General features: G+C 39.6%; 3 protein-coding genes across 6 annotated transcripts; all 3 read right to left on the reverse strand.

Annotated features, from left to right (window-relative positions):
- Positions 1-28146: 28146 nt before the first annotated feature.
- On the reverse strand, positions 28147-50446 carry LOC311046580 (troponin I, fast skeletal muscle-like). Of its 3 annotated transcripts, XM_084058978.1 has the most exons (8): positions 50437-50446; positions 36065-36092; positions 33317-33351; positions 31899-31935; positions 30723-30851; positions 29945-30034; positions 29314-29487; positions 28147-28693 (listed from the first exon to the last, which is right to left on the reverse strand). In XM_084058978.1, the coding sequence occupies exons 3-8, from the start codon at positions 33322-33324 to the stop codon at positions 28619-28621; spliced, it is 513 nt and encodes a 170-aa protein (XP_083915104.1). In that variant the 5' UTR covers positions 33325-33351; positions 36065-36092; positions 50437-50446; the 3' UTR covers positions 28147-28618. The 3 variants fall into 3 exon arrangements, with proteins under 3 accessions (XP_083915104.1, XP_083915103.1, XP_083915102.1); XM_084058977.1 differs by lacking the exon at positions 50437-50446 and having other exon boundaries at positions 36065-36180; XM_084058976.1 differs by lacking the exon at positions 50437-50446 and having other exon boundaries at positions 33317-33348; positions 36065-36176.
- Positions 38133-50990, reverse strand: LOC311046582 (troponin I, fast skeletal muscle-like). Its single transcript, XM_084058979.1, has 8 exons — positions 50621-50990; positions 50399-50467; positions 49189-49224; positions 48651-48690; positions 46137-46265; positions 41643-41732; positions 39798-39974; positions 38133-38436 (listed from the first exon to the last, which is right to left on the reverse strand). The coding sequence occupies exons 3-8, from the start codon at positions 49194-49196 to the stop codon at positions 38368-38370; spliced, it is 513 nt and encodes a 170-aa protein (XP_083915105.1). The 5' UTR covers positions 49197-49224; positions 50399-50467; positions 50621-50990; the 3' UTR covers positions 38133-38367.
- A 379-nt stretch (positions 50991-51369) lies between these two features.
- LOC311046578 (troponin I, fast skeletal muscle-like) lies at positions 51370-60728 on the reverse strand. 2 transcript variants are annotated; one of them, XM_084058974.1, is made up of 7 exons: positions 60598-60701; positions 57557-57618; positions 56966-57005; positions 56204-56332; positions 55677-55766; positions 52731-52904; positions 51370-51986 (listed from the first exon to the last, which is right to left on the reverse strand). In XM_084058974.1, exons 2-7 carry the CDS (start codon positions 57562-57564, stop codon positions 51909-51911), a joined length of 519 nt encoding a protein of 172 aa, XP_083915100.1. In that variant the 5' UTR covers positions 57565-57618; positions 60598-60701; the 3' UTR covers positions 51370-51908. The 2 variants fall into 2 exon arrangements, with proteins under 2 accessions (XP_083915100.1, XP_083915099.1); XM_084058973.1 differs by having other exon boundaries at positions 51371-51986; positions 60594-60728.
- Between the last annotated feature and the right edge of the window lie 220 nt (positions 60729-60948).

A 60948-nucleotide genomic window follows, 5' to 3' on the forward strand; every position in this document is an offset into this window, starting at 1 on the left:
TTTGCTTCTAAATGTCGGTGGTCTTGCGGCGATAGTTGAGTCTTCTTTAACTTTCTCCCAACCGTTTGGTGCCCCCCCAAGGTTGGTGCCCTGTGCTGCAACACCGAATTCTGCCAGTGCCCACACTGCCAACGACGAGTTTGGACGGGTTAAAAAAAGCACAGTGAAACCCTCTGTGATTAGCAATCATCAGGGGATCGATCATACTGGAGATAAATATTCTGAGACTACTTGAAAAAGTAAGAAAATCGAAAAGTCTGAGCCTTATTTAGTTGTATATACTCTGGTTAGCCGGCACTGAACCCGTGGGATATAAGGTACCTGAAAAGGTGTTTCTGTTTGCTATAAGCTAAAGCAGACTTTAAAACACAAAACCAAATGACTCATTCCCTTTGGACAGCTCACTTCCAGGCCTCGCGCTGCGGTTCAAATAAGAAGCGGTGTTGAGCTCTATTGGATCCTGCCAGATGCTGCCAGCTGGGGGTTTGACCTGTGACCTGTAAAGTGTGTGTCTCTCCTCTGTCCGATGCCAAAGCGGTCGCTCCTCATCATCGCCTCGCACTCACTCAGTGGAACTGGTTGATGTTTTATGCAGTGTTAAAGCATGCATAGGGCCTCAGCTGGGACAGATAAGAGAAGAAAATGGCAGTGCTGGTTTTATTAATGTGAATGAAAAGACTGGAGATGGCATTGGAGAATAGGATGAAGTTGGGGTGTTGGGGATGTCCTAGATATGCTTACCTGTGTACGGGTAGTTGTGTTGATGTTGTGTTGGTGGTGTTGTGTTCACAACACCAACATATCGTCTTATCTCCATATTTTAACTTTTTGTGTTTTTTCACTCTGTAGTATAACAAGAAAGAACGGATCTTCAAGCTATGCTACACATTGTTAACTTCTTTTTTTTAAAAGTAACAGTTTTGGACATATGAGGAGGTACCTACTGTAAAACAGGGGTCTTCAACGTGTGTCAGGCCAAAGACCACCAAACCACTTCACTGAAAATAGACAATCTATATATACTGTAAGCTCACTTTGAGCTTATAGATCGTCTATTTTTTGGCGAATGTTCCCCCCACAAGGATGCTAGGGTTCATGTTATTAATGTACAAAAAAAAAATATCAGTCCTTATCACACGATTTGGCGGACCACCTGTCATAACTCTGAGGACCCCCCTAGGGGTCACGGACCCCCTGTTGAAGACCCCTGCTGTAAACCCACAGGCGCTTGCCAAATAAGCTGCACCTCAGTGCGGTTTTTGCAAAGGATTTGCTGTTATTTGTAAAAGGATAGTCTGTTATGGCTCTCGGGTGATCAAAAAGACGATGACGATGGATAGGTTAACCCATTAATACCGGGAATGCATCTGTGTAACCACTTAAACCATTATTCTATACTTTGGCTATTAAAAAATAGCAGATATACAAGCTCATTGCGCGGCACCGAGTGCCGCGCAATGAGCTTGTGGGGGGTCCCTGGAACAACATATTTTGAGATGGGGTTCCGCGGCCAAAAATATATCATTTTGTACATTTTTTTGCATTTGTAGAATCCCCCAGAAGCAAAGATTTGAGTTACAAATGTTCGCTTTAAAAATCATGTATTCAAAGATTTGCAAAATAAATCTTGATTTTAACAAAAAAGATAATGGTTAAAGTGGAAAAAAATCTAAAATGACAGATGCTTTCCCGGTCTTAATGGGTTAACTGCAAGTTGATACAGAGGATGATTTTTAAAACTGAAGTTATGAAAAGAATAAATGACTGCTGGTCTTGGATGAGTTTTGCGGTCAGGACTGTGTGTGTGTGCAGTAAACACTGAGGATGAAGTTATTGGATCGCAGAAGGTCTGCACTCTGCACACACAATGGCCAAACTTGTATTTCATGTTACTGGTCCCCCCCCCCCCCCCCCTCCAGGCCATTCGTTGTGAATTTAATCACTCAAATTGTCTGTGTGGTGGTAAATAAAGCCATATTGCCATGCCAGCAAAGATTGGATGACACACTGAGTCTATTCTCTAAGACTCAGGGATATGCGAGGCAACATTGATAACCAACAAAGACAGAACATGCAGGAAAACGTTTTACTGTGAGAAACCTGGCAACTTATAACACAGGGTCTACCAGCTGTGTGTTTTTTTTTATTGATTAAATACTTTATTGTTAGTCACAAATGTAAACAGTACAGTACAGTCAAGACGTTAAGGCTAAAAGGATAACACAAAAAGGTCCTGAGGACTTGTCTCCATTGTGGTCCTATGTATTCAATTCATCAACTTTTTTTATCAGTGGTGGAAAAAGTACTCATAAATGTATACAAATCTTTTGAAAATAGCAGATCTACAAGCTCACAAGAGTCGCATCGCGACATGTTGTGAGCTTGTAGATTGGCTATTTTCAAACGGCCGATATGTATTCAGGGCTGAAGTAGTTAATGTATGTTTTGTAATAATAATCTAAATCTACAAAGTAACTAGTAACTAAAGTTTTCAAATAGTTGTAGTGGAGTAAAATCTGAGATGTAGTGGAGTAGAAGTAAAACTATTGGAAATTGGAAATACTCAAGTAAAGTACAAATACCTCAAAATTGTACATAAGTACAGTACTTGAGCAAATGTACTTACTAGTTACTTTACTCCACTGCTAGTACTCAACACCTGTGTCCACAGGAGGTTTTTCTATTACAAAACAAAACAATATATCATCTAAAAACAGTGGAAGAAAAAGTACTCAATGTTTTACTTAAGTAAAAGTATATAGCACTGCAATGTAGAAATACTTTGTTACAAGTGAAAGTCCAGGATTCAAAATTTAGTTGAGTAAAAACTGTGATTAAAATGCACGATGCGGTGCGGGTCACATGCGCGCGATTTTTTAAAATAATTAATTAAACGACTATAAAACAACTAACAACAACACACTCTACCAGCCTCCAATGGTGGAAAATAGCAGATCTACCTCACAATGCCTTGTACTTGTAGATCTGCTATTTTCACATGGTTACTGTATGTTTTATAATATTAATCGAAATCTACAAAGTAACTTGTAACTAAAGTTTTAAAATAAGTTTAAAAGTAAAATATTTGCCTCTGAGATATAGTGGAGTTACTGGAGTAGAAGTAAAAGTATTAAAAATTTGGAAATAGGCGTATTCGAGAGTCAAGTGCAAATACCTCAAAATTGTACTTAAGTACAGTTCTTGAGTACATTTACTTAAAGACGTTTACCAAAATCCATTCTGAAAACATTTTTTTTCATTGATCTCAGGTCAAATATTGATGTGCGATTAAAATGTGATTAATTTAGATTAATTAATTACAAAGCCTCTAATTAATTAGATTAATTTTTTTAATCGAGTCCCAGCCCTAATATATATACACACATACATACACACTTTGGCTATTTGAAAATAGCAGATCTACAAGCTCACAATGCGTTGCGATGCAACGCATTGTGAGCTTGTAGATCTGCTATTCATTGGATCTTGTTTATTTGACAATTTTAACGAAACTTTGCACACACACTCCCTGGATGCCAATTCCGAACCTCGGCCCCAAACTCAAAATGTTCACATGGGGCTGTTATAGTGCCACCATGAGGCCGATTTCTGACCTGGCGGAGACCTGTGCTCCGAGGAGCACTTTTTCTAGTTGTAAACCGCTTTGGATAATGTAATGTAAAGCTACATTAATTTGACCTGATGTGTACCTGATGTATACCTGAGGTGTCCAATCACAGTACATTGAGGCCGGTCTGGAGTCACATGGAACTCCATTTTTGGGAGAATTACGTCATATTTGAAGAGTCGACATTAGAGGAGTTGGATTTAAAGGAGGACATTAGTGAAAGAGAAGCAGACCCCACATCCTCCTATTGAAACCATTAGAGCACCGAGTGGAAGTCCAAACTGACCATTCCTGGTATCACTAACTAGACAGCTGGAGAAGACACTCGGTCAAGAGATGGAGAACAAGCTGTGTGATGCCGAGATGAGGAGGATCCAGCAATATGAGGTGGATGTAACTCTGGACCCTGATACAGCAAATCCCTACCTCATCCTGTCTGAGGATGGAAAACAAGTGAGTAGTGGAAACGTAAAGAAAAATCTCCCAGAAAACAAAGAGAGATTCTCTGTAAAGCTCTATGTCTTAGGAAAACAAAGTTTCTCCTCAGGAAGGTTTTACTATGAGGTTCAGGTTGGAGGGAAGACTGACTGGTGTGTAGGAGTGGCCAGAGAGTCTTTCATCAGGAAGAGAGACATCCGCATGAGATCCAATGATGGTTCCTGGTCTATAAGGTTGAGGAATGAAAATGAGTACATGGCTGTTACTGACACTGATGTCCTCCTCCCTGTAAGAGAGGCGGTCCAGAAAGTGGCAGTGTTTGTGGATTATGAGGAGGGTCTGGTCTCCTTTTATGATGTGGAGACCAGAGTTCATCTCTACTCTTTCACTGGCTGCACCTTCACTGAGAAACTCTACCCATACTTCAGTCCATGTTGGAACCGTAATGGTACAAACTCTGCTCCTCTGATCATCTCTCCTGTCAATAACCCTGATTGACAGGATTAATCCTTACATTTACAATGAGGGTTGCATTTACAATAGAATGTGTAAATAACATATCTAATTGTAACTCTTAACAAACCTGCGTATCTGCAGCAGTTAGGGCTTCAGTAGGCTGCACCAGCACTCCTGTTTTCTGACCTAAAGAGGCGTGTTTAACATCTCCGGCGAGAAAATCCGTGTGATCCCATTGGTTCACCGATCTGTCCGTCAGCCCCCGCCCCATCAACACAACATTACGAGCAACGCCCACTGCACTCTGGTTGGTTGGGGAAATGAAACACTTCCTATATCGGGTACACCGACGCGCTGGTCCAGGCTTTTATTTTTTAGCAAAACTAAACAATAAAAGCCTGGAGATCGAGGCTAGGGCTTCAGTGCCTTGCTCAAGGACGCTTCATCCAGCTCAAAACACTGGTGACGACCTACAAGGCAGTCAAGGTCACGTCACCTCCTGACCTTGACATGATCCATCCCTACACCCCTTCACCAACACTTTGCATCAGATATCAGTTTGTTGTTCTTCTTCTTTTTTCTTTTTTTTACCAAATTAGGTAGAAACGGTGCCGTGAGTCATGTGACATTGAGCATCAAACAGGGTTCTGATGCTCCATACTGTTTGACTGTAATTGGATTCATAAATGTGTGGGCGGGCTGGGACCTATTTCTTATCCAAAAAACTAAACATATCACAAACACAACATCCAATCAACCCCAAATTATAATCACATGTTGAGGAGCCTCTATTGAACACACCTCCAAAGAGCTATTTCTATGTTTTTATAGGTGTTTCTGCAGGCTTTGTATAACGTGGTTCTACAAGCACATCAGTGCATGCAGTGCAGGTGCTCTCAGAGAGTTACTTCTCTGAAACAAGAGTTACAAGGTCCTATACATTCATTGTGAAAACATTACAGCAATTCATTGATATAAAAATTAAGAAATGTACTTTTACTTTTACTTGTACTTTAAGTATTTTTAAAAGCATGTACTTTTGAATACTTAAGTATATTTAAAAGCAATGACTTTTGTACTCTTTGTTGAGTAACATTTTGACCGAGCTACTTTTACTGACCAGGAGTATCTGTTCTTTTACTCAAGTACTGGGGTCGAGTACTTCGTCCACCACTGCATTTTGCTACCAATACTTTAGTACTTTTACTCAAGTAAATTTAGAATTCCGGACTTTTACTTGTAACAGAGTACCGTAATTTTCGCACTATAAGCCGCACCTGAATATAAGCCGCAGCAGCTAAATTGAATGATTTGTACATATATAAGCCGCACTGGACTATAAGCCGCGGGTGTAAAATCCCTAGATTTAGGAGGTCCCCTAGTGGCCGTTAGCTATAAAAATCCAGAGATAAGCCGCACCGTTATATAAGCCGCAGGGTCGAAAAATGGGGAAAAAGTCGCGGCTTATAGTCCGAAATTTACGGTATTTTACATTGCAGAATTGATACTTTAACTTTTTTTTTACGTTTTAAAAAATGTGAGTACTTTTTCCACCACTGGGTTACAGTGATATGCATCTTGAACAATGCCTACAAATCAACGACCATGAGCTGAAAGACATGTCAATGTTTGGAAAACATTCTGTACTCTTGAGTATATGAGTATATCTGAACCCAACAACCCCCAAAAGCACTGTTAAAATGATCTTATTACCTTGAAAAGTTCTGCAGTAAATGAATGCCCCGTCCAAAATCACGTCCTCTGCTGAAACCACATTATACATTATAGTCAATAATGTGGAGAATATGAAACGGAATGAATAAGCATTGACAAGAGGAGTTAAAGTGATTTGCACTTAAAGCCCTTCAAATGAATGCACGAGGTAACAGAAGTTGAAAGCATGTCATGATGAATTTATAAATTCACATCTTTCCATAAGATTTTGTCATGGATTTATTTTAAGCTATTTTTATTATTATATTCTTTGACAGTTTGATTTATTTACACAGGACCGTATAGAGAAATAGGAAGGATAGGGAGAACAATGCAACAATAGTTTCTTGCTCAAAAACAGATACATAAAGATAGAAGACATCTAATACTATTGTCAAACATGCCACTTATCTCCATTAAGCACACTTTTGAGGATTTTTTAGTTTGGTGGAGTATTTCCCATTTTCAATACTTTTACTTCTACTCCACTACATCTCAGAGGCAAATATTGTACTTTTACTCCACTACAATTATTTGAAAACTTTAGTTCCTAATTACTTTGTAGATTTTGATTGTTATTACAAAACCACTTCAGCCCTATATACATTTCGGCCTTTTGAAAATAGCCGATCTACAAGCTCACAATGTGTCGCGATGTGATGCATTGTGAGCTTGTAAATCTGCTATTTTCAAAAGATGTTTATACATTTTGAACTTGTGAAGTTGGATATTCTGCAGAATGAGTACTTTTACTTTTGGTGCTTTAAGTATATTTTGGACCTCCCGTCATTGGCAGTGAATGAGTTAAGTGCAGTACTTGAGTATATGTACTTAGTTACTTTACACCACTGGTCTTATATACAGTGCATATAAAGTGATAATGCCTGTGGGACAGCCTGTGTCATCGAGATGAGAGTGACATAGCGACAGGATGAGCGCCTGTTTCAACAGCCCGATGGTTTTATTTGAGGTGTTGCTTTGTTGACACAGGGCAGTGTTGAGAGATAGTAAACTGAGAACAGTGCTTCTCAACCTTTTCAGGCCCTGACCCCCCAAAATCATCACATTTGAACTGGGGACCCCCCACCCTGACAAGCACTTGGAATTGTCGGTTTCTTTGTGAAAATAGCAGATCATGTAGTTTGGCTATTTTAAAAATGTTTGCCTCTAAGTTTTGACGATTTGGCCAATGTAATTTTCTTTCATTTTAGAGGTATAAAAGGTCTTAAATTGTAACTTTAGAAATGTGCCGATACCCTGTATACACTTATACTGTATGTTGGTTTGTTTACAGTTGAGTGTGAAAACAATGTTGCACATTAATCATCTGGGGACCCTCCCCACCCTCCAAAGAAATCAATTGGGGTCCCAACCCACAGGTTGAGAACCACTGCTCTACAACAAAGGTTCCCGGTTCCCTGTCATTTTTATTTGTACATGTTTTAGCCTAATGGTTAATTAACCATTAATGACGTCAATTATAGATATTTGTTGACAAAGTACTGAAATCATAGAATTTTGCTACAGAATAATGCTATAGAGATCTCACACACACATGTACACACACTCGCTTGCTCGCGCACACACACACACACACACACACACACACACACACACACACACACACACACACACACACACACACACACACGGGGGACACAATAGTTCTCGCCACAATTGTCCTGTCAGACTAAAAGAGAGAGTGCCAGCATGTCATTATCCCACAATGCAAATATTTTAACATCCCTGCTTAGTGTCGGAGGGATTTCCCTCACAAAACCACACAACACACATTACCTGTAAAACCCTAAAACGTGCACACACACGCTGGCTGGTACACCAAACACCTAAGGAGATGTTAATGGTGCCGTAAAATGAGCACACGCACAGGCATTCACACGTGTCTGTGCACACACAAACACATACATTGCAATGTGAAAGGCTCAGAGACTTATTTCCTGCATCTGCAAGTCCTTTGTGTGTGTGTGTGTGTGTGTGTGTGTGTGTGTGTGTGTGTGTGTGTGGTACAAAGCGAACATTTTTAACTCCGATCTGTGCTTCTGGGGGTCCCTGAAACAACATATTTTGAGATGGGGGTCCGTGGCCAAATTCATATCATTTTGGGGGCCCTTGACATGGCAATAGCTTGAAGATCCTCTGAGATGTAGTGGAATAGAAGTCAAAGTACTGGAAATTGGAAATACTCCAGTAAAGTTCAAACTTAAGTACAGTACTTGAGTAAATGTACTTAGTTACTTTACAACACTGAGGAATGTTACACAGTCAACCTGCCATGTCTTCCACAGTATATTGGATCTCAACATGGGGTCTGGGGACCCCCCTAGAGGATGCTCCAGGGGGGTCCCCAGCCAAATGAAAGATGGTTAATCTAACTGACAGTTAATAAAACCAGAGAACGACATACAAGAATGTCTATCTTGATCAGGGTTTCACAGTTATCTCTAATACCTACAGATAAACAGAGAAGGAATTCTGGACCAAATGACAGACCGTATCATGTCTAGCAATAAAACTGTTCTTAGATTAGGGGTCCCAGAGATAAAACTCTTTGAGGTCCGTGGACTGATGCTATTATCAAATTGGGGGTCCTTGAAATACAAAAAGATTCAGAATCAATGCTCTATTAGATGTTAGACTATTAGACTATTAAGCCCCATTGTCCTACATGTGTAAAAAATGTGCAAAACAAGAATTGAGCGTGTGAGTGATTCAGTTTGACATTCCAGAAAGGTCTCATAATGAATCCTTGCACAGACTGCAGTACAGTATGTACCAGTGCTGTTGACCCTAAATGCATTTAATGTCAAACATCCTAAAGCCATGATTAATGACGTCCAGGTTAACCCAGGCGGTGCAGTTTAATTAACACAGCTGGAGTTCTCAAGCCTGATTTCATCAGGCTCTCATCACCTCTGAAGACAAAACACAACACCAAGCAGCAAGGACTCCAACCCAGCACATGTCTTAAGATTGATTGAATACTTCATTAACAGTTTGCTAAAAGTGCAGGGGTACAGCTATACAATAATGCTAAATAAGCAATGGTGGAAAGTAACTAAGTATATTTACTTAAGCACTGTGCTTAAAGGGTAAGACCACTTTGGTAGAGGTTTGGGTTGTGTAGTTACCTTGCCATGATGTAACTCTAAAGGTAGACAAGAAATCAAAAATAATTGTTCCATTGTTTAGAAATTGATAATTCAAAATATGCTCCTCATTGACTTACATTGTATGGTCAAACAGCTCTCAAAGTCACTCTTTTAGCACATAAACAAACACAAAGTAAGTTGATTCAGACAATATAGAGCATCACCAAACACAGTACTGTTTTTTTTTTTTTTATAAAAATGTTATCTTCCTGTTGATTTTGCTATTTTATTAAGAAGAAAACCCGGACTGGATCCGCGGATCCGGATCCGGATCTTAAAATAGTAAAATCAACAGGAAGTTGACATTTTTATTAAAAAAACAAACAGTACTGGGTTTGGTGATGCTCTATATTGTCTGAATCAGCTTTGTTTGTGTTTGTTTACGTGTTAAAAGAGTGATTTTGAGAGCTGTTTTACCGTACAATGTAAGTCAATGAGGACCATATTTTGAATTATCAAGTGGCAAGGTAACTACACAACCCAAACTTCTACCAAAGTGTCCCTTTAAGTACAATTTCGAGCACTTTGGGTGCTCATATCCCCCGACGGGTATGGTCTAGTGGTTATAGTTATCGTGCTTGGTGTGGACCATCCTTAACCACTTCAACCATGAGGTTCCTATTTTGTCATTGTCATACTGTAGGCGAACATTTTCAAAATCTTTCGTAAATGTAAAAAAATAGGGCTTAAGTGGTAAACATTTTGGATGTTTTGTGGTACTACTCTGTACTGTTAGTTACCTGACTTGGCCGTGTGCCCACAACATGCACAACCTCCCCAAGCCCCCTGAGGTTTTTAATGAGTCGGCCTGCGATGTTTTTATGGCAGTGTGGTATTTTACAGCTCCAACCATGAGCTTTATAGCATGTAGTGTGCACTGATAAAGCAATGCCTGGCTAATTCTGCCTCAAAACTGCAGGAATGCATTGGTGCGCAGAGAGGGCTGTTAAAACCTGCTACCTTTAGTACAGAGAACATGGACCAGTGCAGCCAGGATGCATTCCTATTGGAGGAGGTAATAGGGGAAAGGAGGAGACACGAGACAGTGACTGACCCATTGTTTCCTGTACCGAGTGGACCTCTGACATAGACCTACTGCACAAACAGAGCTGCTACCTTTAAATCCATTTTAAATCTGAGGCTTTTTTGTATACTATTTAAATCGTTTTGGGAAAAATGCTGCTACTTGTTTAAAAAAACTTTTTGTATACCCTTGCCAACTTGTATAACGTCGCAATGTGACATAGTTCTGTTTAACACAATGCTGTACCCCCTTCAACTGTACATACTTTCCCCATTTCTTTATTATGTTTTTATTATGTTTTGACACTTGCTTTGGCAATGCAAACGGTATGTTTTGTCATGCCAATTAAAGCTCCATTGCATTGAATTGACTGACAGTTGATTGGCCAGTCATCTGTCACATTTCTCAAGGTGATTTGTAGACTGTTGTTGCTGCTCAATGCTGATGATGTGCCATCGCGTTGTGGCTTTGTTTATGAGCGTAGGCATAGTGCTGTGCTGGTCTCGCGAAGCCAGATGATCAGAGATCTTCACCTTAAACCTGAAAAGGTCTGGTGAAATATAAACTCAGTCTAGGCCAGCAGCTACAGTAGTACAGCGGCAAGATTGTCCCTAAACAGACCTACAGCACTGTCCGCCAACTTGTTTGGTAACCGATCCTGATACTGTCACGATATGAAGGACCACCCTAGAGTATTTTCATTCTCTGTTTGTTTTTTTAACCACCTGAACCCCTATTCACTTGATTTCGGTGTAGAGGGAGAAACAGGAGGGGACTAAGTAAGTATAGACTCCTGGCTGGAGGACCCCTGGTCAATGAATGAAGTATAGGCCTATATAGGGCTTAACCCATTAAGATCTGAGGCGATTCTTAAAAAAAATCTAAATCATAACAGTTTTTGGAAAAATAAAATAAAAAATGTTTTTCAAGATTTTTCAAAAATAGCAGATCTACAAGCTCATAGCGCGGCACTCGGTGCCGCGCTATGAGCTTGTATATCTGCTATTTTTGAATAGCCAAAGAAATCTAAAGTGACACTGATGCGTTCCAGGCCTATATAGGGCTTAAGTGGAACTTACATTTCTGAATTGTTTCCAGACAGTTTTAAGCCACTACATTGAATTTAGACGTCACCAGACGGACGTGTCAGTAGGAGTAGATCTCTATATCGTCTGGCTATGTGAGACGTAATGCTGTGCCTTTTGAATATGACAACGTTGGAACAGAGCAGTTATTCAGCTCTGAGAGGGAGGAGGAATTAGGGGACATATGGAGCTCTTGTGCTTATTGACTCTCTCAACTGGAAAATTGGATCTCAAATAGTAATAGATCCAACTCATACGCTGAGTGCTTTTTTTTTTGCTTCAGACTTTCAAAAATAATCCCGAGGCCAAAAGGCTCAGCTGACCTGCAGAGGAGACAGACAGACAGACAGCCAATGAATCCAAAAGAGACAGATAATCTTTACTGTATGGGAGGATAAGATGATGTTGAGTGGAGGAGACATCACAGGCCCAGAGTCCATGTAGGCTTGAGGGCGAACAAAGGGCTGTTGATATCTGCAGGTATAGGACACATTACTGATCTGAGCCCCAAATCACAATGATGTAAGGCTGTAGGGCGGGGGTCTTCAATGTTTTTTCAGGCCGAGGACCCCTTAGCTGAGAGAGAGAGAGATGAAGCAGGGACCCCCACTACATATTGGATTCTTGTTAAAGGGATAGTAAAGGGATAGCAGCACCAGGAGATATCATTTTTCGAAGATTTAGACTCCTATCCACTTCCTGGTTAACTTATTATACTTAAAAAGCCTGTATCTCGGCTCCTGTGTTTTTTTTTACTATGTATTTTTGGCAAAACATGCTATTTTGAACTGGCTGCAGCTATGGAACGGATTACCGAATGTTATTTCTTTTTTCTTCTCGATTCTACGAGACCCCTGTGTGTGTAATGAGGGATCACCATGAGGACGGTGATCACAGAAAAAAAAAAAAATACTATTTTAACGATTAGAAAAATCGTTAAATACGCTGGCACTGGCTGTACCCTGTTTTAAAAAACCTCTGGCACTCAATGTGTTAATAGTAATGGTGCACTTACATACGGAAGTGGAAATAATCAATCCATGGGGCCCTCTGTGGCAAGTGTGTTTGTTATTAAGATGCATTACATTTTTATGTCTATTTGACCAAGGACCTTAATGGAAACAAGACCGAAAGGACTTTTTTGGACGGACCTTTTAGACAAAGTATTATAAATGTAATTGTGATGTTTTACATTTTTTTTGCCTAACAACATTTTCAATCAATCATATGTATGGAGGTAGAGTTAAGGGGAGACCCTGAAAAACAAAAGCTTGAGAACCATTGGGCTTGAGGACAGATGTTCATCTATCTGTCCAGACTGGCACCATATGGAGACCTATGTGTGGCAAGGAGATCACAAGCCTGTTCATAGGAACGTCATGGAATTGTTCCATTCATCACCACTAGGTGGCACCCACAGCGAGCCTGTACTGTTCTCTGAGTAGTGGCTGATGACATGAAGGCATCATCATTATAGCATTACAAAATGGATATGTGCTTCGAACTTATAACATTTGAAATCAATAGTGTCATTAACTGCTGTCACTGAATGTATTTGACTGATACTATTACTGGCTGAGGAAACACACACACACACACACACACACACACACACACACACACACACACACACACACACACACACACACACACACACACACACACACACACGTGGGAAGCTGACTTCCCACCAGTGGTGGAAAGTAATTAAGTACACATACTCAAGTACTGTACTTAAGTACAATTTTGAGGTATTTGTACTTTACTTGAGTATTTCCAATTTCCAATACAGTACTTCTACTCCACTACATCTCAGAGGCAAATATTGTACTTTTACTCCACTACAATTATTTGAAAACTTTAGTTACTAGTTACTTTGCAGATATAAATGATTACATTATAAAACATTCATTAACCACTTAAGTCCTATTTTATACCTAGGCTATTTGAAAATAGCAGATCTACAAGGTCACTGTGAGCTTGTAGATCTGCTATTTTCAAACATTTCAGTACTTTCACTTTTGGTACTTTAAGCGCATTTTGATACCAATACGTTTGTACTTTTACTCAAGTACATTTTGAACAGCAGAATTGTACTTGTAACAGAGTACATTCTACATTGCAGTATTGATACCTTTTACTTAAGTAAAACATTTGAGTACTTTTTCCACCGCTGCTTCCTACCATTCGTTCGTTCCACATTCCATTCCAATTGAACGTCTCGTTCACACTTTATTTGTCTTCAGTGCTCCCTCTGAATTGGGAAAACACGGGACACATATTTATAGACTGTGTTTATATCGTGGCGCCACAGGCTTTGTTTTTTATCTTCTTTTTTCAATCTCCCTGTATTTAGGAACATTTGTGCGGGCATTTTGACATCCCAGAGACCTGTCTTTTCTCACTGTACATGACAGGCCTGTTCTGAAATAGATCTATAACTCACTTCTTTGCTCTGTGAATGACATGGTAAAACATACATACAGGAACCAGTGTTGCCATGTCCGCTTATTATAAGCGACTTTGGGCTTCTTTTTCTGATAAGTTGCTTGTAAATATTGGTAGTTTGGGGTTGCAGTTTTTTGGGCTTGTTTCTAAAGTGTAGTTGCTTATTTGGGCTTGTTAACTAAATTGTGTTTAAACCAGGGGTTCTCAAACATTTTCATGTCACGATGGACCCCCAAAGTATTTGTCCCTAACCCCCATGTGAAAATGTTTTGAGCCAGGGAACGCTGTTGTTAGAATGTTTTAAACTCTAACAGATATTCCACATTTTATCTCACGATCTTTTGAAAATAGAAAGCTAATCTAAGCTCACAACGGGTCCCATCGCGACGCGTTGTGAGCTTGTAGATCGGCTATTTTCATATAGCCTATGTATACAGTATATATTGTAGGTTTAAATTGCCCATGTGTCCTATAATCGCTCCTTTTGGGCTTGTTTTCCCCTTCCTGGTTGCTTATTTCTCTCACATAATCTGGCAACACATGTGCTGCCGTCTACAAGAGCCTGCTAAGGTCTACGTGCTAAGAAGAACTGAAGAGTCTGACCAAGGCCTGCATCGAAAAAGAAATAAATCCACATCGATGCAGAAATGACAACCTGCATGTGGTCCAACTTAGCCAATGGCTTTGTTTTAACCACTTAAGCCTGATTTATACTTTGTCTGTGTTGCGCACGATGAAGAATAAATTAAATCAGCAGTTAAGTCCTGTTTTATACTTGATTGTATGACTCCTGTCTCACGAAAGGCTTGTCTTTTTTTCCCCCACTTATAATGGCAACCCTAACCCCCCGCAAAAAAATAGGAGCACCAGGTTGAACGTGGTTAAGAAATCCACCTATTGGGAGGAAAACCGACATATATGTAGCTTAATTTGCCTCCTGGCCCTGCCATAAGGACAAAGTGAAACCATATGGGGACGACCCATGGGCAAATAAAGAGTAGCCCTTAATGAGATTTTGAGCAGGCACTAAACGTAATGGCACTGCTTGAACTTTTACGATGACCTCCACGAGGTGGACATAATAGCCCCAAATGGCTTTACAGCCTGGGTCATTTATCAAGGGTCCCGTTTGTGTTCCAGTCATGAGGGTCTGTAGGGGGAACATAATAATGCATGGATGAAGTCATGTTAAAAAATGGGGGGGATATTTGATTCAGCAGATTAAGGAGAGTGGAAAATGTCGGGGAAAACGATTTGACTATGCTAGACCTGGTGTAAACGCCTGCTTATTGCGTTCTGTCAAACACTAAAGAAAGCCTGTCTTTATTCGTGATCGCTATATTTTACGGATCTGTTCTGGTGAGAGGCCTTAACCCATTACAATCCGGGAACGCATCAAAGATTTCTTTGGCTATTCAACAATAGCAGATCTACAAGCTCATAGCGTGGCACCGAGTGCCGCACTATGAGCTTGTAGATCTGCTATTTTTTGAAAAATCCTAATCCTAATCCTGTGTACATATCTTTGAATATAATATATACATTTTTAACTCAAATCTTTTCTTCTGGGGGTCCCTGGAACAAAATATTTTCAGATGGGGTGGTTCACGGACAAATACATTTTGGGTGTTCTTTGACGTGAAAAAGTTTGAGAACCACTGATATTATAGCAACATACTTATTATTATTATTATTTTTTTAACTGATAGGATTTAGTAGACATTTGTAGAATCCCCCAGAAGCAAAGATTTTAGTTAAAAATGTTTGCTTTACAAAAACATATTGAAAGATTTGCAAAATAAAATAAAACAAAAAAAAGAAGCAAGCTTGTGGTTCACAAGCTTGTATATCTTGTTATTTTTGAATAGCCAAGTAAATCTTAAAATAACACAGATGCGTTCCCTGTCTTAATGGATTATGGCTTTTGAGATTTATTCTAAGGCATTATGAATGTTCAGCGTGAGTCATTTTTACAGAAGGCAATACAGTAACACAGGCCGTTTTAAACCAAATCCACAAACAGGCCCATCCCGTGGAATCTCCAGTCAGCTGCTGCTTGGTCCATGGATTCTGTTTCAGGGTAGAAGGGCCAACACAGCCAATGGAGAGGGGGGAGGGGGAGGGGCCACCCATCCACTTCAGTCAAAACAGTGCAAACACGCCCCCTACTGACTCGTCATTGAACTATCATCTACACCGCAACATTTCCAATGTTCCAATATCTGCTGGCATCACCATTAATACATTTAATCAAAATAGCCTCTGCATTCCTTTTGTAAGGAAATGTTTTTCAGGCCAATGACCCCCTAGCTGAGAGAGAGGGATGAAGCAGGGACCCCCCCATAAAATTGTGTTGCAGATTCAACTTTCTCATAGATTTCATAGATTCATAGACTTGTTTGACAGCAACTGTCATCAATGTACTGTATGTTGGATTCATGTTAATGTGTATTTTAACCACTTAAAACCGTCAATACTTTAGTAAACCTGACCTTTCACTCTGTGTACACCGCACATTTTCTAATGTTCTGTTTGCCGGAATCATCACCACTAATACAATCAAAATAGCCTCTGCATTCTTTCGTAAGGAAACATTTTTTCCGGCGTGTTCCAAGCGCTTGCAGCCATTTGTCGGTGGGAACGTAGTCTCCCTAGACCAGGGGGGTGTGTGTGGTTAGCCCCTTACCGAGAGCAGTGGTGGAAAGTAACTAAGTACATTTACTCAAGTAATGTACTTAAGTACAATTATTTCCAATTATCTGTACTTTTACTTCTACTCCACAACATCTCAGAGGCAAATATTGTACTTTTACTCCACTACACATGTTTGAAAACTTTAGTGACTAATTACTGATATACATTAATATATTAAAAATCATACATTAACCACGTTAGCAATATTTTATACATACTGTAGGCTATTTGAAAATAGCAGATCTACAAGCCGATCTACAACGTTTTGAGCATGTAGATCTGCTATTTTCAAACATTTCAGTACTTTTACTTTTGGTACTTCAAGTATATATGTTGATGCCAATACTTTTTGTACTTTTACACAAGTAACATTCTGAACACGGGCCTTTTTACTCCTAACAGAGTCTTTTTTATATTGTGGTATTGCTACTTTTACTTCAGCAAAAATATCCGAGTACTTCTTCCACCACTGACCAAAGAGTAAGACCCCTCTAGCAGCTGCCCTTCTCAGGACCCCTAGACGCTCTGCGGAGCCGAGCCGGGGAGCCGGGGAGGCTCCTGAATATTCATACAGGAAGAAGTCTTGAGCATTGAAACATGCATTCTACAGTATGTATGTATGAGCTCATTGGGTGGCTATGAGCCGTAGGGGCAGTTGGTTGGTAATGTGCCATGACAAGGCCATCCATTCTGGACCACGGCCTGGTTTCCCTTCAGCCTGATGATGATGATGATGATGATGATGCATGGGAGAACTTGAGTCATGGGTCACGTCTGGTCAGAGCCATCAGCTCCGTCAACCAACCGTTGGACGGGTCGGTGACTGACCTCAGGCTGACAGACTGTGCCTGATGCTGTGGACAGGCTGTAGAGACTGATAGCTACTGTAGGAACATGTCCTTTATAAATAATAATAATAATATTATGTATCCATGCTGTAAAATAGTCATTAACCACTTAAATCCTATACTTTGGTGTCTCCCCCAGCCAGGGGTCTGTCTGTATGTGGACAAAACGGGCACAGTCTTGAGCTTGTAGATCTGCAATGTTTGCAGCCTTACTGTAACTTTACCAGCATGGACATTTGATAGCTTTGTCTTACTTTTGGATATTGCCCACTCGGCACCTACGGTAATTGCATGCCTGTCACTCCTGGAAGAGGGGGGGGGGGCTCTTTTGCAATCCCTCCCGACATCTCTTCCATTTCCTTTTCTGCCTATGTTTTTGCTCTGACCGATTGAGGGTCTATATTACAGACACCACCCACCCTTATGGACTCTATAAGGACAGGGATGGGGACAGGGACAGGGGGTTCTGTGGGTGTTTAAAAGCCTTTTAGAGACTGTAATAGTGATTAAGGGCTAATATACAATATTTGAGCTGAGTTGGTGTACTCGGCCTAAACCTAAAACTCCAGTTAAGTTATAATGGTTTTAATCCCTACTCCTTAAGGGTATTATCTGTCACTGTACATAAAATGAAATGTGTCCTCTCTCCATTTATCCATCCTATTCCTAACTATTAGGAGCAGTGGGTGCTATTAATACAGCGCCTGGGGAGCAGTTAGGGGGGTTAAGTGTCTTGCTCAAGGACACTTAGACACATACTGGGTGGGCCTTCTGATTCCCAGGCGGCCTCTCTTCTACCCATTTGGCTATGGCCGCCCGGATATACTTTATTATAATGTATTGATCTTTATGGGGAAATTAATCCTCCTACATTGAACTGAACCCAAACCACTTAAACCCTCTAGACTCTGTGATTTGGACCTGAGTGGGTCTCTAAAGCAGATCTCTTTGCCAGCATGTTTCTGGCCAATGTTCCACTCAGAATATGGATGCTGGGGTAAGTGGCTAACTAATGATAGCAGTATGACAGCCACTGAACAGCACCTGTAGTCTATAGCCGGAGACCAGCTCAGCTACGAATGTCCCCGAGTGTCCCCCATCTGTTCACCCAAGATAGATCCTCTTCCTTTTGACCAAAAATGATAACCAGGCTGAGGAGAAGAGCTATACAATGTAAATAATACAACAGAACTCACATTCACACCGTTGGTGCGTTCGGAAATGAAGCACTGAGCGCGCCACTGGCTCATACAAACTAATAGGCCAGTGCGCTCCCGGTGCGCATTTCCAAACGCACCCCGTGTGTGCAGGCGATCATGTCGTGACAGAAAACATCTGTGGCTGTGGGAAAACATTACAGGCCTGTTTTAAAAGTTATGCATTCGGAGCCAATGTCATTATGCATTGGCTGCCACTGAGGATAATCAGTGGTGTAAAATAACTACAGTACAGTACATTTATTCAAGTACTGTAGTTAAGTACAATTTTGAGGTACTTTTAGTTTACTGGAGCATTTCCAAATGTCAATACTTTTACTTTTACTCCACTACATCTCAGAGGCAAATATTGTACTTTTTACTCCACTACAATTATTTGAAAACTTTAGTTACTAGTTACTTTGTAGATTTTGATTATTATCACAAAACATATAATCTGAGTACCCAGAAGTTCTCGCCAGCTCTCGCATACAAAAAATACATTAACCGCTTCACCCCTATATACATTTCGGCCATTTGAAAATAGCAGTTCTACAAGCTCACAATGTGTCGCATTGTGTGCTTGTGTGCTTGTAGATCTGCTGTTTTCAAAAGATTTAGATTTTGGCGACGATTCGGTATAGAGGGGGGTAAAAAAAGTTTTTAAAAAAGAAGTTGGGGGACCCCGGTCAACAAAGTACAGTATATAGGGTTTAAACTCTGAAGCCCCATATCCTGGGGGACTGTAGTCCCCCAGTGGTCTCTATACTAAGCCCCCTCCTGTTTTTTGCAGAAAATAGCCGATCTATAAGCTCACACAACACGTCACACAACATGATGCATGGTGAGCTTGTAGATCAGCTATTTCGGGACAAAATTAGGACTTCACCCTAGGATAGGGACACTTCTTGCAATGGTTCATATGGTTAAGTGGTTAGAGTAACAAACATGTTGACAAAATGTATGGTTGACCTGTGTTGACCTGATGAATATGATGAGCAGGCCCTGTACTGTATACAGTCAAACCAGGTTAATGTGTTTGGTTTCACCTCACCTACAGTACACAACATCAGTGCTGTAAAGTAAAGTACATTTACTCAAGTACTGTACTTAAGTACACTTTTGAGGATTGTTTTACTTTACTGGTTTCTAATTTCCAATACTTTGACTTCTACTCCACTACATCACAGAGGCAAATATTGTACTTTTTACTCCACTACAATTATTTGAAAACTTTAGTTACTACATTAACCACTTTTCAGCTTTATATATTTGGGCTATTTGAAAATAGCCGATCTACAAGCTCACAATGCGGCCTCTCTACCCATTAGGCTATGGCCACCCGGATATACTTTACAATAATTTAGTATATCTGGGCGGCTGTGAGCTTGTAGATCTGCTATTTTCAAAAGATTTTGAGGTGCTTGAAAAGTTGTGAAATGTGACATTCTGCATAATGAGCACTTTATACTTTTGGTACTTTTAAGTACATTTTGATACCAATACTTTTGTACTTTTACTCAAGTCAATTTTTGAATTACTTAAATACAACATAGTATTTCTACATTGCAGTATTGATACTTTTACTCAAGTAAAAAAATGTAGTACTTTTCCCACCATTGCTTCTCATATACCATTGCTCCTTCACGACACAACACAGCTCTGGTCTCAGCTGACGGTCGTCCAACGCCAGACAGAGAGTGACTAGGAGCCTAATTAATATGAGAGATCATCATTCATCAATGTCATGCTTTTATATTTAATATCCTAGATGCTATGGTAATGGTTTTGAAGTACTGTGGACAAAACACTAGTGATCTTGTGCTAAGAGTTTTCAACAGCCTCTTAACTAACTAAATATTATGTCTCCCCTGACACTTTTAGCCACATTCTATTCTGGGCATGTCATAATAGGTGAACATTCTGCGAAAATAGCAGATCTACAAGCTCTCAATGTGTCAATTTTCAATTTTCAATGTGTAAACTGTTTATATGATGTTCTGCATAGTAGTGTATATCTATGTAATGTATTAATGTCACTATGAATTGAGTACATGGGGACCCCATTTGAAACAAGCCTTTAGGCCTTCATGGGCTTTTTAATCCTATTTAGTTGACCTTGTATTTAAACTGTACTTTCATGTGTTTTTTTCTGCAAACTTCAATATAAAGTATTCGATCAATCAATCAAAGCAAATGTGACCGACCATTTTTGGTGGCGATTCAGTATAGAGGGGAAAAAAGTAGGTGGCCAAGGATAGAGCCTTGGTTGACCCCCGGTCAACAAAGTATATACCATTTAAGCCCATATCTTGGGGGACTGCAGTGGTCTCTATACTAAGCCCCCTCCTGTTTTTTGCAGGAAATAGCCGAACTACAAGCTCACAACACGTCACAACATCATAATGATAATGAATTTATGTATGTAGCACATTTACAGACATAGTCACAAAGTGCCTTCGCCCTAGAATAGGGACACTTGGGTTCATGTTGGTTAAAGTGAGAAACATGTTGACAAAATGTGTGGTTGATCCGTGTTGACAGAGCAGCGATGATGATGATGATGAAGGGCAGCCCCTCATACACAGTACACCAGGTTAATGTCAGTGGTTTGGTTTCACCTCACCTACAGTCAGTGGTGTAAAGTAGTATATTTACTCAAGTACTGTACAACTTTTTAGGTACTTTTACTTTACCGGAGTATTCACAATTGTGTATACTTATACTTCTACTCCACTACATCTCTGAGGCAAATATTGCACTTTTACTCCACTACAATTATTTGAAAACTTTAGCTACTTTGCAGATATAAATATATGACATTATAAGACATACATTAACCACTTTATCCCTATTTTATACATACAGTAGGCTATTTGAAAATAGCCGATCACAACGCATTGTGAGCTTGTAGATCTGCTATTTTCAAACATTTCAGTACTTTTACTTTTGGTACTTTAAGTACATTTTGATACCAATACTTTGTACTTTTAAAATAATATTTTACTTTTTAGTCCACTTATTTTAAAACTTTAGTAACTAGTTACTTTGTAGATTTTGATTATTATTACAAAACATGCACTAACCACTTCAACCCTATGCATACTGTACTTAGGCCATTTGAAAATAGCCGATCTACAAGCTCTGTGAGCTTGTAGATCTGCCATTTTCAAAAGACTTTCATTCATTTTGAAAACTGGAAATGGGACATTTTGCATATTGAGTACTTTCTACTTTTAGTACTTTAAGTACATTTTGATACCAATACTTTTGTACTTTTATTCAAGTCAATTTTTGAATTCCGGACTTTTACTTGTAACAGTAGTATTTCTACATTGCAGTATTGCTACTTTTACTTAAGTGGTTAAAGTGACAAACATGTTGACAAAATGGATGGTTGATCTTTGTTGACCGTGCAGTGATGAATAGGATGAGCAGGCCCTCAAACTAGGTTAATGTCAGAGGTGTGGTGTCGCCTCGCCAACAGTACACAGTAACCTGCACTGTAAGATGCACTGTAACCTGGACCTTATCCAGACATGACCCGGTGGGGCTGTAATGTGTGACCCAAATGTCCCAGTCAGTCAGTAGGACAGGAGACATGCAACACACCCCACTAAGTCCCAGCAGTGGTCGTGGCACTAAAGTTCCATCAGCATCCTGAAAACGGCTTCTTTTAAAGGAGTAGTTCACCCAAATGAAATCTCATTTTCTATCAATAATTATTAATTACACACCCCATGAAGCCTTCAATTCATGGAGATTTTTTTGTTTTTGTCTCATTCCTAAGCCAATAATTTGATGACTGGCGGAAATGTCTCCGGTCATCAAATTAGGAATGTGACAAAAACAAACAAAAAAATCTCCATGAATTCAAGGCTTCATTGGGTGTGTGTAATTGATAGAACATAAGATCATTTTTTAGTGAACTTTTCCTTTAAAACTTGAGGCTGATTCTACAAATTCTGTTCTAAATCAGTTAGCTCCCAAACGTTTTCACGCCAAGGACCTCCCAAATGCATTTATATTTGTGCCGCAGACCCTCATCTGAAAATGTTTTGTGCTAGGGACCCCCAGAAGAGAAGATTTGTGTTAAAAACACTTTCAAGAGCTTTTTTTTTTTTAAAGTAAAAAAAAAAACAGCAGAAACAGCAGATGTACAAGCTCGTGGCACAAAGTGACGCGCTGTGAGCTTGTACATCTGCTATTTTTCAAGAACCACTGTTCTAAACCAAATCCTAAGAGTTTTCTGAAAAAACTTTAGTTGCTATATATATATATATACATTCTGTATATATAGCTAAAATGACACAGATGCTATTTTAACGGGTTAAAGACGAATGACGTTAGAGCCTCCAAATACAGCTCTGTGGCATCCTGCAGCATTCTCCAGGAGGCCTGACGGTTATTCTTAGCCGGACATCTTGCCCCCAGCGGGCATTCGAGCTCCTTGGGGGTAACTTTAGAGGACCTACACCGGCTGAACCGGGAGGGGGCCGAGGAGAGACCCGTTAAATAGCAGAACACGGTGACCATAGAAGGAGCGGTAGGGTGTCTCTTGGCCAGTGGGAGGAGTGAGGTACTGGAGGTGAGAAAACTATGAGAACAGTGTGGGTCCAAGCATTAATAACCACTTAGACCCTACGGTATATACTTTGTTGACTGCCGTCCCCCCAAAGGGGGTCTGACTCTGTACTTGGCCCCCACCTTTTTTCTTTAACCCATTAAGACCTGAGGCGATTATTAAAAATGTTTTCTATAACAGTTTTTTGAAAAAAATCGAAACATTTTTTTCCCAAGATTTTTGAATAGCCAAAGAAATCTAAAGTGACACAGATGCGTTCCAGGTCCTTTATTTATAGTGGGAAGTGGAGATTTTTCAGATTCACTTTATTGTCACTTAGATGCACTGTTTAGGTACATACATGTGAAAAACCTACGCTCGGAAGCTCCAATACAATAAAACCATAAAAACATGATAAAACAACTTAAAAACACTTAATAAAAGTAAGCACAGGGCAAGAATATCAGTCAAATAAAGTGCACAGTGCGGAGTACAAAAGTTATTGCACATTCACTTTTCACTGTCATTTAACTGATAGCTGATATTCTGTCTGATAGCCTGTGGGGAAAAAACTGTTCTTCAGCCTGCTAGTGCACACTGAGAGGATCTTGTATCCCTTCACCCTTTTGGACTTAAGCAGGGAAAATAGTTTTTTTTATGGGGGTGCCGGGTGGTGTGGTGTCTTTTATGATCCTCAGGGATTTATTGAAGCAGCGCTGGGTGTACTGTAGAGGTTCCTCCAGACTGGGCAGCTCACACCCGGTGATGTTCTCGGCCGTGCGAACGACCCTCCTCAGCGCCTTGCGGTCTCTGTCCGTACAGCTGCCGTACCAGGATGTGAAGCTGCTTGGCAGGAGGCTCTCTACAGGCTCTATTCACAGCAGCCACATTGTGAAGACATTCACAGGTGTTACCAATGATACTAATGAAGGCTCTGTTCCATTCTGGTCAAACAGAGTCAGGGTGCTGATACTGTGCATGTTGGCTCACTGGGAACACTCTGCTACACCAGTGGGACTGAAATTGGGGTCCAGGGACCCTCATGGTTCCTTAAGGGGTTTCCGAATGGCCCCATGCGGGTGTGTAACTCTGAGAGTGTACAAATGGAACCGAATGGACCCTTACGGGTCCATTCGGTTCCATTTGTACACTCTCAGAGTTATGGGGGTCTTGGAAACCACTGTGCTACACTAAATGGAACAGAGCTTTCATTAGAATCATTGGTAACACCTGTGAAGGAAGTGATAATATGGCTGCTGTGCATAGAGCCTATCGTGCCTCTGTAGAAGTCCCTGATGGTGTTGGGCCTCAGGCCGAATTTCTTCAGACGCCTGAGTCCGTATACAGGCGCCGTCGGGCCTTTTTTTTTACGACTGCAGTGACATGGAAGTCCCAAGTCAGGTCCTTCTCGATGTTCACCCCCAGGTATTTGAAGGTGTCCACCCTCTCCACCGCTGAGCCATTGATGGTCACCGCCACGCTCTCCTTAGTTTTTTTTGACATTCAGTGAGAGATGGACAGGAAACAGGGAGAGAGAGAGATGGGGAGAGACATGCAGGCTACTTTAAAGCCTTATAGAGATGGGGATTTTTGAATAGCCAAAGTGTAAAATAATGGTTATATAGCTAAAATCTAAAGTGACACAGATGCTTTCCCGGATTGAATGGGTTCGAGAGTCCTCTCCCACTCATTTCAGTGAAAGTTGCTCACCCAGTACATTCTCCCTCGGACGTGTCTCTGTTTGAGGCCATAGATTTCGTGTCAAATCACAGCAAGTTGTCTCAAGACACTTTACATGTAGAGCAGAGACCCGACAGTCCCACCCTGAGCAAGCAATTTTGCGACAGTGGCAACATAAAACTCCCCCTTAACTGGAAGAAACGTCAGGCAGACCCTAGGCTCTAGGGTGGGGGCCTTCTGCCAAGACCGTGTCGGGGGGGAAAGAAGAGAGAGAGAGGGAGAGACAGAGGAGAGACAGAGAGAGAGAGATACAAGTAGTAGCAATAACAATAGTAGCAAATAGCAGGGGTCTTCAATGTTTTCAGGCTAAGGACCCCCAAGCTGAGAGAGATGAAGCAGGGACCCCCCCACTACATTTTGTATTACATTGTGTTGCAGATTAAACTTTTTCATAGATAGCTTCATAGACTTGTTTGATAGAAGTGTCATCAGTGTATGTTGTATTCCTGTTAATTGAATTGTAATTTCCGACATTTAACCACTTAAACCCTCAATACTTAGTAAACGTGGTCTGCTCTTAACCTTTGCCAAAAACAGCCGATCTACAAGCTTCTGCGAGGCATTGGATCTGCTATTTTTGGCTAAAGTTCTCCTCTGAATAGGGATGTTAATGTAAAAAATATATATAATCCTATCACACAAAGATTTGGTGGCCCTCCTGTAGTACCACAGAGAACCCCCTAGGGGTCCCGGACCCCCTGCTGCCATAGAGCATGCACACTATAGGGTTTGAGGCCATTGAGCACTGAGCAGTGGTTCCCAAACTTTTTAGCTCGAGACCCAAAAGACCCTAAAAATGTGATGTTTCTCTGGGACCCAAACTAGTGAAAACTAAAAAAAGTGCTCCTCGGAGCACAGGTCTCCGCCAGGTCAGGTAGGTTAGTTTGGGCCATCAATGGAATTTGCCAATCAGGCTGGATTGTGAAAGATCGGACGGATCCGTCTTGATGATTTGACTAAAGAGATCATATGTACCGATTTGTGTGATGTTTGTATGAGTAATACAAAAAAAATATTGTTTTGCAAAAGTCGGCTTCCTGGTGGCGCTATAATAGGGCAATGTTGAAAGGGTGGCATTTGTTCCTCAACGTAGTGTGAATGTGCGTGCAGAGTTTCACCGCAATCGGGCGCTGCGTTCATGATTTGCGGCATTTTGTTGAAAACGTGCCACTCCTGCAAACTTTAGATGTCAATCTTAGCCAATCAGGATGGAATATGATAAATCAAACAGATCCGTCTTGATCACATGACTATAGAGATCATGTGTACCGATTCGTGTGAAATTTGGATAAAATCTGAAGGAGAAATATCCAAAAATGTGTTTTACATAAGTCAGCCTCCTGGTGGCGCTATAACAGGCCCATGTGAAGAATGTGGGGCAGAGGTTCTGAATTGGCATCCAGGGAGTGTGTGTGCACAGTTTCGCTGCGATCAAGCCAACGGTGCGGGAGATTAGCTGTCCACAGACGGACGGACAGACGGACGGACAGGGTGCAAAACATACTCTCTCGCCATGCCTTTCGGCCTGGCGGAGACAATATCCGATCTACGAGCTCACCACGCGTTGCGACGCGACGCATGTGAGCTTGTTGATTTGCTATTTTCACTAGTTTGGGTTTGGTTTCCTAAATGTTTTAACGGAAATTCTTTGGATTTTTCTTTTGGAAAACCTTTGACATTTTTCTTTTACATTTCTGAATTCCTTTTATCTTTTATATATATATATTTTTTAAATTAGCTAAGGAAAAAAAGAAAATATATTTACTAGTGAGATTGTGTCTTAATGTCCTTTTACATCTTACTGTACGTCACCATGCTCCTACACGTTCCAGTAGTAAGTTTGCAGTACCAGGGTTGGCCACGTGGCAAGATAGGGCCCTAAATGTATGAATGCGCTGGCCTTGTTTTGAGTCCAAAAAAAGTCCAAATCTGATTTCTTATCCAGATTGGAGTCCGAGTCACACAGAAGTATCAAAAATAGCAGATCTGCAAGCTCGAAGCGTGGTGTGAAGCGACTGGTTTTGAGCTTGTAGATCTGCTACTTTCGCTGTTTTTTTTATTTGAATCTCGAAAAGTAATAGTTTTGGGCATAATGAGGTTTCCACCCTTTATTAGCCATGTTTTACTATTTTGAAAAACATTTTAAAATAGTTCAACTAACTATCGACACGTTGTGAGCTTACAGATCGGCTATTTGAACTATTTTAAAATGTTTTTCGAAATAGTTAAAAATGGCAAAAAACTGCAGCGTGTCACTTCGAGCCGCGCTGCGAGCTTGTACATCTGCTATTTTTGGAGAAAAAAAAATTAAATCTTCAAAATGCAGTTTTAGAGCCCCAAAAACACAACCTGCAACTACCAATATTTATAAGCGACTTTACAGAAAGACAAGCCCAAAGTCACTTATAATAAGTGGACATGGCAACCTTGCCAGGGATCAATGATTGCTTATCTTATCTTATCTTTCATCACCTTCTTAAAATAATGGCCTTTTTTTGTTTTTTTTCCCTAAATCAGCTTTTCATGACACTTGGCCACCTCTGGTAAAATCGCCCATTATCCTTATTGAAAAGATCATGTTGTTCCCACTCCAGTAGTATAATGGACTTTATGTTAAGAGTGTGACCTATTAGCCCATGTTATGTTGCCTAAGTCAGTGGTTCTCAAATGTCAAGGACCCCCCCCCCCAAAAAAATGATATGTATAGTTTACTGTAACTGAATATATTTGCATACAGCATACACTACATTTAATAATCACAAGAACTCCAGGAAACAAATAAACACTGGTTTCACTGGTGACAGTGAAGAGGGCAGATTACAGTATGTAACCTATTGTAGCCATACTGTATATACTGTATATAGAATATGACCCAGGTTTGGTATTTTATACCTCAATAGCTGTGTTTAATAGCAGATCCCTATAATCAACAACAGGTAATATAAATTAGTTGTCCAATGCAGGAAAAAATATATATTAAAAAAGTTGTTTGACCAAATCTTTTTTATCTTTAACAAATGATATTTGAAAAGTCAGATTGAATGATTAATGAACTGCTGAATAGAATTGATGATAATGCCTCGACCAATGAATAAAACACACACACTCACACACACATACACAAAAAGAAAACAAAAACAACTTTAATTTAACATTTTATTTCATTTTGTATACAATTTTACAACTTTGGTTGCTTTTGATGTGTTCCCTGAATGTTTAAAGATTTTAAAGATGCAAAGCAGTGAGAGGCAACAGTAAACTTACCAATAAACCAATATTACATACTCTCCTCTCCTTCCCCCACCTCACACCAGACAATGTGCAAAAAAAAAAAAACCCACTGAAGAAATAAAGAGAACCATCTGGAAGACTCAGACATCTTTGCAACCGATCTGAAAACCCCTCGCTTCTGATGTAGAAGAAAAACCAACAGCGAAGGTCATACGAGTGTGAATTTTTGCGTATTATAGCTCTATGGGACTTGAGACCAAATACACATCTGGTGGGATAGACATCTGGGCAGGCATCCAACAACAGAAATAAGACAGTGAAGTGAAGTTCATAAATACAACAGCAGGACAAAAAACGGAGAGCGTTGATGCTGCGGCGGTTTTTTAACCCTCAAACATCTTCTTCCTGTCAGCCTTGTCCTCAATGTTCTGGCGCCAGTCACCAGCGCCTGCGTCAGCCTGAAAAAGACAAGATGGAGGGATGTTTTTGTTATGAGGAATCACCACCTTCCTTTTAATCCGTTAAGACCTGTGTCCCGATTCTACAAAATGTCTTCTAAATCCCCAACAGTTGTTTCTAAAAACGTATGTTGCTATATCAGTGGTTCCCAAACTTTTTCATAATTGTCAAGGACCCCCAGAATTATATGTATTTGGTCGCGGACCCCCCACCCATCTCAAAATATTTTGTTCCAGGGACCCCCCAGAAGCAAAGATTTTAGTCAAAAATGTTTGCTTTAAAAATATGTATAAATATTCAAGATCTTTCAAAATGATATGTTTTGGGCCGACTACCCCCAATCTCAAAATATTTTGTGCCAGGTGCATTTGTTCAAATGCTGTTTATTTCCTTAACATATTGAAAAAAGCAATCGATCAGCTATTTTTTTTGCTGGTGGTTAACACATTTTCTACGTCCACTTTTCTTCTTTGGGTGGAATAAGTGTTAGGTTTGTTAACCAAGACTAAATTACTAAACAATTTCAGATGACTAAAATAGGACCAGAACTAAATGTGTGTTATTCAAAAGACTAAATCAGAATTTGTTGTCAAAATGAACACTGGGTGGAATTCCTCACCTCCTCTTTCTTCTCCTTGGTGACGGGCTTCAGGCCGGCCCTCAGCTCCATATTGACCGTGTGCTTGGTGCCCAGCAGGGCCGTCAGCATGGCGCTGGCGGACATGCGTACTTTCTTCAGGGCGGGCTTCTTGGGACCACCCAGGTCCACCATCTTGATCCTCAGGTCTTCAAGCTGTGAGAGAGAGAACAAATCAGTTCACTATAGCAGTTGGTTTTCAAACCTTTTCAACCTTTATCGTTGAACACTAACATATTATGAATAGAAATTACATTTCTGTTTGGCTTGCAGGCTTTGAAGCTGTACTAGGCAGATAAGACAATTAATCTAATTACACAAAGAAATGACGTTTAATGACTTTATAGTACTTTCCAAAAAGACTTTAATAGTGGAAATAGCCAATCTACAAGCTCATAACGTGTCGCATCGCGACGCGTTGTGAGCTTGTAGATCTGCCATTTCCACTATTTTTTTTTTAAATGTTTGAAAATATATGAACATTTTTCAACGTGGAAACAATTATGATGATGATTTGCAGAATAATTGTGATTATGTAATAATTGTGACAGACCTGCACGCAGCTAAGCATCAATCAGGCTCTACAATGTGGTCGACGTGGAATGATATTTACCTCTTTGTCGCCTTTTCCCACTTTGGACTCCAGGTCATACCGCTCCTCATCAATTTTGTCAAGATTTGCCGCAAGCTTTTTGTAATATTCCTGTTGACAGATATTTTGTATTATTATTACATAACTTATGTAATACATAGATAGAATGTAGTGTATGTATCACTATGCACGTCACTTCAACAGAATTGTAATTTTAGCCGAATAATATGACTCGGTTGACTTGAAAATGCTAGCATAGAGCAGCGTTGATGTTGTCGACTAAAACCATGACGAAAAATGTTCGACGACTACCTTTTTTCACTGACAGAAACTAAATAAAAACGAAGCTCTGACGACTAAAACTAAAACTAAATGTATTGACAATTTCGTCAACAAATAAAAACTGGACTAAAATGTTATGGAGGGACTGGTGGAGAATCAAATTTTATGTTTGGTTGCACTCTGAAAATAGCAGATCTACAAGCTCACAACGCGTCACAGCGTGACGCGTTGTGAGCTTGTAGATCGGCTATTTTCAGCATGCAACCAAGTGTAGAAACGGCCATTAGGACGCCATCAAGGCACCGTCAAAATACATCGTAATCGACTAAATCAACTGTAGATTTAGTCGACTATAATCTTATGATATTTAGTCGACTAAAACTAGACAAAAACTGAAACATTTCAAATGACTAAAATATGACTAAAACTAAATGGAATTTTATTCAAAAGACGATGACTAAAACTGAATCAACACTGGCATAGAGATGCATGGTCGCTATGAAATCAGCCACGGTACCTGCAATGCGTCCATGCCTCCACTCATCTCTGGGGGAGGGCAGTTTGTAGACATGTAATCGGCCTTGGCCTGAGTTAGCTCCTTCTTCTCATCCTCCAGCCAGTTGGCTGCGATTTGAAGGATCAAGCTCTACACAGACAACACAGAATTATTATTATTTTTTTTTACTTTAAACGGGAGCATCTATGGCTACTGGCGATGTTCTGCCAGTGGTGGAAAAGCACTCACATTTTTTTTTAAGTAAAAGTATCGATACTGCAATGTAGACATACTCTTACAAGTAAAAAGTCTGGAATTCAAAATTGACTTGAGTAAAAGTGCAAAAGTATTGGTATCAAAATGTACTTAAAGTAACAAAAGTAGAAAGTACTCATTAGGCAGTATGTCCCATTTCTCAAGTTTGTCATGTATAAACATCTTTTGAAAATCTACAAGCTCACAACGCGTCGCAAAATTGACGCGTTGTGAGCTTGTACGTCTGCTATTTTTTATCAAATAGCCAAAGTATACAGTATAGTGTATAGGGTTGAAGTGGTTAATGTATGTTTTGTAATAATAATCTAAATCTACAAAGTGACTAGTAACTAAAGTTTTCAAATAATTGTAGTGCTGTAAAAAGTACAATATTTGCCTCTGAGATGTAGTGGAGTAGAAGTAAAAGTATTGAAAAAAGATGGAACCTCAGCGGCTGTATGGAACTTGCACTGGCTGGTTTGATGGCCACTTAGAGTTTTGTTACAACATACTAATTAGATTTGACTATGTAATCATTACATTTCATCTTTATTTATTCCATTTATGGTTTTACATGATTACATTTACTTTTACGTATTCCACAAATGAAAAGGAGCAGGAAGAACATAAATCTTATTATACCTGCTTCTATCTTCAATTAAAAGTCATATAATAGATGATCTGTCCAATGGCTACCAACCAGTACATCACCATGATTCATCAAATAAAAAGGAGGGGAAAAATTATAATCTGAGAACATTTTTTTTTAAACAAAAAACAAACAAAAAAAAACCTGAAAATGAACTATCCAATTCATAATTTAAAACGTGTCCCCTTTTAAAAACGTTATTAAACTGGAACATTGTTGTGCAACTCTTCCAACTCCTTGCTTTGAGAATTCATTATCCACCAATAAAAATCTGAAATTTATTATAGATTCACCTTCAAGTGCTTGCTGCGGCTGGATGGCATCTTTTTACTGTCATGAAATAAGATTTATAACAATCAGTGGTGGAAAAAGTACTCACGTTTTTAGTAAATACAAGTAAAATACAAGTAAAAGTATCAATACTGCAATGTACAGGTACTCCGTTACAAGTAAAAGTTTGGAATAAAAAATTGACTTAAAAGTACAAAAGTATTGGTATCAAAATGTACTTAAAGTACCAAAAGTAGAAAGTACTCATTATGTAGGACGTCCCATTTCACAAGTTTTCAAATGTATAAAATATCAAAAAATCTTTTGAAAATAGCAGATCTACAAGCTCACAATGCGTCGCGCATTGTGAGCTTGTAGATCGGCTATTTTCAAATGGCCGAAATGTATCTAGGGCTGAAGTGGGTATTGCATGTTTTGCAATAATAATCAAAATCTACAAAGTAACTAGTAACTAAAGTTTTCAAATAATTGTAAAAGTACAATATTTGCCTCTGAGATGTAGTGAAGTAGAAGTAAAAGTATTGGAAATTGGAAATACTCAAGTAAAGTACAAATACCTCAAAATCGTACTTAAGTACAGTACTTGAGTAAATGTTACTTTACACCATTGATAACAATAAGAATTCAAATGATAAGGATTAGAGTTGTGGACATTATTGCGTTAGCTATACGGCAGTGCATGGCACTCTGTTAGTCTTGGGCAGGAAAGGTAATGCACACCCATGGATTAACATTCTCGTCACTTGGATTCCATAGAAGCCAGCTAGCGTGTCTTCATGCAGCAAAAATAGCAGATCTACAAGCTCTCAATGCGAGCTTGTAGATCTGCTATTTTCGGTTGTCATTTTGAAATTAGAGCATTTGAAGTGGTCAAACTGGCAATATGTTTCAGAAACATCTCGGATATTTTCAAAGGGATATTTCACTTTCAAATAAAATAAACATTGAAAAAATATTAAAATAAATGAAAAAAGTAATGGAAAAATCATGGCCCCCTCACGCATTAGAAGGACATTCTAATGTGTCAGGGGGCCGTGATTTCTCCATTATTATCTTCTTATGTATATTTTTATATATATATTTTTTTTATGTTTATTTTATTTGAAAGTGAAATATCCCTTTAAATTTGTCTTCGGCATGAAACACGATTTAAACATGCTGTCGGGCCATGTTTTTTTTCTTAGTATGTGCCGTATCGAATACATTACACACCGTTGCTTTATTGTACAAAAATGAAACATTTTCAACTGAATTTCATTTTTCAAAGTGTCATGCGGCAAGTATAAATTATAGCCTATAATGTACAGCATCTAAGTGAAAGCAGTTAACGTTGCTGTTTTGTAACATCACAAACTGATCATAATTTTGCTTTTTTTTTCATCAGGAGAGTCGAACAAAAATAATTTCTTGTGAGACTTACTCAGACATCTTGGCGGTTTTTGGTTCACAACACTGCTTGAAGACACACAGGAAAAAACACATGGGAACAAAACATTTATCTTGTGGCCCACTTTTAAACATCTGTAGAACTTAAAGGTAGGGGTAAGTGATATGTTTTGGTTAAAACAAAGTTTTTTGTTAAAAGGTTAAAGGTCTATATTCTTATAGTAAACATTGCTATAGTGCAGGGGTCTTCAACGTTTTTCAGACCAAGGACCCCCTAGCTGAGATAGAGATGAAGCAGGGACCCCCATTACATATTGCATTCATGTTAAATGTATGTTTTCAGACATTTAACCACTTAAACCTTCAATACTTTGTAAACTTGACTGTTGGCTCTGTACTTGGTCTGCTCTTTTTTCGCTCTACACCAAACCTTTTTGCCGAAAACAGACGATCTACAAGCACACAACGCCTCGCATCGTGAGGCATTGTGTGCTTGTAGATCTGCTATTTTTGGCTAATGTTCCCCTCAGAATAGGGATGAGAGGGTTCAAATCGTTGAACACTAACATTCCTATTACACAAAGATTTGGTGCCCCCTCCTGTAGTTACTCTGAGGACCCCCTAGGGGTCCCGAACCCCCTGTTGAAGACCCCTGCTATAGAGTGTTTGTTCAGTAACAGGAGTCTCCCTGTCTCTCCAGCTCTTTAATAAACAGAAAATACATTTTCAGGTAGGTGACAGAATTTCAGCCAATCAGGAGAGAGTACCAATTTATCAGCTTAATTTGTATAGTTCCAACTTTGTCTGCTCTTTTATTTGTGTCATCACTTGCCATTTTAATTTGTATCCTGTCTTGGTCCTCTATCCTGATTGGATAAAATCGGTATCCCGGGCCTGAAAATGCATTTTCTCGTGTAATAAAGAGTTGGAGAGACATGGAGACTCCTGTTACTGAACCAACACTCTATAGCAATGAGTACTATCAGAATATTGAGCTATTTAACACTTATTTCAACCAAAGAAAATCACTTACCCTACCTTTTTTAAGCTTTATTTATATTCCTTCGCACCACAGTGTATAAATAAACGAGGCCTTTGACATTGGTTTCTGATGATAAGGCTGTTCAGACACATTGAGCCAGATTGATTGGCAGGGGGTGGTTTTACTCTGCAGATTCCTTACAGATACATGATCTTCTCCCACAGCTGAAGCTCTGAGATGCTGATGATTGAACTAAATCTAGAGCAGACGGTGTCAGGTGTTCCCCTCCCAAAGTGTTTATGAGAAGCTCCTTTTTTCATGACACTTGGAATATGAATATGACATCCCACAACAGACCCAATTAAATTCGATGAAGTATATGAAAAATAAAACCTGAACATGCTTAACATTGTTAATACCACCAGCTGCTTGTCTAGATTTTCTATTGTGGATTATTCAATTTGGATCAGAAGTCACAAGTATATTTGACAGTACAGCGTAAATCATTGGTAGTTAATTACACCAGTTATAAATGTGTCACACTTAAACCAACAAACAAATAGCCAGGCCCATAGCTAAATTAAATGAATAAATTAATCTCCTAATCCTCCACTCCAGTAGCCATCTTACTACATCTAATTGAAAAGTATATGCAGATAACTCATTAGCAAGGGAAATGTCCAATTGTAATATTAACAAAACATCCAGCAAAAATGTAATTCACAAAAACCCAAAGAAATTATATTAATCATCTAATGAAAAAGCTTCCTGGATACTAGCGTCAAGAATCCAAAAATACAATTGAGGACTGCTATTACAGTACAAATCATTTCTTTACAAGACCTCCATTAACCTGGTGTTTGGGCTTAAAGGGCTTAAAAAATTACATGAAGCCTTGAATTCATGGAGATTTTTTTGTTTTTGTTGCATTCCTAAGCCAATAATTTGATGACCGGCGGAGACTCGCATCAAATTATTGGCTTTCGAATGCGACAAAAACTAAAACATCTCCATGAATTCAAGTGACTTATTCAAATTAAGTCACTTTTTTGGAGTAAACTACTCCTTTAAGATAACATCTAGAAATTATATCAACCATCTAATAAAAAAGCTTACTAGCATCAAGAATCCAAAAAATACACCTGAGGACTACTATTACAGTACAAATTCATTTATTTACAAGACCTCCATTAACCTAGAGTGTGGGCTTAAAGATAACATCTAGAGACATTATATGAAGCAAGCATCTAATAAAAAAGCTCACTGGATACTAGCATCAAGAATCCAATAACACAACTGATGACTTAACAGCACAAATCATGTCTTTAACAAGACCTCCATTAACCTGGAGAGCGTGCGGCTTAAGATAACATCTTTAACGACTTAATTAGCAATTTACATGCCTCAGCTTCCACTTGACACAGGGTCACACTCACTGTCTACCTCTGAACGCAAACACCCAGGAACAGAAAGCCTCGAAAGTGAATGGGACGCATAATAAATCTAGGTCTGTCAGGAAAAGGTCAAATGTCACCAAAAAACATCCAAGTGTCAAACTCACTGCCAGGAATAATAATAATATAATATACTGCTGCTCCTCGAAAGTCTTCCTGCCCCTACTGTCAATCCTTGTTTCAAGTGATTTCAGATGATGTTGCTGTCAAAAATGTGTCTATTTCTGTGTCACTCAACTGCCACATCTTATTCCCATTGAGAATAAAGATGGCCCATTCTCAGAGAGAGATGGAGTAATGAATAAAAACAATGAAAAGAGGGCGGAAAATAATGCAGATTTCTCACCTATATGAGAGGAGGAAGAAGAAGGAGGACAAGACTTGATGGAGCTAGAGGAATACAGTGCCGCACCACACACAGTGAAACATGAAATAGGGTATATATGGTGAGTTGCGATGCCTCAGCAAAATGCCCAGGTCCTGTTTATGGAAGTGGATTCCTAGTCAGACCAATAGCTCCGCGAGCTCCTGAAATACACTCCAGCCCAACCCCGCTCCACTGCTGTGCATGGGGTCTCCTTAGCTTTCCTTTGCAAGATGGCTCCTCATAGTGTGTCCGTGTGAAGTCTGGTCTCATCTCACCGTCCACAAACACATTGAAGAAGTGTGTATGAAAGAGGAGATCCAGAAAGAAATGCTTTTTTTTTTTTTTGTGGAAAAGTGTCCGGAACACGGAGCCAGACGACAACTTTCTTGTCAGTCTGTTGAAATACCAAGATTATTGTAACCATGTCTTAATAATGTCTTGTTATTAATATGTTCAATCTGAATGATAAGTTTCCTTCCTATAAGGGAGGTATTGAGGTAATTAGTGTCTGTTTTGAGATATACGCAGTACTTCATTTAATTACATGACAAGATTATCTGACATTCAATGTGTAAAAAAGAAAAAGTATAATAATGATTTCATACAAATATTGATTATTTAAAATGTCACTCACAACAGAGAACTATCTAACTCCGTAGCCTATGATATAAGTTTTACGCAACACGATTGAAGAGCAAACAGCATTTTAACCACAATGCAATGCTATGTGTGAAAAACATGATCTATTTCATTATCTTGACATTTAGATGACATTTAGGAAATGGCAAAAGTTTAATTATTGATTAGGGCTTCATTACCTTTGATTCAAAAACAACACACATTATCCCCAGATTCTCACCATAAAGACCATACCGTAAAACTGTAAATTGTTTGTGAAAGTATAACAACTTACAATTCGGGGCCAATTTAGGAAATGAGAAATAGCATGAGTACTCTACTGACCTCTTGAGGTCCATAACAATAACAAACATTTGTGTTTTGACTAAACTTACTAACTCTTTCAGGTTATTGGACAATTCTGAATCATATTTCAGACATTTCTATCAGAAATGTGTATCCCAAATGTGTAAATTAACTTGATAAAGAGCCAGTTCCAAGCCAGCCTTCCATAAATGTATGTAATTACATATGTTTATGCAAAGTGTGCGTGCATGAATGTACATAACAGATGTACAACAGATCCAACCACAACAAGGACCTGCTTTAACCTCAAGGATCTGTAGCTTAAGTAGTTCTCCCTTGAACTATATTCTGTCCAAAAACATCCGGTAACATAAAATGTACAGACAATATTTCACAAATGCCTTGGCTATCAGCACATCTGGAAATGCAGTCCAGCTTTAGAAGATATGCATCAAAAATGGACTCTTAAACTCTCTAGAAAACTTGATTGGTGGCATAGATACGCAAAGACTATTACCTCAAGCAACCTCATTCTCCTCAAACAGCGTTTGGCTTGTAAAATATCTCACTTTCTAATGTAACGAGTGAAAAGAGAGGAAAAAGGGATTGTCCACATACGTTTCGCCCGTACCTGTGTAGGGCTTCATCCTAACCTGATGGAGCCCTACACGGGAGAAAATGTGTATTTTTTTTTAAGACGGGAGAACAGTTTATCGTGTGTGGACATTCTCTTTTTCTTCACTTGATTATTTTTGGGTCCAGCATCGTGTTTAACCCATTTAGACCCGGAAACCCCTATACGTAACTATACCTTTCAATCCGGGAACCCCTTTTGGGGTAGTTGTTGCTATTGTACAGTATATAGCAACATACATTTTTTGTAATTTTTTAATACAATTTTGAATAAAACGTTTTCAGAAAACTTATGTCAGAATTTAGAAGGTGTTTTTAGAATCGGCCTCAGGTCTAAATAGGTTAAAGAACTGTGGGGGATGCGCATGTCCTACCTTTTTTTCACAAGTGAAAAGAAACTCATATGACATCAGCACCATTCAACTGCTACAGTATCTGCAAAATGTTCAAGATGTTCATACAAAAGTAGCAAACAAACTAAGTATTAAATTAAAACTTAATTTATTTAAAGAAGAAACCTGTACATTCTTTTCCTCCATCAGAGACATAGCCGTGTACAGTACATGACCGTATAACAAAACAATAACAACGACAACATACCCCTGACATCCCTGTAATCTACGCCAACATACAACAACAAAATCAGTCAGTCAGACCTCAGATGCAAACATCTACTTCCTTGTCCTTGCCAGCCAGACAGAATCCCATGGTGTCTTTAGGATGCCTTAGCCCTCAAACATCTTCTTCCTGTCAGCCTTATCCTCGACGTTCTGTCGCCAGTCGCCAACTGGTGCCTGTTGAGCAGAAAACACACACGTGTTACATAATATAACAACCCTGACAAGACGTGTTACCCACAGTGTTGATTAGTCTTAGTCTTTTAAATAAAATTCCATTTCGTTTTTGTCATATTTTAGTCACCTGAAATGTTTTAGTTTTTGTCTAGTTTTAGTCGACCAAATCTACAGTTTTGATTTGGTCGACTAAAATGTATTTTGGCAGGCTTTGATGGCGTCGTAATGGCTGATTTTACACTTGCATCGCAGCGCGTTGTGAGCTTGTAAATCTGCTATTTTCAGAGCGCAGCACCCGAGCGCAACCAAACATAAACTGACTTGTCTTTTAGTTCTACTGGATCTCTTCTCCACTAGTCCCTCCCTAACATTTAGCCTAAATTTGTTGACGAAATTGTCAATGTATTGAGTCTTAGTTTTAGTCATCGTAGCTTAGTTTTTATTTAGTTTTTGTCAGTGAAAAAAGGTAGTCGACGAACATTTTTCGTTGACGAAATCAACGCTCGTTACCCATAACGACAGTATAATTAGTAACGACATTATAAAGTACAATTTTTTCCCACGCCTTTTTTCTCCCCAAAGTAGTCGTCATGCCAATTAATTCCTCCCCACACACACACACACACACACGTCTGTTTGTTGTCACTGCTGTCGTATCCTACCCGCTCACCTGCCCGTGAGGAGCCCTGCACAGGAGGCCTCCCCCCCTACTCCTCCCGCCCAACACTCCCCGCTGACAGGTGCCCCGCCCTCCCCTCCCCCCCAGCCCGTAGGAGTACATTTTACGTATGTGTACAGTGACAAATATCATGGATCTCTCTGAACCCCACTTTGAGAACCACTGGCCTAGATTGTGTGTTTTTAGGATTAGGTTATGTTTTTGTTTGTTACAGTATGTCAAATTGACACCAAGGGGCTAGCATCCGGCTTGTAAATTGAGGCTATATAGGAAGTGTGACAGATTCATATGAATGGTCTGTAGTCTCGCTGTTTCATCCCTGCTGGTTGCAGGTAGCAACTAGGTTCTATTCAAGCGGAAGGGTTTTTGGTCGAACTTTAAAGTCTTCTTTCAATCGCCATGATATGCGTTTTGGTAAATTATGGTCCCATTTATTTTCGAAATGAATGATGAAGAAGGGTGTGTTTCTAGGGTTTCTACTGGTTCTTTCTACTGGCCCTCGCTGCGGTTTCAGCCAATAGCGTTAATTTCCGTTTTGCATTACGGACCGGATGTCAACCGGATATAGAAAGATGGGCGTATTTGAAATCGCTGCAAAATAGGCTTCATTTACGGTCTGTAGCAAACCAATAGCGTGACGCTGTCGATACATATTTTTTTACGGTCTATGATTGACACTCACATCCTCCTCTTTCTTCTCCTTCTTGACCGTCTTCAGGTTGGACCTCAGATCCATGGTGACCTTGTGCTTGCCGCCGAGCAGAGCCGCCAGCATAGCGTCAGCAGACAAACGCACTTTCTTCAGAGCGGGCTTCTTGACTCCGGCCAACTCAACCACTTTCATTTTCAACTCCTCAATCTGGTAGAGAAAGTATAGATTAAGGTTATTTGACCATGTTGTTATTTCTGTGCTCCTGTCAAACTAAGTGTAGTTTATGGTTGCAAATCATGCCTTGCTTTCATCTCCCATAGCCTGAAGAGAGTGATCAGAGATGTTGTCTCTTAACCAACAGTTGGCTATAATGAATACGCTTGCATTACTGAATCCACTACTGGTCAAATGCCATTAAAAAATGTATTGAGTAAAAGTACAAAAGTTTTGGAATCAAAATGTACTTAAAATACCAAAAGCAGAAAGTACTCATTATGCAAAATGTCCCATTTCATAAGTTTTCAGATGTATGAAAATCTTTTGAAAATAGCCGATCTACAAGCTCACAATGCGTCGCATTGTGAGCTTGTAGATCGGCTATTTTCAAATGGCCGAAATGTATATAGGGCTGAAGTGGTTAATGGAGTAAAAGTACAATATTTGCCTCTTGAGATGTAGTGGAGTAGAGCAAAAGTACAGAAAATGTGGAAGTACTCCAGTAAAGTAAAAAAATACCTCAAAATTGTACTTAAAGGACGACTTCACCCATCTTCATATAATTGGTCGTCACTAATGTTCGTTATGATATGGCACCTTTTTGTCTACTCGCTCTGTGTCTCAGAGAAGGGCTGTGGACAGGGCTGTGAACCCGCCTACCAGTGACATCATCGATGGGGAATGCAAGCAAATAGAAATCGCAGGCCTTCTATTACTGTAAAAATAAAAATTAAAATAGGATATATTTTTAAAATTTTTGTTTGGAGAAAAAAAAACCTGCATAACGATGATGTTACTGGTACAGTACTTGAGTAAATGTACTTAGTTACTTTACACCACTGGTGAGTGATGCGTATGCAATGAAGTATGAATGAGACTTCGGGCAGTGTTCTCACGATGTTTTGTGACAGTGTCGTCATGGTGTTTTGTGACAGCGGCGTTTGGTGGATTCTAACGTTGAACGGGCCAGAACCGGGGGGGGGGGGGGGGGGTGGTTGGTTCGTGCAACAACGGCTGATAAGTCTATTGAGAATTACGGAGCCATTCCGGGTGGAAAACGGAACGCTCGTCCCAAGACGCACTGCCCCATTTTTTTTCGCGGACCGAGGCCGCCGGTTTACACCTGGGGCGAGGGTGTTTCAGGACGACGGTTCTTCTTCTATTCCATTTCTGAATGGAGAGAGGTGGCCGTCTCTGCGCAATGGAGAGAAGGACGGCCGAGGTTTCCTTTTTGCTACTCACAACAATAAGGAAATGTGAAGCTATTTCGGGGCCCTCTTTATACTGTGTACCTGTCAGGAAAGCGGTTTGACGGCTAAACTGTTTTTTTAATGGCCACTCATTAACAATTCGGCCGAATGCAAATGATCCCCATTTGAAAACAAAAGCGACTTTCTGTGGTCGGCTACAACAGAAGAAGTGAGGGGCTGCTAATGTTGATTTTTAGTTTTTTTCCCCTGGCGGATTTTGCCCCTACACAGGGACAAGCTGGGTTTACAGACCGGGCCATGGCCTCGTTGGCCCCAATGACGATACGCGCCTGGTTTTGTGACAGTGTCGTCACGGTGTTTTATGACAGTGTCGTCACAGTGTTTTGTGACAGTGTCGTCACGGTGTTTTGTGACAGTGTTGTCACAGTGTGTTCCCTGTATACTGTACCTCCTTGTCGCCCTTTACAACTTTGGCCTCGATATCGTATCTCTCCTCATCAGAGTGGTCAACGGCTTGGAAAAGCTTCTTGCAGATGTCCTGTTAAGATGCAAACAAACACACAGCATGTTAGCAGCACATAACGTAGACATTCTATTGGCTCTATGCACAGCAGCCATATTATCACTTCCTTCACAGGTGTTACCAATGATACTGTTGAAGGCTCTGTTCCATGTAGTGTAGCACAGTGGCTCTCAGATTTTTCAATTTCCACAACCCCCATAACTCTGAGAGTGTACAAATGGAACCAAATGGACCCGTAACACTCTCAGAGTTACACACCCGTAAAGGGCCATTTGGGAGTGTTTCCACTAGTGAGCCAACATGCACAATACCAGCACCCTGACTCTGTCTGACCAGAATGGAACAGAGCCTTCATTAGTATCATTGGTAACACCTGTGAATGTCTTACAATATGGCTGCTGTGCATAGAGCCTATTGCTGCTGCAGTTTGTCACTTAAGCCCTACAGTATACAGTATACTGTACGTTGTCGTATGCCAAATAGCTAAAACAGCACTGCTACAATCTCACATGCCGTTGCATCGCGATGTGTTTAAGAACTTCTAGATCTATGTTTTTTGTACTATTCTTGAAGAATAACAAATATATATCATTATTTGATTTTTGTATTGCTTTCAAATCTTTTGGACATTTCGAAATATATGAATTTTTGGATATTTCTTGATTTTGTTCAACATTTTTGAACATTTAGAATGTATTTAAATGTTTTTACATTGACTTGTTTCACTAATACATCTCAGGGCTGTGTCACACTGTATCCAGAGTGCTTACAATGTGGGATGGCTGCAAAGTGTGCATGATTAACAGCTATTATACAACAGGTAGTTCCGGCCAAGCAATCTGGTTTGTTGAAATGGGCTCTCGAGCCGCGCTTAAACGAGCATGACGGCACACCTAGCCGTTCTTATATGAAAACTTTTTTTATTGTTCATACCGACAGCCGTAATTGAAAACTATTCTAATTATACATATCAGCTGTGCTGATCATGACAGTCTTGGCAGAGCAACGCTGCCAAGACTGTCTGATGAGCACAGCTGATATTTATGCACAAATGCATTTAGGCATTCATTTAGAGCATTGGTTCTCAAAGTGGGGTCCGGGGACCCCCAGGGGTACTTTAGGGGGTTCCAGAGGGTCCCCAGCTAAATGATGGATAGGAACCAAATGGACCCTTATGGGTCTGTAACTCTGAGAGTGTCCAAATGGATTCCATTTGGACACTCTCAGAGTTAAATTAGCATTGATTTTACAATATGAATTGGGGTCCAAGAGAAATAAATGCCACTAAATGGGGGTCCGTAGCCTAATGCATGGTCCTTGAAATTAAAATGGTTGAGAATCACTGCTAGAGCCGTAAAAATCATCTCTTGTGGGGGGTCCCTGGCATATCTTTTAAAACGGGGGTCCGCGGGCTAATAAGTGCCAATTTGGGGGTCCTTGACATGAAAAAGTTTGAGAACCACTGATTTAGAGATGGTAAAAGCGGAACTCTGCGGACTTTCAACATGAATCATGTTGTTCTGTGGAAATGGGACTCGGTACTCTCCAGAGCCTACGCCTAAAAAACAATGTCTGACTTTCACACGTCCTTATTAACCACTTAAACCCCAGCATCCTTAGTGTGGGGAAAGCTTCTGCAGAAAATAGCAGATCGACAAGCGGCTATTTTCAGCGAAAGCTTTCCCCCACAATAACAGAATAACAGAAAAGTCTCTAGTATAGAGCCCTGAGGGACTCCGGTCAACCATACAGGGTTTAAAGGGATAGTTCACCCCCCAAAATGACCTTTTTCCCTATCGATTAGTCACCCCATGGAGACTTGAATGTTGAATTCATGGATATTTTTGGGGTTTTGTCACATTCCTAAGACAATAATTTGATGACCGGCAGCTGTTCCGGTCGGTAGGAGACACAAAGAGTCTCCTTTGTATCTCCTACCGGAACCACTGCCTACCGGTCCGCTGGTCATCAAATTATTGGCTTAGGAATGCGACAAAAACAAAAAAATATCTGTGAATTCAAGTCTCCATGGGGTGACTAATCGATTCATCAATCAAGTCATCAATCAATCAATCAACAGTGCTGGAAAAAGTACTCAAATGTTTTACTTAAGTAAAAGTATCAATACTGCAATATAGAAATACTCTTGTTACAAGTAAAAGTTCGGAATAAAAAATTGACTTGAGTAAAAGTACAAAAGTATTGGTATCAAAATGTACTTGAAGTGAAAATAGCTGATCTACAAGCTCACAATGCGTCGCAATGCGACGCATTGTGAGCTTGTAGATCGGCTATTTTCAAATGGGGAAAAGTATATAGGCCTGCAGTGGTTAATGTATGTCTTGTAATAATGATCCAAATCTACAAATTAACTAGTAACTAAAGTTCAAATAATTGTAGTGGAGTAAAAAGTACAATATTTTCCTCTGAGATGTAGTGGAGTAGAAGTAAAAGTATTGAAAATGGGAAATACTCCAGTAAAGTAAAAAACAAAATAACATTTTTAACACTATGTGGTATATACAACTCGGCACAATAGATTTAGATGACTCATTGTTCATTTTCCACTTCAGAGAGTCTTGTTGGTCAGAAATTCTCAGAATCTACTTTCATTTGAGGTCATTAGCAAAATGGCACACGAGCGAACATACTTCTCTTATTAGATACTCATAAAGAGACTAGGCTGCATTCCAATCCACACATGTCCTCTGTGCGTGACACTCTGCCCTTGGAAATACTTTGAGACACATTGAGAGCAGCTTGTCATTGTTGGAAGTGGATTTTATTTTATTTTATTTTATTTTATTTTATTTTATTTTATTTTATTTTATTTTATTTTATTTTATTTTATTTTATTTTATTTTATTTTATTTTATTTTATTTTATTTTATTTTATTTTATTTTTAAAATGCAACTTCAACTGCGTACACAAATATTATGTTCCACTGGTTTCAAATAGGTGGTTTCACTGTCATTTTCAAAGTATAAATAGAGGCTATGGCGGGAATCAAATGGCGAGGTATTATGTGCAATTTAGAACCCCAAAGTGTGCAGTATAGCAGAACGGTTCACTCCACCCGTGGAGGGACATTCTGCGTAACGGAACATTTTGCGTAACGAGTACTTTTACTTTTGATGTTTTAAGTATATTTTGACACCAATACTTTTGTACTTTTAAATTTTTGAATTCCGAATGTTGACTTGTAACAGCGTATTTCTCCATTGCAGTATTGGTACTTTCACTTAAGTAAAATATTTGGAGTATTTTTTTTTCAGACTTTTTCCACCACTGAAAATGGCAGCTCTGCAACACGAACGCATTGTGAGCTTGTAGAGCAGAGAAGAGATTTGGTGTAGAGGGTAAAAAGGAAGGGGGGACCAAGTATAGACCGGCCCGGTCAACTAGGGGTAAGTGTTTAAGATGATGACAGCACAACATCCAGTTTGTAATGGGATTCATAGTGGATTCTCTTGCACTTTATTCTTTGCTCTTTGCGCTGTTTACGCCACTGTTTCCCAAACAGTGGGTCGAGACCCACGTTTGGGTCACGGACCAATTTTAAAGGGTTGCATAAAAATCCCCCTTTTTTCATCTCCTAAATTTTTTCAAAAGAGTTTTAACTTTTCATCAATTGAAAACAATTCTAGCATTTTTCAAAAGTATTTCATAAATAAAACCAGAAAATCAAATCATTTCTATAATTACATTTTTAAAAAGTGTTTAAGGAGTAGTGAAAATTGCAGAGCTTGTGAGCTTGTAGCTCTGGTGTTTTCACTAGTTTGGGTCCTGGGGAAAACGCCTAATTTCTCTTTTGGGTCTTATGAGTTAAAAGGTTTAGGGAACCACTGGTTTACGCAACAAATTGTGGCCAGTGGTGTAAAGTAACTAAGTACATTTCCTCAAGTACTGTACTTAGTACAATGTTGAGGTACTTTTACTTTACTGGAGTATTTCCAGTACTTTTACTTCAACTCCACTACATCTCAGAGGCAAATATTGTACTTTTACTCCACTACAATTATTTGAAAACTAGTAGTTACTTTGTAGATTTTGATTATTATTACAAAACATACAGTAACCACTTCAGCCCTATATACATTTCTGCCATTTTAAAATAGCCGATCTACAAGCTCACAATGCGTCGCATCGCGACGCATTGTGAGCTTGTAGATCTGCTATTTTCAAAAGATTTGTATTCATTTATGAGTGTACTTTTGGTACTTTTAAGTACATTTTGATACCGATACTTTTGTAGGCTACTCTTAAAAAAAAATAATTCCAGACTTTTACCTGTAACAGAGTATTTCTACATTGCAGTATTGATACTTTTACTTAAGCAAAAAAATGGTAATACTTTTTCCACTACTGATTGTGGGGTAAAAGTGTGTCTACCGGCGGTATCTTCCTGGTGGTCTTACCATGAGCGCTGCCTGGTCTCCACTCATGGATGGCTCGGGGCAGTGCTCACTCAGCCAAGCTGCCCTCGCCTCTTCCACTTCCTTCTTCTCGTTTGCTATCCAATCAGCTGCAATGACGAGCATCAAACTCTGGAGGGGGAAAGATTTTAGATAGTTTTTTAGACCAGTGGTTTTCAACTTTTTTTGCGTCAAGGACCCCCAAATTGACACACATTAGCCCAGGGACCCCCATTTGAAAAGTTATGCCAGGGACCCCCAATAAGAGACGATTTTTACTAGGGTTGTCCGATATTGGCTTTTTTACCGATAACCGATATACCGATATTGTCCAACTCTTAATTACCGATACCGATATCAACCGATACCGATATATGCGGGGATTATTGTGATTAGGGTAAGCTCAAATTTCATATCACACTACAGTAAGAACTCCTGTAACTTATTTATAAGGCAAAAAATTTTTTTTTTTTTTTTTTTTTTTTTTTCAAAAACCGATACCGATATTTTCCCGATATCAATTTTTATGCTAATATCGGCCGATAATATCGGGAGGCCGATAATATCGGACATCCCTAATTTTTACGGCTCTAGCAGTGATTCTCAACCATTTCAATTTCAAGGACCCCCAGTTTAACATGCATTAGGGCTACAGACCCCCATTTAATGGCATTTCTATCTCTGGGACCCCAATTTTTTATTATAAAATCAATGTTAATTTAACTCTGAGAGTGTACAAATGGAACCAAATGGACCCGTTAGGGTCCATTTGGTTCCATCAGAGTTACAGACCCATAAGGGTCCATTTGGTTCATAGCACGGCACCGAGTGCCACGCTATGGGCTTGTAGATCTGTTATGTTTGAAAAAACGTGATGTGCGCAAATCTTTGAATATATATATATTTTTTAAAGCTAATATTTGTAACTCAAATCTGTGCTTCTGGTGGTCCCTGATTTCGGGGGTCATTGACATGAAAAAGTTTGAAACTATACACACTAGCAGTGGGTTTCAATGTACAGATTTTTTTTTTTTTTTTTATATTATACTGTTTAGACTGATGGTGGTTTGCCTTATTATCCTAGATTACTGTCTCTATGCATGTATTATCTGATGTATTACCTCGTGTTTACCTTGCTTACTGTAAATCGCTCTGGATTTAGAGCGTATCTGCTAAATGCCTACATTGTAAAAGTGGTCGATAAAACTGTCAAGTTTACAGCTATCAGAAAACATTGGAGCTCATTGTAATATTATTACTTGGATGCATTTACCTCTATCATAGTAGGCCTAGTAAAGGAAAAACAAGTGCCATGGTCTTGATTTAGTCAAAATGATTGATCCATGTGGCCACACTCTATTACAGCATTGGTTCTCAAACTCATGCCAATGACCCCCATAGTTAGCCACAGAACCTTATTTGAAAAGCCACCCCCCCCCCATACAAAAATATTTGTGTTATTGTTATTTTCTTTCGATATCATTCCTATAACATGTTCTAAATGTTTCAAAAAGCAGATCTATACAAGATCATGACGCATCACATCGTGACACACATTGTGAGCTTGTAGTTGTAGCCAAAATATAGAATAGGTTTAAAGTGGTTAAACTATTCATCATTTTGCTGGGGACCCCAGACCCACTCCGAGGACCACTACTGTACAGTGTGTTGGTTATTAGCGACATCGGGAAATGATTGGATTGTTGAGCGTAGGGACGGGACGATGATCATTATCATTGTTTTTCATGATAAAAAAACGCTCACAATAATCGTATCGCAGAGATTTTAATTTATCGTGAAATTGTCCTGCGTCATACGCTTGTATCAATTCACCTTTGCCGAGCTGCTTTTCCGATTACAAACCCTCTATAATAGGCTCTATTCACAGCAGCCATATATTATGAAGACATTCACAGGTGTTACCAATGATACTAATGAAGGCTCTGTTCCATTCTGGTCAAACAGAGTCAGGGTGCTGATATTGTGCATGTTGGCCCACTGGAAACACTCTGTTACACCAGTGGGTCTAAAGTTGGGGTCCAGGGACCTCATGGGCTTCCAAATGGCCCCTTACGAGTGTGTACACTCTCAGAGTTATGGGGGTCGTGGAAACCACTGTGCTACACTAAATGGAACAGAGCCTTCATTAGTATCATTGGTAACACCTGTGAAGGAAGTGATAATATGGCTGCTGTGCATAGAGCCTATTGGTAAAATGGACCTGTAAAGAACGTACTTGATACTCTCTACCAAATCTCTTTGCCAAACATAGCTGATCTACAAGCTCACAACGCATCACAGCGCGCTGTGAGCTTGTAGATCAGCTATGTTTGGCAAACGTTCCGGCTGGGGTTCAAGTGGTTAACAGAAGTGGCATTTTTCAGAGTTTTAAGCATATTTTGATTATCGCGATAATAATAATCGTCAATCGCAATTATTTTGGTCGCAATAAAAAAAAAAAGACCATCTCTTTTGGGATGTAAAACCATGGATTTACACCCCAGTGTGGACGCTTACCTTCAGATGATGCCTGCGGCTAGAGGTCATCTTTTTGTGCCTGTAACAAAAAAAATCCAACATATTTACGATTAAATATAATACAATCCAATACATTACAGGTCTGACTGTGGATTTAATGCCAGGGAAACTTAGTTAATGAGACAATTTTTCGTATTCTGTATTATAGCCCATTGAGACCTGAGGCTAAAATAGGTAGTTCTCACACTTTTAAGATTAAAAAAAAATAGCAGATGTACAAGCTCATCTGCTATTTTTTGACCATTTAATGTTCAAAAAATAGCAGATGAGCTTGTACATCTGCTATTTTTGAATAGCCAACGCAAAAATCCAAAATAACACGGATGTTTTCTCGGTTTTAATGGGATATTCCTTAGGTGCATCTAATTAGATTTTCACTTCAGGTGATAAAACAGGCAATTTGTTATTATTATTATTTTTAATTTCATTGATAAGATAGGTAATGATATGAAATGGCCAGCATTACATCCGGTCAATCTATGTTGTATGTCTTTAAATAAAAAAAAAGAATACTTACTCAGTCATGTTTGCGGTTTGTTTGTTGGTTCACACCCTGTTTAAAAGGAGGAAAACCTAATTCAGTAAAGCAAATATCTCACACACGCAGTGGCAGGAGGTACAGTAACACTTGTTCACACATGAAGAACATGACACTGCGGCTCCTGTCTTACTATTGATCAATCACGGCACCATGAAACGCGATCCATTTAGCAATCGTTAAAAACCTGTTGCCGCAATTCAAAATCAAGCTAATTTTGGACGGCGGGGTCAAATACCCGCCCTTTCACTTAGCAGTTGCCCTGCCGCACATGAGTTTCCATTTGGTATTTGGACTTCCCAGACTGCAGTTCAGAGCGGCTCCAAAGCAAATACCAATATAGGAACAAAATATGCGGAGCGGAGCACGCAGAGAGCGGAGCGGAGCACGCATGAGAGCCTTTAACACAGAATTCAACCGCCTCAAGACTTGAGCATAACACACTTTCACTCACGTACGCACCGGCCCATTCCAGGAACTATACTGGCCATGCATCAAAATAGCCGTAATTGTGAATGCCAAGACAATGAGACAACCGGGTTCGTATCAAGACGATGAGGCCATAGCAGCACATTTAAAAGATTGTTTTTGGTAAAAGCTGTAAATCACATATCTTTAATCCTCGTCTCATTTTTAAGCCAACAATAAAAAAGATGGATTAATTCATCAGGAAAATAATTTCCAGGCTGAAAACAAATCTAATCTACTTTGTGACACAACAACTGAGCATTGAACTGTATCTGAACATGTATTATATTAGTAATCCTCAAGCAAGAAACAATAATGTGAATTAATTAAATAAGAAATGATAGTTTTAGGCTTTCATTTCAAACTGAATGACCATTTAGCCGTTACCATACGGCCATGCATGCCCAAGTGACTAAAAAATCCTACATCACACAAGTCATATCGTATTAATATCTCAGAAATGACAACTCGATCCCAATGCCTATCGCGCACACACAAAGGTCACAGGTCACACCTCAGCATTGCATCGCACTATTAAACGCACACAAAAAACATAAAACATGCTCTATTGAAATTAACTTCAACCACTAACATTATGACACCCTCTTCCCCTGTTGATTGACCTTTTATATCTTTTATATCTGTTCATTTCTAATAACATGGAAACCAGGCTCTAGTGTTAATAACCACAGGTATACCGAGAAAAAGGAGAGACTCTCACCTACGGTACTGTAACGTGAAGACAGAGGACAGGAGGACAGGACAAGACGCGTTGGGCGAAGGGGAGACACTGGCAAGTCACAAACAGAAAAGATTAAACAGGGTATATAGGGTGTTAAGTGCTGGCTCAGCAGAAACCCTAAGCCCTCTTTATGGAAGTCGAGTCAGTTCAGACCAATAGGCCAACGGGGGCCCAAAATACCACCATACCTCTCCAACTCACCTCGTAAATTTTCATCGAGGAAGTTGTCTCCTGGGAGAGCCTATCGGGTTTCCCCTCTCCTCCACAGTCGAGTTATGAAGGAATACAATAAAACTCGCATACACATCTTGGGTGGGGTGGAGGATGGGGGGGGGGGGGGGGAGGGGTTCTGAAGATATGCCAAACATGCTCTTTAAATAATACATTTAAACAATGCCTGGATGGAACATTTTTGAGCTGATATTTACATATTTCGGAAACTTTCATGGCTAATGAAAAATATTGTCATCGTGAAAAATTATATTATGCATAATACTACAAAATTCTGCAATTTTAAAATGTGATTACACTTTAATTGTTTTCAAAATTTTCATAATGAAAGGGTAAAATAACAATGTACCACTCACCTCTTGTACGGCTTGATGACCTAAATATTACTTTAATTAAAAAAATCGCACCCTGTGTGAAGGAAGCGGTGCCTTTGGTGAGTGGCCTCCTGGTGGCGCTATAATAGGGCGGGGCGGGGCTTCAGCAATTAATGCTCGTCCCTATTGGTGGTCTAAGTCCACATACCAAATTTGGACTTGCTGGCATGCTGCGAACTGGAGTTATAGCTGTTTAAAGCCCGTGCTCAAACGGACATAACGGACAAACGGACATACGGACGGACATAGTCAAGTGTAGAGCGTCTGGCACCGCTAAAAAGGCTAGACAAGAAAATGGAACTTAAAGAGATTCATTTGGGGAATTGAATGTAGTGAAAATAATCACAATTGTGCAGGAGAGCTGAGTTGACTGCAAGGTTCTTTGCTGACATCTTGTGGTTTAGCATCATAATAGTATTCGGCATATATTTTTTGGGTGAGCATTTTCAGGGGGGAAAAATATATAATAATCCCAAAAAAATCTAAATATTTCAAAAAAGATGAAATGTTAAAAAAATTCAAAAATACCAGATGGACAAGCTCACAAAGCATCACTGACCTGTTGGCTATTTTCGCTATTCGTCATACAATAAAGTACAGCATAGGGCTTGTTCAAACAATGTGGAGAAAAAAGTGACAGATCTTTGTACAACAAAAATATATGTATGACTATAAAATACTGGTAGGCCTAGAAACTCTCTCAATCGTTCATTTCTAATGACCATCTGAGAAAGACTGAAGGGTTTACAGTGAGGATTTATTCAAAAAAATTAAATAGACAACATGTTATTTCCAGTTTTGTGAAAAAAAGGTGAAATGCAACTGTATTGTTCCTCGAAAAACAAAAACAAAACAGTGGCCTCCGAGAAGAATCACGTCAAAGTCTATGTAGCTGTCTCAAACATCTTCTTCCTGTCAGCTTTGTCTTCAATGTTTTTACGCCAGTCGCCAGCATCTACAACCTGCATGACATAAAAACATATTCATGTATCAGACAGGAATCTTCACTTTCTCTGCTCGTCTGTCGTCTCCCTCTCCCAGTGGAGAGAGATAACTGCAACGATTTTCAAACTACAGTCATAGGAAGGATAAACATCACAAATTACAGTATCTCGCCCTAAAGACTTGTTGATGTTTATTCTTCCTATGACTGTATCTCAGAGTTCCCCCCAGATTTGGCACAAACGTGGGGATGAATTCATTCTACTGTTATGCCACCAAAAATGTGGAATGCCCTACCAACAGCCAGAAATAAGTGTAACTCCCCCTACCCTCCTTGAAAGACCCCCATAAAAGAGCACCTGTCTGGACCTACAGTACTAGACAAGTGTTCTAGCTGACAAACACTTAGAATTGTAGGAGTTGAGGCATTACATGTAGTTTGACTCGGTTCCACGGATGAACATTGCGAAAATAGCCAAACTAACTCGGCTATTTTCACAATGTTTGATTCAATCTTACGTAATATTTGACAATTTGGCCAATTTTCTAAAAAAAAGGTCTTAAAAGTCATTAAATTGTCACTGTAGACATGTGCAGATACAAATTATACACTTATACTGTATGCTGGTTTGTTTACTGTTGGGTGAGAAAACTATGTTGCACATTAAGCTAATCATCTGGGGAGCCCCAAAATAATTTGGGGGTCAGCTGGGGGGGTCCCCCAGCTGAAATAGAAGACCTCTAAAGCTGCGGCGGCAACTCACCTCCTCTTTCTTCTCCTTCTTGACCGTCTTCAGGTTGGACCTCATGTCCATGGTGACCTTGTGCTTGCCGCCCAGCAGAGCCTGGAGCATGGCGTCAGCAGACATACGCACTTTCTTCAGGGCCGGCTTCTTGACTCCGCCCAACTCGACCACTTTAAGCCTCAGGTCGGAAATCTGTGCAGAACAGGGCAGATGTTTAAAGACCCACCGCGCTGCACTGTGTGACTGATCTGAGGTGGCTGTCTGCAGTTCCACAGATGTCATCCTACTAGCCAGCCAGGCCTCCAACCGCATGCAGTAAGTCCTCTGCTTTTGCCAGTGTTTTTTTTTGTTGATTTTTTGCTATTTGTGTTGGATATCAATGTTAAGGTTGCGGTAAGTTACCCATGTTTTGTCACTTATCAAATCAATCACTGTCTTTTGGATTTTAAACTGGTCTTGACTGGCTGAGTTTGGGGACTGGAAAGGAGGGAGTACATTTTTATGTTGCACCTGGTGACCCCTAGCCCGGGTCGTAACATTATACGGATCAAATCATCATGACATCACCACAACCAGAAACGTACAGTATTTGCGTGTAGATAACGCGGGCAGCATCACATTGGAGCAGTATTATTCATTCATCTTATTTGTGGAAGAACAGGACACTTATGATATTGTTATTGACTATTAGAAATATAGCATTTTGGTCTTGACAAAGTACCTTGAGATTTGTTTCAAATGTAAAGCGCGATCTAAATAAATTGTATTATTATTATTACCCACTTCTGACATTTTTCTTATATTAATAATATTCATTATACAACACAAAGGCATCATTTCATAAATAAATATGGGAGGCGATGTTTGGGGATTTTGCGGTGATATGCAAGATTCATATTGATATTGTGTGTATGTATTTGAGTAAATACTCAAACTCTTATGTTTTACTACAAATTGCCTCATCGCTGTCTGCTTCCAGTAGTGGAAAAATCACACCCTGTGTGAAGGTAGCGGCGCCTTTGATACATTTTGTCATCGATATGTGTTTATAATGTGTTTATAAACACACATGTCATGTGAAGCTTGACCAATCACTTTGTTGACGGGTCTGACCAATCAGAGCGTTGACGGGTCTGACCAATCAGAACGTTGACGGGTCTGACCAATCAGAGCGTTGACGGGTCTGACCAATCAGAGCGTTGACGGGTCTGACCAATCAGAGCATTGACGGGTCTGACCAATCAGAGCGCTGACGGGTCTGACCAATCAGAACGTTGACGGTGAACACGGACAAAGTCAGGTATAGAGCAGGCTAGGGCCGCTAAAAACTTACCTAGAAGGAGACTTTAGCCAAATGAATAATAAAATGAAATTACTAAATATTTCTAGATATTACTCATTGTTTATTTAGTCATTGTTTATATAGACATCTAATTCTATATTCATGACATCATAGTGATGAATAGTCCCCTTGCCTGAGTCCCCTTGCCTGACAAATCAGAACCTTGACGGGCCTGACCAATCAGAACCTTGACGGGCCTGACCAATCAGAACCTTGACGGGCCTGACCAATCAGAACCTTGACGGGCCTGACCAATCAGAACGTTGACGGACCTGACCAATCAGAACCTCGACGGGCCTGACCAATCAGAACGTTGACGGACCTGACCAATCAGAACCTTGACGGGCCTGACCAATCAGAACGTTGACGGACCTGACCAATCAGAACCTTGGCGGGCCTGACCAATCAGAACGTTGACAGACCTGACCAATCAGAACGTTGACGGAAAAGCCAGGTATAGAGCAGGACCGCTCTATACTATGTATAGAGCGGCGCCAGCGCCGCTAAAAAGTACTCAAGTCGCGATGCGACGCTTTGTGAGCTTGTAGATCGCCTATTTTCAAATAGCCTAGGTATAAAATAGGACTTAAGTGGTTAATGTATGTTTTGTAATGTATTAATTTATGTCTGCAAAGTAACTAGTAACTAAAGTTTTCAAATAATTGTAGTGGAGTAAAAGTACAATATTTGCCTCTGAGATTAGTGGTAGTAGTGGAGTAGAAGTAAAAGTATAGACAATTGGAAATACTCCAGTAAAGTAACAGCACCTCAACATTGTACTCAAGTACAGCACTTGAGTAAATGTACTTAGTTACTTTACACCACTCTCTGCTTCAAGGTTCCAAGGCTCAAGGTTTACTTTATTGCGTCTCCTTTAGGAGAAAGGTATCTGCTATATTAAGAGTAATGAAACATGATGATACATATGATATATCTGAATGGGTCACATGAGCAGTTATTGGACTGGTCACTAAAGGTGATATAAATAATAATTGACTCTCTATAAGAATAGATTTGATTCTGTCTGCATTGATAGGGAAATAAAGAGGGTATACTGTATAAGCTGCAGGAACTACACGGAAGCGTTCGCTCGCTCTCGCTTGATGGTTTAGCTTGCCGATTATAATTTTTTTAAACATTAGCGTTATGAAGCGGATAAAAGCGGCATATGTTTTCACGTTTTGGCCTATAACCTTTTAACCATATAGGTCATGCCATAAAAAAATCTTAATTCCCTGGATTCCTTGGATCACGACGCAACTTGGACGCAACTTCTCATAAAGGACCCGCCCATTTCTGCTTTCAAGATTTTCCGCCATTTTGTGTTATTTTAAAAACACATATTTTGTCAAAAACTCATGCAAAGTCACACAAATTGTCTCGACCCACAGGTTGAGAACCACAGCATTATCAGATGAATTCTGGGTTAGGTCAAATAATTTGAGGCTACTGTAAATGTGAACACTAGGGGATGGAAATTGGCATCCTCAAAATTTCAAAAAATGTACTCAGTTACTTTCCACCACTGGATCGAACACACTGTTGATCAGAACAGAAATGTACTGTACCTCTTTATAATAATAATAATAATAATAATAATGATAATAATAATAATACTGTACCTCTTTATCGTTCTTTACCACTTTAGCCTCGGTGTCGTACCTGTCATCATCAATCTTGTCGATGGCCTGCAGCATCTTTTTGCAGATTTCCTATTGGGTGGTATTCAGTACATCATTATAACTCAATTGAATAACTTACATGCAACTAAACAACTAAATTACATGCTGTGTGTGTGTGTGTGTGTGTGTGTGTGTGTGTGTGTGTGTGTGTGTGTGTGTGTGTGTGTGTGTGTGTGTGTGTGTGTGTGTGTGTGTGTGTGTGTGTGTGTGTGTGTGTGTGTGTGTGTGTGTGTGTGTGTGTGCGTGCGTGCGTGTGTGTGTTCATACATGATTGAACATTTATTATGAGTGTTGTAATGCCTTATAAGCACATTATAGTGCATTATAAATGCGATTATAATGCATTATAGAGCCGACCTTTACAAGTGCTACCAGATGCGTTTTTCATGTCAACATGTGTGCTGCTGTCACTGTGAAAAGGGTCCATTGAGCATGCAGAGGTGTGTACTGGTGGCATCTTATCTTACAATCATGGATGCATGGTCTCCACTCAGATCTGGGTTGGGGCACTGCTCCGCCAAGTGGGCATCCTTGGCCTCCTGGGCCTCCTGGACTTCCTGCGCTATCCAATCAGCTGCAATCTGAAGCATTAAGCTCTAGGGGAGAGAGAAAACAATCTGAAGCGTTAAGCTCTGGGAGAGAGAAATCAATCTGAAGCATTAAGCTCTGGGAGAGAGAAATCAATCTGAAGCATTAAGCTCTGGGGGAGAGAGAAATCAATCTGAAGCATTAAGCTCTGCATGGGGAGAGAGAAATCAATCTGAAGCATTAAGCTCTGCATGGGGAGAGAGAAATCAATCTGAAGCATTAAGCTCTGCATGGGGAGAGAGAAATCAATCTGAAGCATTAAGCTCTGCATGGGGAGAGAGAAATCAATCTGAAGCGTTAAGCTCTGGGAGAGAGAAATCAATCTGAAGCATTAAACTCTGGGGGAGAGAGAAATCAACATGAAGCATTAAGCTCTGGGAGAGAGAAATCAATCTGAAGCATTAAACTCTGGGGGAGAGAGAAATCAATCTGAAGCATTAAGCTCTGGGGGAGAGAGAAATCAACATGAAGCATTAAACCAAAAGTACAATATTTGCCTCTGTGAGATGTAGTGGAGTAGAGGTAAAAGTATTGGAAATACTCAAGTAAAGTACAAATACCTCAAAATCTTACAGTAGTACAGTACCTAAGTAAATGTACTTAAATGTTACTTTCCGCCACTGGTCATTAGTCTGTCTTACCTTCAGATGGTGCTTGCGGCTGGACGTCATTTTCTTATGCCTGTAATGAAAGATCAACATCAGTATCAATCAACTGCACACAGAGTGCCGCACTATGAGCTTGTAAAAGCTATGAGCTTGTAAAAGTTTGAGAACCACTGCTATTATAGCAACATACTTTTGATGCTTTTTAAACTTTTTAAAGGATTTAGAAGACATTTGTAGAATCCCCCAGAAGGAAAGATTTGAGTTAAACAATGTTCGCTTTAAAAGATATATATATATATATTGAAGATATGACACATCACTTTTAAAATAAGTATCTCTAAGCAACAGAAAATACTTTCAATACTTTATTATTACACAAGCCATGGTTATGGTAACCCTTTTATCATATGGAAACCATTTTATCATATGGTAACCCTTTTACCAAAGTCAGTTCAGTCAATTAAACTATATGGAGATTTATTTTGTGAGAATAGAATTTCCCCCGACATGGCAACTTTGGAAAAATGTGGGTGCATTTTAGGTATTAGGTATCATTATAATTTTACAATCGTTTACAAAGTAAAGCGATAAAGGTTTAAAACCCTGGCAGTGTACTGTACTTACTCAGACATGATGGCTGTTTATTTGGCTTCTGACTCTGGAAACAGGAATAAAATGTAAGACCCCTAAAAAGAAAAGAAAAACAGATTAGCACCGTATAGAAGAACCAGCTCAGTGGCCTTGTGGTTTGAGTGTCCGCCTTGAGACTGGAAGGTTGGGGTTTGTTATCCGGCCAGGTCACCCAGTGCCTCCCTGCTTGGCACTCAGAATCAAGGGTTGGATTGGGGACATGCTGTGTCCCTGTGATATACTAGCGTCATGTCCAGGGGGTGTACTTGTGTACATGATTGATTGAAGTACTTTATTTAGAAAGACATGGAAAAGGTACATGGAAGTACAGTTTACAATACAAGGTCCTCTAAGCTGGATCGCCCATAAAAGCACAATGGCTTATTTAAAATGAGATCCCCACGCACTCAAATCATGATGACATTTAAGAAAACAGACAGATATACACTACTATGCAGAACGTCATACAATGGTATGAAAAACAAGAAATATGTACAATAGACAGTTCGAGGAGGTTGGGGGGGGGGGTTAGGTTAAGACTTTGACAGGGGCCAGTTTGGAATTGCAGCCTCCTGAACGTGTTTTTTTTAGGGCAGTTTTGAAAGTGAGTACAAAACGTATTTACACTCCTTTACTCCTTTTGTTAGGGCATTACACATTTTTGTTGCATAGCATGAGAACACAAAATGAGAAAGATAATGTGCCAGAGATGCCAAAAATGTCCTTCCTAGGAAACCTAAAAGTTATATTTTGTCTCATTAGTTAATTAGTGTTTGGCCCTCTCGCTGCCTTCTGAAATGAAATGTGACCCATGTCAGCAGGGTTAAAAGTCACCTGCATGCAATGGGGTCATGCATTAGCAGGCTAACTAGGTTAGGGAAAAGATTGATAATTTAGGAAGATGCCATCCCGATTGGAGCCACTAGAGGCGAAATGGTACACAAATCCTACAAATGGTCTCCTAAGTTGGCGCCAGCGTTTGACGGCAAATCTCGCGAACGTCTTATGTTAACTGGTGCTAGATCCCGCGAGAATGTGTTGCTGGGACAGAGAAGGTCGATAACAAAATATTTTTTTCCCCCTGATTTGTGACGAACGGGTCCAATATTTAGTTCAGTGACCATGGGGCAAAAGAATGGTTCAGAAGCTGTGTTCACGTTCACTCTCCCATTGGAATGAATAGACTCCAACCTGCTTCCGGTCTCCTAAAAAGGTGTCCGCTCACTTCACACAGATACGGGAAGTAAACCGGAGATGGCATGTCTTGCTATTTCCGTCTGGGCTAACAGTCACCTGCATGCCATGGGGTCATGGGGTCATGCATTTAGGGGCTAATTCTGGGTCAGGGTCACTCACAGTCATGTCAAAGGTCACCAATGGACATTGCATGCAGAATCCTTTACTAGTGGCAACACTATGTCTATCCACAGGTTGTCTGTTCACATCATGACTAGTATAGTGTTTTGTATTCGTTGATGGCATATATTATTGTGTTAAATTTGTTTATGCTATTTTGAATAATTGAATACATAGGACCACAATGAAAACAAGTCCCTAGGACTTTTTTATTGTTATCCTTTTAGCCTTAAAGGACGACTTCACCCATTTTCAACCTATGTTCATATAATTGTGGAAATATAACAAATGGAAATTCTAAACAATATTTTAAAGATATTTTAAAATATTACAGCAAGTTAGAATATGGAGACAAGAGGTTTCTGCCCGACAACAACGATGACTAAGCAGTAGTAATACACAACATCTATCCACAGGTTGGCTGACCAGTTAATGCAATGAATGTAGTAGTTTAACAATTGTGTCTATAATAGTTTTTTTTATTTTAACCCATTAAAACCGGGAACACATCTGTGTAACCACTTCAACCATGATTTTATACTTTGGCTTTTAAAAAATAGCAGATATACAAGCTCATTGCTATTTTTTTTTTTAAATCTTGGAAAATGCGTGCAAATCCTTGAATATATATATGTTTTAAAGCGAACATTTTTTACATTTTTAACTGCTTCTGGGGGGTCCCTGGAACATCATATTTTGAGATGGGGGTCCGTAGCCAAATACATATCATTTTGGGGGCCCTTGACATGAAAAAGTTTGAGAACCACTGATTAAGTCTGTTTCAAAAAACTGTTAGGAAGCAAAGATTATTATCTATATATTCAAAGATTTGCACACATTTTCAGGATAAAAAAAAAAATAGCAGATCTACAAGCTCATAGCGCTGCACTCGGTGCCGCGCTATGAGCTTGTCGATCTGCTATTTTTGAATAGCCAAAGTATAAGATAATGTGTTAAAGTGGTTAAAATCTAAAATGACAGATGCGGTCTTAAAAAGGTTAAGAATGGACCAAAGATAGTTGAGCAGCAGCAGACGTGATGCTGTTCTACAGCATCATTCTGTGATGAGAGCAATGAATCGTCTATCTGTTGCTGTTCTTTCTATCCATAAGAGTTCTGTTTTTTTCTTCTCCAGATATACAAGCCAGTGAAGCCAGGGTAAAAATCATCAAAGTTTGCATCCCACTTCTTGTGAAGAATAGCTCTTGATATTAATTAACCCATTCAATCCGGGAACGCATCTGTGTCATTTTAAGATTTCTTTGGCTATTGAAAAATAGCAGATCTACAAGCTCATAGCGCGGCGCGCTATGAGCTTGTAGATCTGCTACTTAAAAAAAAAAATCAGGAATATTTTTGCTAATCATTACAAATGTCTTCTAAAATCAACAGTTTTTAGAAAAAACTTATGTTGCTAGTGGTTCTCAAACGTTTTCTCATCAAGGACCCCCAAAAGTAATCCCCATCAAAATATGTTGTTCCAGTGACCCCCCAGAAGCACAGATTTGAGTTAAAAATGTTGTTTAAAAAAATATATGTATTCAAATATTTGCACAAATGTTCAAGATTTTTCTAAAATAGCAGATCTACAAGCTCTGCTATGAGCTTGTAATGACTAATTGTGATTGTCATCGCTTTAAGTTACTGAACATAAGAAAGGAGTAGACATTCTCACCTACAGACGTGGTGGTTCAGGAGAGGACTTGGCTGAAGGACTGTCTGACAAACTGGACGAGAGCCACAGACCAACGGTGGCATGTGTTGATGTTTTATGGTGTTTTACTTTGGTTTGGTAGCTCCTCTTTATGGTGCTGTAGGGACGGTCAGTCCAATGGGCTGGTCAGCTCCTGAAATACCTCCATCCTTCTTCTGGCCGGTTGACCTTAGAACTCTGGCTCCTTTGGCCAGACCCTTAGTATAGGATCTTTAGGTAGGTCTTGTTTCAGCATTCAGGACTGACGAGGCAATGTGCCTTGTACACAAAACGAGGGAAAAGAAGCCAATGGTCAGTGGTGGAAAAAGTACTGCAA

Source organism: Gymnoscopelus microlampas (assembly GCF_963454915.1).
Source record: "Gymnoscopelus microlampas genome assembly, chromosome: 6".
Lineage (NCBI taxonomy): Eukaryota > Metazoa > Chordata > Actinopteri > Myctophiformes > Myctophidae > Gymnoscopelus > Gymnoscopelus microlampas.

What these genes read in the sequence shown, in the direction of transcription:
- LOC311046580 (XM_084058978.1), bottom strand. An exon ending in GCCGCAGCAAGCACTTGAAG is followed by an intron (nt 30,852 to 31,898) that starts GTGAATCTATAA and finishes TTGTCTGTGTAG; the next exon opens with AGCTTGATCCTTCAAATCGC. An exon ending in CCAAGGAGAAGAAAGAGGAG is followed by an intron (nt 28,694 to 29,313) that starts GTGAGGAATTCC and finishes TGTCTTTTTCAG; the next exon opens with GCTGACGCAGGCGCTGGTGA.
- LOC311046582 (XM_084058979.1), bottom strand. An exon ending in TTGTAAAGGGCGACAAGGAG is followed by an intron (nt 39,975 to 41,642) that starts GTACAGTATACA and finishes TTTCTCTACCAG; the next exon opens with ATTGAGGAGTTGAAAATGAA. An exon ending in AGGAGAAGAAAGAGGAGGAT is followed by an intron (nt 38,437 to 39,797) that starts GTGAGTGTCAAT and finishes TCTGCTCAACAG; the next exon opens with GCACCAGTTGGCGACTGGCG.
- LOC311046578 (XM_084058974.1), bottom strand. An exon ending in GCCGCAAGCACCATCTGAAG is followed by an intron (nt 56,333 to 56,965) that starts GTAAGACAGACT and finishes TCTCTCCCCTAG; the next exon opens with AGCTTAATGCTTCAGATTGC. An exon ending in GAGACCATGCATCCATGATT is followed by an intron (nt 55,767 to 56,203) that starts GTAAGATAAGAT and finishes ACCACCCAATAG; the next exon opens with GAAATCTGCAAAAAGATGCT.